We start from the raw sequence: 60948 nt of genomic DNA on the forward strand, positions 1-60948 counted from the left end.
TACACTCTAGAGCCCGTGAGCCACAACTACTGAGCCCACGAACCTAGAGCCCGTGCTCCACAATGAGAAGCCCGCACACCGCAACGAAGGGTGGCCCCCGCTCGCTGCAACTGGAGAGGGTCTGCACGCAGCAATGAAGACCCAATGCAGCCAAAAATAAAAATAAATAAAATAAATAAATTTATTTTAAAAAATGTTTTTTTTTTTTTTTTTTTTTTGGTGGTACGTGGGCCTCTCACTGTTGTGGCCTCTCCCGTTGCGGAGCACAGGCTCCGGATGCGCAGGCTCAGCGGCCATGGCTCACGGGCCCAGCCGCTCCGCGGCATGTGGGATCCTCCCGGACCGGGGCACGAACCCACGTCCCCGGCACCGGCAGGCGGACTCTCAACCACTGCGCCACCAGGGAAGCCCCTAAAAAATGTTTTTATTCCAAAAAATTCTCGCCTACACAGAAGTAGAGTTAACACAGAAGTTAGTATTAACTCCCATATACCCATCACTGATTTAAATAATTATCAAGTTTTACCATATTTGTTTCATCTGTCCCTTTTATTTTCTTCATTGCTAAAGTATTTTAAGGGAAATCTCAGACATCATTTCACTCTCACATACTTCAGTCTATTTTTAAAGAAAGGACATGCTTTCACACGACCACTGTGCTCTCACTGCATTGCAGCACATGGTGTTGGAGCTTTCTCCCAAAACATCTTGGTCCTTCCCACTTCAGTGTACGTGCCCGGCTGAGGGCTTTCTCTCACCCCTGGAGCCCACTCTGCCTGCACAGAGCAGGCCAGAAGGTCCAGGGCCCTCCTTCCCTCCACTGTGGGAGCAGCATTCAACCAAGGTCTGATAGGAATCAGTGTATAATTTGCCTCAGCTCCCTTGGCCTGGGAGGTGGAGATTAGCTCTGAGGTATATTCTAAGTTATTTCCCAAAGCACATCAGTGAGATTAATTTCCACTTGCCCACAGGGGTTAATTTGCTTAACAGCACAGCTTTTACTAGCTTCCATGCCTTCCCCATCTCACTTCCTTCTCCTCTTCCAGTGTTTCCTGAGTTCCCCTCTTGTATATGCTACTTGCCTTTGAATCTTTTCTCAGCATTGGGAAGAACCCAAACTGAGAATCTTATAATAATTCTCTGGTGTCATCTAATACCCAGATCTTATTGAGATTTTCCTAATTGTATCAAAGTTATCTTTTTACAGTTGGTTTGTTGAAATCATATATATATATATATATATATATATATATATTTTTTTTTTTTTTTTTTTTGGTACGCGGGCCTCTCACTGTTGTGGCCTCACCCGTTGCGGAGCACAGGCTCCGGACACGCAGGCTCAGTGGCCATGGCTCACAGGCCCAGCCGCTCTGCGGCATGTGGGATCTTCCCGGACCGGGGCACGAACCCATGTCCCCTGCATCGGCAGGCGGACTCTCAACCACTGCGCCACCAGGGAAGCCCCATATTTTTAAATGTAAATTGCATTTGGTTGTTCTTAAGCCTCTTTTAATCTAGAGCAGTCTCTTCTCCCTCACCTCTCTTTTCTCATGCCATTGACTTGATTGCAGAGACCAGCTCAGTTGTTCTGTAGAATTTCCCACATTCTGGATTTGTTGCTTCCTAGTTGTGTTCCATTATCTCCTCTATTTCCTACAATGGAAATTAGCTTTAGAAACTTTCAGACTCAACTTTTTGGGGAGCAAGAATACCTCATTAGTAGTACTGTCACTTTCATATGGATCATATTAGAAGGCACGTGATTGCCTGGTTGTCCTGCTTTAAATAATACTAAGATTGATAAGCAGGTTCAGCTGGGTTCAACAGGAAGCCATGTTCTGGGACTTGCCTGGTGGTCCAGTGGTTAAGACTCCATGCTCCCAATGCAGGGGATGAAGGTTCAATCGGGGAACTAAGATCCCACATGCTGCGGGGCTGGCCAAAAAACAAACAAAAAAGCCATGTTCCACGTGTGCATGACTGAGAATTTTCTATGACTTCAGAGAGCAGCTACTGAGGTCATTTTGAACATTTTGTAGGGGAAAATAATTTTAAACAGGCTTTAACTGTTGATGTCATGAAGACATGAAATTTCATGTCCTAGAACAAATCCCGAACTATTTTCTAAGGAAAACTCTGTCCCACCTAGAGAGTATTATGCTCAGTGAAATAAGTCAGAGAAAGAGAAATACCATGATTTCACTTACACGTGTAATCTAGAAAGAAAAACAAATGAACAAACAAAACAAAATAGAAAGACTCATAGATACAGAGAACATACCAGTCGTTGCTGGGGGTGGGGTGGGATGGAAAGAAATAGGTGAAAGGATTTAAGAGGTACAATCTTCCAGCTTTAAAACAAATAAGTCATAGGGATATAATGTACAGCATAGGGAATGTAGTCAATAATATTATAATAACTCTGTATGGTGAGAGATAGTAACTAGACTTATTGTGGTGATCATTTCATAATGTATAAAAATATTGAATCTCTATGTTGTACACCTGAAACTAATATAATATTGTATTTCTTTTTAATAATTAAAAAAAGAACTCTGGTACCACTTGCAGCTTGGATCATAACTCAAGGCACTGTTAGAATGGGAACTAGACTCTCCTACTCCACAACAGAAGGCCTCATGAATCCAGTTATTCAACAAATACTGAATACTGCCATGTGCCAGGCAACAGAACATGTACCGAGGATACAAGGGTAAGCTAATCACAGTCTTTGCCCTCAAAGCTTACAGTCTTGTAGGGATCTTACCAGTGATACAATGGCAAGCCATAGTAGTGGTACCAAATGTGGAGGGAGGAGGTCATCAGGGAAGACTTCTTAGAGGAAGTGATCCTCTAAATTGAAACACACATGGTTAATTTCTTAGAGAATAAGTGCCAGGAAAAGCAAAGCTTTCCTTATACTTGAAACTAACGTGTTTCTTCTTAAGGACAACATGAATCAAGTAATTGTTAACTCTTTTTGCTTTGGCCCCTAGTAATTTCAATTTTGCAACTTTAATTATGTAAGATCTGATAGTTTGCATATCTTCATTCTGAAATTCTTCCTGGTCTTGATTTTTTTATTCTTTTCCTGATGTTTAAACGTTTATTTTTATTTTTCAAAGTATATGTATTTTTTTTCAAAGTATATGTATTTTTGAAGCTACCTCAAATCCCAATCTCTTTTGACTATATTTAAAAACAGGAACAAAAAATTCCCATATTGAGCTTGACCAGGAATAAATCTAACCTTGGATATTGTTACCAAAAATGGTCTTAAGGAAGGCATAATTTTCATTCCTGCTATCAGTCATTACTCCCTGAGGGACAGTGGTGTAAGGGAAAGTGAAGTGAAGTCAGTTAGAGATATCCTTAAATCCTGGATCTGCCAATTCCTACCAATATCACCTGGGACAAGTTACTTAATGTGAGCTTAACCAGTTTCCTACTACCTTAAGCGTTGATAACATCTACTTTACAGGGAATTATGAAGACTACGTAAATAACATATATAAAATGCCCAAATAAATAAATGTCCAGCACATAGTTACCTCTTACAATCATCATCACATGTTAGGCATATGGAGTCCTTTCTTGGTTGCTATTGAAGGATCTGTCATCTGTCAATTTGCTGAAAGCTTTGTTAAGTCTATTTGTTGGCAACCAGATCTAAATTAATTATATAAGTTAATTTTTCATTGTGCCAAGTAGTACTTCCCAAACAGAACCCATACTGTGTTTTCCCTTCAAAAAGTATTCCAATATTTTGGGCTTTAGTAAATTTTATATTTACTGTCATAATGTTCATAACTTTGAGATTGGGTTCACACCCGTCTTGGCTGAAGAAGGCCCTTACACCGTTCATCGTAAAGCTGTTTTTCTTGCTCTATTGTTCTCCTAATTGCTTTTCTCCAGGCTTTAATTCTACAGCTTTTCCCCAGTGTCCTAAATTGGAGATCACCCACAATGTTCTAGGTGTTGATACTCAATGGTTTTACTTAATCATAAAAGCAATGCACATTTATTTAAAAAAAAGCAAAATGCAAGTACAAAAGTGTGTGTCTTCCTTTGCACTCCCACTTCCTAGAAATGTTAACAATTTTAGGCCTTCTTGACCTTTCATCCTGTGCATATACGAATTTTAGGTCTATTTTTACACATAGGAGGTCATGGTATACGTTCTATTCTGCATCTTCCTTTTTCTCTCTCAAAAATAAATTATAGATAACTTCCACACTGATTTTCCACTTTTAAAAGATCACATAGTACAAAACATGGAAACAAGCTAAGCGTCCATTGATGAATGAATGGATAAAGAAAAATATGAGACACACACACACATACACACACACACACATACAAGAATATTATTCAGCCACAAAAGAGAAGGAAATCCTGCCTTTTGCAACAACATGGATGGATTTTGAGGGAGTTATGCTAGTGAAATAAGTCAGACAGAGAAAGACAGGTACTGTATGTTCTCACTTATATGTGGAATCTAAAAAAGCTGAACTCAAAGAAATAGAGTGTAGAACGATGGTTGCCAGAGGCTAGAGGTGGGAGAAATGGGGAGATGTTGGTCAATGGGTATAAACTTCTAGCTACAAGATGAGTATGTTCTGGAGATCTAATGTATAGCATGGTGATTATAATTAACAATACTGTATCATATACTTGGAAGTTGTTAAGAAAGTAGATTTTAGAAGTTATCACCACACACACACACAAAAGGTAATTTTGTGAGAGGATGAAGGTGTTAACTAACCTTATTATGATAATCATTTTGTAATATATACATGATCAAATCACGTTGTACACCTTAAACTTACCTATGTTATATGTCAATCATATCTCAATAAACCTGGGAAAAAATAAATAAAAGATCACATAGTATTTTGTGGCACAGAGTATCACTGTTTGTTTATCCACTCTCCTAATAGTTAATTATTAGGTTGGCCAAAAAGTTCGTTCGGTTAATGAATACATTGTTCAATAAAATTCTGGGTGACAGTGAAAAATATTTTTACTTAAAACCGAACGAACTTTTTGGCCAATCCAACAGAAAACAGAACATCTGTTAAAAATGATTAGTTAGTGCAGTCACCAAATTTTTGTTATACAGATGTTTACTGCAGTAACTATATCTACATCTATCTATTATCTATCCTTGTGCACTTGGTTATTTCTTTGGAATGGAATCCCAGAGGAATTACTATGTTTTATTTGGTTTTAATAGGTATGCCCCACGGTTTTATATAAAGGTGTGACAGTGTCTTCTTAACCCCTGACCCCTGGGATACCTGAACGTTTGTAACAATCTTAGTTTTAAGTCCTGTGGAAAGAATTTTCAGGGACTCTAGGATCTTTTCCTGAATTACTACCAGTATCAATTATTACCAATTATTTCGTATGGTTAGTTTGAAATTTTTTAAAAATCCTTACATTAATTAAGATATCTTTGCCTGCAACCAACAGAAGAATTGACTTACGGTTTGTATTACTTCCTGAGGCTGCTATAACAAATTAGCACAAACTGGGTGGCCTACAACAACGGAAATTAATTTTCTCACAGTTCTGGTGGTCAAATGTTCAAAAGCAAGTTGTCAGCAGGGCCGTTCTCCCTCTGGAGGCTGTAGAGAATCCCTCCTTGCCTCATCCAACTTCTGGTGGCTCCAGATGTTCCTTGGCTGGCCATTGCATAATTCTAATCTCTGCTTCTGTCTTCACATTGTCTTCTTTGTGTCCATTTTCTCCTCTCCTCTGTGTATCTCTTACAGGACACTTGTCATCAGACTTAGGGCCCACCCAGATAACCAGGATGATCTCATCTTAAGATCCTTAACTAATTACATCTGCAAAGATGTTTTTTCCAAAGAAGGTCACATGCACAGTTTCTAAGGGTTCGGACATAGATATATCTTTTTATTAGGGCCACCAATCAACCACATAGTGGCTTAAACAATGAAGCTATTTTAATTATCTTATATAAAAAGAAGTCTGTATGCAACAGGCAGTTTAGAAATGATGTGGCTCAATGATCTCATCAAAGACCTAGACTCTCCATCATTCTCCCTCCACAATTCTCAGCACGTTATTTTTGTTTTCAAGCTTGCTGCCTTATCATTACAGAACAGCTGCCCCAGCTCCGGGCTTCACATCCCTTACAGAACAGTAAACATAGCAGGAAGGGAGAAGAGAGAAAGAAAAAAAAAGTGACTGTTTCTCCTTTTAAGGAAGAAGACCTCTCCCTGAAACTTCCACAGCTTCCCTCTATGCCCCATCATGCCCAACCCAGTTGTATTATTGGCAGAGGGGAATATGGGATGCCATGACTGCTTTCCATCTATCAAGTTACATGCCCTGGGGTGCACTGCCACATGGAAACTTGAGTTTTGATAACAAAAAAGAAGAGGGGATGGCTGTTGGATAGCAACTAACCAATATTTGCTACAATTCCTAAATGTGTTTCCTGAAGATCACTAATAAAAAAACTCACCAGCCCTTTTATCTACCAATTTACACTGCTTCCTTCAATCAATATTTATAACATCTACTGTATGTTGGGTACTGTGATAGAAGTGGGAGCCTCAAGATCATCAAGACACAGTCCACATCCTCAAGGAGCTCTTGGATGAGTTGAATAAAAATACACTTATAATTCCAGGACAGCGTGACAAATGCTATGTTAGAGATACATGTATGGGGCAGTGGGGGAATAGAATAGATTGCAGCATCTTGAAAGGCAACCCTTGAGTTTTTGAGAAGCAATGAAACAGAGAAAATGTGGAGGTGGGTAATGGTGTTTTAGATAAAGAGCATGTAGAAAAATACTGATGATTGGAGACTACCACCATACCTAAGTGGAACTACCAACAGTTTAATGAAGCTAGAATGGAGAGTTGTGTGGAGGACAGGTCAAGCTAGTGAGGTGGGTGGGAGCTAGATAGTGAAGGGCCCATATATACTGAAATAGGGAAGTGACACTTGATCTCAAAGTCTATTAGAAGCAATTGAAGGATTTCGATCAAAGGAATGATCAAATTAGATTGTTAGGATTACTCCTGACAGTGGCTGGATGTTTTTGATTGGGAGAATGGGAAGATGGTGGTGCCATTCCTAAACAGAGCAAGTAAAAGTGGGGGAATGAGAATTAGGAAAATGATACTGAGTTCAGGTGTGTATTCTGAAGTTTGAAATACCTCACCCAAATGGATCCTTCTTTCCTTTTTTTATTCCTTCTAACTTACATGCAATCTGTCATGTGTTGTGACTTCCAAGGCCTCCCTTTGGGGGTTTTATTTCCATTTAAAAAAATATATATATATATGTCCTTGGATTAGAAAGGAATACATAAAAATGTTATCAGTGACTGTCTTTGTGGTGAGATTATATATCTTTTTCAAAATACTTTTCAGTATTTCCCAAAGTGAGTATTTTCCATACATTTAAAAACCAAAAAACCCTCAATTCTAACTGCCTGAGATGTTTTTCATTCAAGAACCAATATTTTCCCCCCTAGAAATGGCATCTTCTTGAGTAATTTTAAGTAAACTCCAAGTTTCTCATTGTCAATTAAAATTCCACCATTCAATTTTTTGGTCCTACTTCCAATTTCTTATCAACACAAATCAAAATTTTGTGATCACTTGCTTACCAGTCTTTCCCTATGGATTATGAGGCCCTCACAGGAAAAAAATCTGGCCTTATTCATCTTGGTAGACCTAGTACCTAGTGGATGGATATTTAATAAATATTTACTGAATTGGGGTGTATAATACGCATCTTTGTGTTCCTAGTTCTCGGCACAGTTCCTATGCCTAATAAACGTTAGCGGAGCTGTATTTCAACTTTTAACCAGTATTCTACCAAAATCGTACAGTCACTATGTGGCAAAAAAATCTTTTTTTTTTTTTTTTTTTTTTTTTTTGTGGTACGCGGGCCTCTCACTGTTGTGGCCTCGCCCGTTGCGGAGCACAGGCTCCGGACGCGCAGGCCCAGTGGCCATGGCCGATGGGCCTAGCTGCTCCGCGGAATGTGGGATCTTCCCGGACCGGGGCACGAACCCGTGTCCTCTGCATCGGCAGGCGGACTCTCAACCACTGCGCCACCAGGGAAGCGCCATCCCCCCCCAAAAAAAATTTTCTTTCACAAAATACAGTATTCTTTTTGTCACACAATATACTATGCATGTGTGTATCAGTACATTTATACACAAACACATTTATAAGTACACATAATTTTTTTCCCTGATAAGCCTTAAAGATCCTTCCACCTCTGTATCTTTGAAAGACTGCCAAGTCACACAGCTTTTCTAATATACTAGTAAGAAAACTAAAGCTGAAAGTTGCCTAAGATCACTTAGTTCTCCAAAAGCATAACTAGTTCTAGATACTGGTTCAAAAGAGTTTTTACTGTATCAAATATTTAAAGCATAAGACAGAAACGCCTCCACCCTAAAATTCCAGTCTGGACAGAACTATGGCAAGAGATTTAATCACTATATTCCTTTTATACGCTATGTTTATAATGCCATGTTCCAGATACTGTGATGTGTTCAGCATCACACCCTCACCTTTATCGCAGGGGCTGGGAAACCTAGAAGTTTCTTCAGACCCTCTTGGCAGCAGGGTTTTTGTTTAGAGTTCTGTCAACTGTGGCCATATGCAAGAGATGGGAAAGCTAAAGGAAGACAGAAACAATCTTCTAGCTCAGGCAGTGGTGGCACCGGCAGATTGTTGTACCCTTTCTCATAACAGTAGGCTCCTGTGGCATCTGGGTAGCAGCTAGACGTGGGTTCCCTGTAGTGGCTGCATTAGCATCATGGAAGCAGAGGAGCACAATTCCGTGAAGTCGTGGGTAGTATGGGTTCTTGGATGAGTTGCATTCTACAAACAACTGTAGGCTCTGGGGGAAGAAGCAGCTTCCTACAGTTACTCATCACCTCCTTTTGCTCCTCCAGCCTTTGCAACAATTTTGCTATCTAATTTCCTGTATTAAATCCCTCCTTACTCGCAATACCTCAAGTAGCTTCCATTTTTCTGATTAATTATGTGGTATAACGTTTTATCTGGTATTCCTAGAACCAGAGAATGTGCTATTCTAGGAAAATTATTTTTCCAGATAAGTTAAAAGTTTCAGGACTAAAGTACCAATTTTCCTGAAAATTTTGATTAAATGATTCATATGTGGTCCTTTCTTCCAAATGGAATACTTGAAATGCAGTATTTTCTCCTTTTCTATTATTATCACCATTGAATATTTACTATCTCCCTTGTTTTAGGCCCTACATTAAAGCTCCAAGAATAGATGGTATGCAATACCAGGCTAATTAGTTCTGACTAAAAGCAGATACTTAAGTTCAATTGCAAAAACCTTTACTATGACAGTTACTAGAGACAGATGATGATGATGATATGATTCCTTACCCAAGACATTCTCAAAGAAAAATATGTAAGAAAATTAATTATAAGGAATGATAGATACAAAAATAGAAATACACACCACAGGCACAGACTGTACAAAGGAAGAGGTTACTGATTATGTATTGGCGGCATCAGGGGAGGCCCTAGATGTGGGCCGAAACGTAAGCTGGATCTTGCAGTATGAATAGGTTTGTCAGGAAAAGGGAAAAAACGCATTCCAGAGCAGACAAGCAGCATGTGCAAAGACAAATGTGGTAGCTAGTCTCCAGAGACAGCTCCCAACAATTCATCCCTTTCCTGTATGCTATATCCTCTCCCTTTGAATCTGGGCTGGCCCTGAAATTGCTCTGACCAACAGAATGTGGTGGAAGTGATGTTCTGGGTCTTCTGAGCCCAGGGCTTAAGAGGACCAGCAGTTTCCACTTCCTTCCCTTGGGTATACTCTTGAGATACTCCTTAGAATCCCACTATGCTCTAAGAAGTCCAAACCACATGGAGTAGAGTCAAGGAGCTGCAATTGACCACTCAGGCTGAGATCCCAACTGACAGTCAGTGCCAGCCACCAGCCATGTGTGTGAGACATCTGGACATTTCTTTCTAGTTCAGCCCCCAGATGACTATAGCCTCAGACGACATCATGTGAAGCAGAATTACTCAGCTGAGCCCAGACAATTCACAGAACTGTGACAAATGACTGTCGTCTTAAGCTGCTGAGTTTTAAGTGATTTCTCGTGCAGTAATAGGGCTCCTGCAGGAGCGAAAGTCAGCAGATGTCGGGATGTTCTTCATCATTGAGTAATATTGCCCCTTTTTTGCTTTTCCAATAATTGTATTACCTAATTCTTGTATTAAATCACTATTTGCTTGAAATGCCTTGAGTGGCTTCTGTTTTTCTGGTTAATCATGTGGTATGACATTTTGTTATCTTACATTCCTAGAACCAAAGAAGTGTGCTATGCCCTGGGGCGGGGGTGGGGTTGGGGGGTGGAGTTTCCTGGTAATTTCCACCGTTATAGTATTGAAATACGATTTTCCTGAAATTTTTTCCTAAATGATTTATACATGAACATTGCTTCTTAAACAAAGCACATGAAATATAATTTTTCTCCTTTTCCATTATCGTCACCATCAAATATTTACTGAGTACCTGTTGTGTATTGTATAATAGCTCTAAGAGCAGATGGTATGAAACAGGTGAAATGAGGACTGACCAAACAGATATTTATAATTTCAACTGGAAAATTCTATCCTATGTCATTGCTAGGGATACTGAAATAACGATGATATGGTCTGTCCTCCAGGAGCTGCCACTGTAATGGATTTGTAAACAAATAAATTATAATATGGTATTATGGATTCAAAAATAGAAATGTGTACCACAGGCAAAGACAGTCAGAGAAAGGGTGACTATGAATGGAGGCTTCAGGGAAAACTGTTAGAAGCTAACATTTAAGCTGGATCATGCTGTATGGTTAGACATTTGCCAGGTAAAGAAGAGAAAATGTCATTCCAGAGGGGGACGAAGCACATCAAATGCAGGAAAGTGGAAAAGAGATGGCATTATTCAGCTCAGATTTCAGTATAATTGAGAAAGTATAGAAAAAGTTGAATCAAACTGTGAAAGATACTTTATGTAGGAGTTTGGACTTTATACTATGATCACCAAGAAGCAGAGGAGTCTCATGTTCACATCTGTGTTTTAGAAAAATAACACAGGTAGCAATGTGAGGAATGGATCAGAACAAGGAGGGACTGGCAGCAAGGCCAGTTAGGAGGCTACAGCAAGATTCAGGTGAGAATATAGATAGGGTGTGAAATGAGGATTTATAGTTGTTCAACCTCCAAGCCACCATGACTTGACTACTGTAAAAATAAATACTACTTTGAAGGTGGAGGTAGCACTTTTCCCAAGCACTTCCTCATACATTAACAGCTGCTGACTTATCAGTACCATTAAGAACACAATCCTTAGTTTCAAAATTCTAACTAATAGGCCATAGCTACCAGATCTTGTTTCCTATTTGTACAGTAGGAAGCTTGTTACTGGGATAAGAATAGGAGACTTGCAATTAAAATTTTTAATTTGGACTTGGTTTTTGAGAGCTTACTGCAAAAAAGTTCAAAATTCTACAACATTTGGATAAGATGAAATTGTAAAAACATGATGCCAGGTCACATTTTTCTATAGGCTTCCAAGTATTTTGATCAAAAGAAACGTCCTATATAAAGCCTATACCATAAATGAACTTTATAAAATAGCTTGTGTAACAATACTTCATATTCTGCATAACACTGAGTGAATCATTTGGACAACAGTGAACAGAAAAATGATGCAAAAATATTACCAGACATTAACTCGGCTTCCTTAGAGTGAGCTCTACAATTATCTTGCAATAGCACACAATTTTGCTATCTTCAGTCAGACTTACAATTTTTTTTTTTTTTTAACATCTTTATTGGGGTATAATTGCTTTACAATGGTGTGTTAGTTTCTGCTTTATAACAAAGTGAATCAGTCATACATAAACATATGTTCCCATATGTCTTCCCTGTTGCGTCTCCCTCAGACTTACAATTTTTAAAATGACCTTCAAATAAAGGTATAAAGATTCATCCCAGTATTCCCAGAACACTTTTGTGGGGAAAGCAGAATGATCTAGTGGAAGAAACATAATCCTCAGAACTACTTAGACTGGGGTTCAAATTCTGATGCTTTCACTTGCCAGATGTTAGTTTCTTTTAACCTTAGTTTCCTTATTTATAAAATGTTTATAATAAAAACAGATCAAATTACATAGGGGCTACAATTATATGTATGATTCAACTGCACATATAAACCTAACGCTATTAGGCTTATAAAACATACCCTATCCTATGTAATACATTAAACAGATGCTTCTCAAAAAAATACCATTGTTGTCTCCTTTTATCTCAACTATACCTATATACTACTACACCCTACTACACACTCTAGAAGTTTATTAATGACATAAATATGAAGTTAATGGTATTTTTTATAGGTTCAATAAGAGCAAGAAACTTATTAGAAGATACTTGCATAACCAGACCATTTTGAGTTTGCCATATTTTCCCCTAGTAGTCAGAGGAGCCAAGCCTTAGCTGCCTGAACAGCAAGCATAGTTTCTTCTTCCATCATGAGACATATCCTTTCTGATTCTCTCCCTCCACCCTCAATCCCCAATAAAAACCTCTCAATCACACTAAAACTTTCTCTGACAATTCTTTTTCTAGCTCCACTACTAATTCCCTGTTGGTGACAAACAAGTGCTATTCATATAAAAGTATAACAAAAGCAAGAAACATACTAGATAAGATGAAATTGAAAATAAATAACCACGGACTATATTATTTTCCACGCTCACATTATGCATAAGACATTAAGTTTCATAAATGAAATAAAATATTGCAGCTTGTACATCTACTATATTTAACGGTATAGCTATGTTACCAGTTTGCCACTCTGGACTATCGTTACCTACCCTTACAGAGGTGATGAGAAAATGAAATAACATACGTAAAGATCTAGTAGAAAAGTGTTGGTTCCCTTTGTTCATGTCACATTTTCCATGTTGTAAATTTTTTTTTTAAGATGTTTTTCATGTGGACCATTTTTAGTCTTTATTGAATTTGTTACAATATTGCTTCTGTTTTATGTTTTGTTTTTTTGGCTACAAGGCATGTGGGATCTTAGCTCCCTGACCAGGGATCGAACCTGCATCCCCCTGCATTGGAAGGCGAAGTCTTAACCACTGGACCGCCAGGGAAGTCCCTACCATGTTATAACTTGTCTTTATATATATGTGCATTCACATTATACTGCTTTCCTTTCAGTTCTCAATACAGTACACTCAAAAATCATGCTTGTTAGGGACCAAACAGGTATTCGTAACCATGTTCACAGCAGCATTATTCATAGTAGCCAAAAGGTGGAAGCAACCCATTCATAGACAGATCAATAGATAAACAAAATATGGCATATACATGCAATGGAATATTATTCACCCTTAATAAGGAATGAAGTTTTGATACATGCTACAACATGGATGAACTTTGAAAGCATTATGCTAAGTGAAATAAGCCAGACTCAAAAAGACAAACACTGTATGACTCCACTTATATGAGGTACCTAGAGAAAACAGAATACTTACCAGGGGCTGAGTGGAGAGAAGAATGGGTAGTTATTGTTTATTGGGTGCAGTGTTTCAGTTTGGGATAATGAAAAAGTTCTGAAAATAGCGGTGATGGTTGTACAGTAACAATGCACTTAATGCCATTGAACTGAACACTTAAAAATGGTTAAAATGGTAAATCTTATATGTACAGTTAACAATAAAAACATTTTAAAAAATCATGATTGTTAAAAGATATATATAGTAATGAAACAGTATACCTGATCTACCTTAAACTGGGTGTGGCTAGGATTTCTGAGTGAAAAACATCAAGGAGGTAAATTTCTAAGAACTGGACTTAGGGTCCTAGGGGATGCAGGAATCAGCAGATGTGAAGTTAAGAGCCACCTTTAAGATTTGACCTTCTGGAAATACATTTTAATCCTGGGCCTGTTCTCTCCAAATCACCTTGTTTCTTTTTGTCTTTTTCAACCGACATCATTCATGTTTTGCTTCCAACAGAGGTTCAGTTTCAGTCTTTCCCCTAGTACCCTATCCTAAAAATAAAAACCTGGATGTTCTGAGAAAGTGGTTCTCAACAGGGGGTGATTTCACAACCCAAGATGACATTTGGCAATGTCTGGAGACATTTTTAAGTGGTTACAATGGGGTGGAGAGCAGTGGTTGCTACTGGCATCCAGTACGTATAAGCCAAGGATGCTGCTAAACTTCCCACAAGACACAGGACAGCCTCTCACAACAAGGAATTAACTGGCTAAAAATGCCGATAATGCTGGGTTGAGAATCTTGTTCCAAGATCCTGTTCTAAGGTTTTACTAAGTTCCTTGATTTCTGGTAGAAATTGATCATAAATTAAAAGTTACCTCCTGATTCCCTACTTTCTCTTTTCATTTACATCTTTTACAGGAAAAAGCAAAAATAAGCACTTATGCTAAGGGTAGGTCTTTTATTTTGTGGAAACAAGATAAGAATCAGTGGTGATGCTTTTGTGACAAGTGGGGGTAGGTGAGAGGAGGCTATTTACATTTACGCTGCCATTCTCTTCACCCTGGCCAATCCTACCCATGAAACTCTGTGCCATGGGGCAAGGTGAAAAATAGAGGGGGACAAGGTGTTAAGGACAGAGAAGAAGGAAAAAAAAAATCCACATGAAGCCAGGGGAAGTCAGGCGCCTATCCTATCTGAATTGGATAATTCTTCCCAGTGGCCGTTTGGATAAGAGGAAATATCTATGTCATCAAATAAAGTTGTAACAAAAAATTTTTTTAATTCAATTAAAAATTAAATCATGGATTTTCTACAACATGCTATTTTTACGTTGTTTTATCTATTTATTTTTTGGCCACACCACACGGCATGTAGGATCTTAGTTCCCTGACCAGGGATTGAACCCCTGCCCCCTGCACTGGAAGCGTGGAGTCTTAACCACTGGACCACCAGGGAAGCCCGACAACATACTATTTTTAAACTCAACATACTGCTTATGATTACCTAAAACTTGCATTTCTTCTGAAGAGCAATAATCTAATGAATGCATAATACTACTGTGTCAATAACAAGAACAGAGGACGAGGGGAAGACGGCGGAAGAGTAAGACGCGAAGATCACCTTCCTCCACACAGATACACCAGAAATACATCTACACGTGGAACAACTCCTATGGAACACCTACTGAACGCTGGCAGAAGACCTCAGACCTCCCAAAAGGCAAGAAACTCCCCACGTACCTGGGTAGGGCAAAAGAAAACAGAATAAACAGAGACAAAAGAATAGGGACGGGACCTGCACCAGTGAGAGGGAGCTGTGAAGGAGGAAAGGTTTCCACACAGTAGGAAGCCCCTTCACTGGCAAAGACGGGGGTGGGGAAGGGGGAAAGCTTCGGAGCCGCGGAGAGCGCAGCCACAGGGGTGCGGAGGGCAAAGCAGCGAGATTCCCGCACAGAGGATCAGGGCCGACCGGCACTCACCAGCCCGAGAGGCTTGTCTGCTCACCCGCCGGGGCGGGCGGGGCTGCGAGCTGAGGCTCGGGCTTCGGTCGGAACGCAGGGAGAGGACTGGGGTTGGCGGCGTGAATACAGCCTGCAGGAGGTTAGTGCGCCACGGCTGGCCGGGAGGGAGTCCGGGGAAAAGTCTGGACCTACCGAAGAGGCAAGAGACTTTTTCTTCCCTCTTTGTTTCCTGTTGCGCGAAGAGAGGGGATTAAGAGCGCTGCTTAAAGAAGCTCCAGAGACGGGCGCGAGCCGCGGCTAAAAGCACGGACCCCAGAGACGGGCATGAGACGCTAAGGCTGCTGCTGCTGCCACCAAGAAGCCTGTGTGCGAGCACAGGTCACTATCCACACCCCTCTACCGGGGAGCCTGTGCAGCCCGCCACTGCCAGGGTCCCAGGATCCAGGGACAACTTCCCCGGGAGAACGCACGGCGTGCCTCAGGCTGGTGCAACGTCACGCCGGCCTCTGCTGCTGCAGGCTCGCCCCGCACTCCGTGCTCCTCCCTCCTCCCGGCCTGAGTGAGCCAGAGTCCCCGAAGCAGCTGCTCCTTTAACCCCGTCCTGTCTGAGCGAGAACAGACGCCCTCCAGCGACCTACACGCAGAGGCGGGGCCAAATCCAAAGCTGAGCCTCGGGAACTGTGAGAACAAAGAAGAGAAAGGGAAATCTCTCCCAGCAGCCTCAGAAGCAGCGGATTAAAGCTCCACAATCAACTTGATGTACCCTGCCTCTGTGGAATACATGAATAGACAACGAGTCATCCCAAATTAAGGAGGTGAACTTTGAGAACAAGATTTATTATTTTTTCCCCTTTTCCTCTTTCTGTGAGTGTGTATGTGTATGCTACTGTGTGAGATTTTGTCTGTATAGCTTTGCTTCCACCATTTGTCCTAGGGTTCTATCTGTCTATTTTTTGTTTTGTGTTTTAATTTTTTTTCTTAATAATTATTATTTAATAACTTTATTATATTTTATCTTACTTTATTTTATTTTACTTTATTTTTTTCTTTCTTCCTTCCTCTCCTCCTTCCTCCCTCCCTCCCTTCTTTCCTTCCTTCCTTTCTTTCTTTCTACTTCTACTAATTCTTTCTACTTTTCCTCCCTTTTATTCTGAGCCGTGTGGATGAAAGGCTCTTGGTGCTGCAGCCAGGAGTCAGTGCTGTGCCTCTGAGGTGGGAGAGCCAACTTCAGGACACTGGTCCACAAGAGACCTCCCAGCTCCACATAATATCAAACGGCGAAAATCTCCCAGAGATCTCCATCTCAACACCAGCACCCAGCTTCACTCAACGACCAGCAAGCTACAGTGCTGGACACCCTATGCCAAACAACTATCAAGACAGGAACATAACCCCACCCATTAGCAGAGGGGCTGCCTAAAATCATAATAAGTCCACAGACACCCCAAAACACACCACCAGACGTGGACCTGCCCACCAGAAAGACAAGATCCAGCCTCATCCACCAGAACACAGGCACTAGTCCCCTCCACCAGGAAGGCTACACAACCCAATGAACTAACCGTAGCCACTGGGGACAGACACCAAAAACAACAGGAACTATGAACCTGCAGCCTGCAAAAAGGAGACCCCAAACACAGTAAGACAAGCAAAATGAGAAGACAGAAAAACACACAGCAGATGAAGGAGCAAGATAAAAACCCACCAGACCTAACAAATGAAGAAGAAATAGGCAGTCTACCTGAAAAAGAATTCAGAATAATGATAGTAAAGATGATCCAAAATCTTGGAAATAGAATAGACAAAATGCAAGAAACATTTAACAAGGACCTAGAAGAACTAAAGAGGAAACAAGCAACGATGAACACCACAATAAATGACATTAAAAATACTCTAGATGGGATCAATACCAGAATAACTGAGGCAGAAGAACGGATAAGTGACCTGGAAGATAAAATAATGGAAATAACTACTGCAGAGCAGAATAAAGAAAAAAGAATGAAAAGAACTGAGGACAGTCTCAGAGACCTCTGGGACAACATTAAACACACCAAAATTCGAATTATAGGGGTTCCAGAAGAAGAAGAGAAAAAGAAAGGGACTGAGAAAATATTTGAAGAGATTATAGTTGAAAACTTCCCTAATATGGGAAAGGAAATAGTTAATCAAGTCCAGGAAACACAGAGAGTCCCATACAGGATAAATCCAAGGAGAAATACGCCAAGACACATATTAATCAAACTGTCAAAAATTAAATACAAAGAAAACATATTAAAAGCAGCAAAGGGAAAAACAACAAATAACACACAAGGGAATCCCCATAAGGTTAACAGCTGATCTTTCAGCAGAAACTCTGCAAGCCAGAAGGGACTGGCAGGACATATTTAAAGAGATGAAGGAGAAAAACCTGCAAGCAAGATTACTCTACCCAGCAAGGATTTCATTCAGATTTGATGGAGAAATTAAAACCTTTACAGACAAGCAAAAGCTGAGAGAGTTCAGCACCACCAAACCAGCTTTACAACAAATGCTAAAGGAACTTCTCTAGGCAAGAAACACAAGAGAAGGAAAACACCTACAATAACAAACCCAAAACAATTAAGAAAATGGGAGTAGGAACATACATATTGATAATTACCTTAAATGTAAATGGACTAAATACTCCCACCAAAACACACAGACCGGCTGAATGGATACAAAAACAAGACCTATATATATGCTGTCTACAAGAGACCCACTTCAGACCTAGGGACACGTACAGACTGAAAGTGAGGGAATGGAAAAAGATATTCCATGCAAATGGAAATCAAAAGAAAGCTGGAGTTGCAATTCTCATATCAAACAAAATAGAATTTAAAATAAAGACTATTAGAAGAGACAAAGGACACTACATAATGATCAAGGGATCGATCCAAGAAGAAGATATAACAATTGTAAATATTTATGCACCCAACATAGGAGCACCTCAGTACATAAGGCAAATACTAACAGCCATAAAAGGGGAAATTGACAGTAACACATTCATAGTAGAGGACTTTAACACCCCACTTTCACCAATGGAAAGATCATCCAAAATGAAAATAAATAAGGAAACACAAGCTTTAAATGATACATTAAACAAGATGGACTTAATTGATATTTATAGGACATTCCATCCAAAAACAACAGAATACATATTTTTCTCAAGTGCTCATGGAACATTCTCCAGCATAGATCATATCTTGGGTCACAAATCAAGCCTTGGTAAATTTAATAAAATTGAAATTGTATCAAGTATCTTTTCCGACCACAACGCTATGAGACTAGATATCAATTACAGGAAAAGATCTGTAAAAAATACAAACACGTGGAGGCTAAACAATACACTACTTAATAACGAAGTGATCACTGAAGAAATCAAAGAGGAAATCAAAAAATACCTAGAAACAAATGACAATGGAGACACGACAACCCACAACCTATGGGATGCGGCAAAAGCAGTTCTAAGAGGGAAGTTTATAGCAATACAATCCTACCTTAAGAAACAGGAAACATCTCGAATAAACAACCTAATCTTGCACCTAAAGCAATTAGAGAAAGAAGAACAAAAAAACCCCAAAGTTAGCAGAAAGAAAGTAATCATAAAAATCAGATCAGAAATAAATGAAAAAGAAATGAAGGAAATGACAGCAAAGATCAATAAAACTAAAAGCTGGTTCTTTGAGAAGATAAACAAAATTGATAAACCATTAGCCAGACTCATCAAGAAAAAAAGGGAGAAGACTCAAATCAATAGAATTAGAAATGAAAAGGGAGAAGTAACAACTGACACTGCAGAAATACAAAAGATCATGAGAGATTACTACAAGCAACTCTATGCCAATAAAATGGACAACCTGCAAGAAATGGACAAATTCTTAGAAATGCACAACCTACCAAGATTGAATCAGGAAGAAACAGAAAATATGAACAGACCAATCACAAGCACTGAAACTGAAACTGTGATTAAAAATATTCCAACAAACAAAAGCCCAGGACCAGATGGCTTCAAAGGCGAATTCTATCAAACATTTAGAGAAGAGCTAACACTTATCCTTCTGAAACTCTTCCAAAATATAGCAGAGGGAGAAACACTCCCAAACTCATTCTACGAGGCCACCATCACCTTGTTACCAAAACCAGACAAGGATGTCACAAAGAAAGGAAACTACAGGCCAATATCACTGATGAACACAGATGCAAAAATCCTCAACAAAATACTAGCAAACAGAATCCAATAGCACATTAAAAGGATCATACACCATGATCGAGAGGGGTTTATTCCAGGAATGCAAGGATTCTTCAATATATGCAAATCAATCAACGTTATACACCATATTAAACTGAAGGAGAAAAACCATATGATCATCTCAATAGATGCAGAGAAAGCTTTCGACAAAATTCAACACCAATTTATGATAAAAACCCTGCAGAAAGTAGGCACAGAGGGAACTTTCCTCAACATAATAAAGGCCATATATGACAAACCCACAGCCAATATCATCCTCAATGGTGAAAAACTGAAAGCATTTCCACTAAGATCAGGAACAAGACAAGGTTGCCCACTCTCACCACTCTTATTCAACATAGTTTTGGAAGTTTTAGCCACAGCAATCAGAGAAGAAAAGGAAATAAAAGGAATCCAAATCGGAAAAGAAGAAGTAAAGCTGTCACTGTTTGCAGATGATATGATACTATACATAGAGAATCCTAAAGATGCTACCAGAAAACTACTAGAGCTAATCAATGAATTTGGTAAAGTTGCAGGACACAAAATTAATGCACAGAAATCTCTGGCATTCCTATACACTAATGATGAAAAATCTGAAAGTGAAATCAAGAAAACACTCCCATTTACCATTGCAACAAAAAGAATAAAATATCTAGGAATAAACCTACCTAAGGAGACAAAAGACCTGTATGCAGAAAATTATAAGACACTGATGAAAGAAATTAAAGATGATACATATAGATGGAGAGATATACCATGTTCTTGGATTGGAAGAATCAACATTGCGAAAATGACTCTACTACCCAAAGCAATCTACAGATTCAATGCAATCCCTATCAAACTACCACTGGCATTTTTCACAGAACTAGAACAAAAAATTTCACAATTTGTATGGAAACACAAGACCCTGAATAGCCAAAGCAATCTTGAGAATGAAAAACGAAGCTGGAGGAATCAGGCTCCCTGACTTCAGACTATACTACAAAGGTACAGTAATGAAGACAGTATGGTACTGGCACAAAAACAGAAAGATAGATCAATGGAACAGGATAGAAAGCCAAGAGATAAACCCACGCACATATGGTCACCTTATCTTTGATAAAGGAGGCAGGAATGTACAGTGGAGAAGGGACAGCCTCTTCAATAAGTAGTGCTGGGAAAACTGGACAGGTACATGTAAAAGTATGAGATTAGATAACTCCCTAACACCATACACAAAAATAAGCTCAAAATGGATTACAGACCTAAATGTAAGGCCAGAAACTATCAAACTCTTAGAGGAAAACATAGGCAGAACACTCTATGACATAAATCACAGCAAGATCCTTTTTGACCCACCTCCTAGAGAAATGGAAATAAAAACAAAAATAAACAAATGGGACCTAATGAAACTTCAAAGCTTTTGCACAGCAAAGAAAACCATAAACAAGACCAAAAGACAACCCTCAGAATGAGAGAAAATATTTTCAAATGAAGCAACTGACAAAGGATTAATCTCCAAAATTTATAAGCAGTTCATGCAGCTCAATAACAAAAAAACAAACAACCCAATCCAAAAATGGGCAGAAGACCTAAATAGACATTTCTCCAAAGAAGATATGCAGACTGCCAACAAACACATGAAAGAATGCTCAACATCATTAATTATTAGAGAAATGCAAATCAAAACTACAATAAGATATCATCTCACACCAGTCAGAATGGCCATCATCAAAAAATCTAGAAACAATAAATGATGGAGAGGGTGTGGAGAAAAGAGAACCCTCTTGAACTGTTGGTGGGAATGTAAATTGATACAGCCACTGTGGAGAACAGTATGGAGGTTCCTTAAAAAACTACGAATAGAACTACCATATGACCCAGTAATCCCACTACTGGGCATATACCCTGAGAAAACCATAATTCAAAAAGAGTCATGTACCAAAGTGTTCATTGCAGCTCTATTTGCAATAGCCTGGAGATGGAAACAACCTAAGTGTCCATCATTGGATGAATGGATAAAGATGTGGCACATATATACAATGGAATATTACTCAGCCATAAAAAGAAACGAAATTGAGCTATTTGTAACGAGGTGGATAGACCTAGAGTCTGTCATACGAATGAAGTAAGTCAGAAAGAGAAAGACAAATACCGTATGCTAACACATATATATGGAATTTAAGGAAAAGAAATGTCATGAAGAACCTAGGGCTAAGACAGGAATAAAGACACAGACCTACTAGAGAATGGACTTGAGGATATGGGGAGGGGGAAGGGTAAGCTGTGACAAAGCGAGAGAGAGGCATGGACATATATACACTACCAAACGTAAGGTAGATAGCTAGTGGGAAGCAGCCGCATAGCACAGGGAGATCAGCTCGGTGCTTTGTGACCGCCTGGAGGGGTGGGATAGGGAGGGTGGGAGGGAGGGAGACCCAAGAGGACGAGATATGGGAACATATGTATATGTATAACTGATTCACTTTGTTATAAAGCAGAAACTAACACACCATTGTAAAGCAATTATACTCCAATAAAGATGTAAAAAAAATAATAATAATAACAAGAACAAATACTTTTGCTTTATTTTCCTCTTGCTTTCATACTAAATAACAGACCTGCTGTAGTAAGTATAACTCATTTGGTATAATTTAAGAATTTCAAGAAATTCATTAACATTCTCAGGCCACTAGACCATTATAGTAATTCATTATTATAGTACACATTAAAATGGTGTCTTCTTACAAACACTTTGGAAAACTGACAGTACATAGTAAACACCAATACATGCACACCCCATGACCCAACAACTCCACTCCCAAGTATATATTCAACAGAAATGCATATATACACTCACCAAGACATGTATAAGAATGTTCTCCACAGCATTATTCATAATAGCCCAGAATCAGAAACCACTCAAATGCCCATCAATGGTAGAATGGATAAATTTTGTATATAATAAAACTAGATAATGAAATACTATTCAGCAATGAGAATGAATGAACTACAAATACATGCAACAATATGAATGAATCTCACTCTAGTAGGTTGAGTAACAGCCTCCTAAGATATCCAGGATTGAAGCCCTGGAACATGTAAATGTTACCGTATATGACAAAAGAGACCTTGTGGATATGATTAAATTAAGGATCCTGAGATGGGGGATTATCCTGGATTATCCAGGTGGGCCCTAAATGTAGATGTAGAGGAATATTTGACTATAAACAAGAGAAGATGATGTGATGATAAAAGCAGAACCTTTGAACATGGAGGAAGAGCCCACAAGCCAAGGATTATAGGCAGACACTGGAAACTGAAAAAAGACAAGGAAACAGATTTTCCACTCACAATTAATTTCCAGATTCAGGAACCAACCTCAGCTTTGGCCTAATGAAACTGATTTTGGACTTCTGATCTTCAGGACTGCAAGAGAATACGTTTGTGTTGTTTTAAATCACTAAGTTTGTGATACTTTATTACAGTGGCATCAGGAAACCAATCACTCACAAATATAATGATGAGCAAAAAAAGAGTGTATTATGTATGCATTTACATAAAATAAAAGACAGGCAGAACTGATTTTAGAAGTCAGAATAGTAGTTACTTCTGGGGAGGAAGAAGAAGATAGTGCTGAGACAGGGGCAAAAGGAGGGATTCTGGGATGTTCTTAACACTCTGTTTCTTGATCTGAGGGCTGGCAAAATGAGTATGTTTAATTTGTGAAAACCCTTATTTATGTACTTATATGTATGGTATATGTAAGTTTAAAAACTGATGCCTTTTCAACACTTACCTGATAATCTGCTGAAAAAGACATATATTCAAGGAGGTGGGGAAAATACTTACTAAACAATAACTTTATTTCTCAACAACCGTAAAGATTTTGTTTCTCTCTCCAAAGGATTTTAAAAATCTCAACAGACAGAATGTAATAGTTAACTGCTAAAAAATAAGCTAAGAGTAAAATACTGCTTAATTAGCTCTGTTATGCCTGCACCCTAGGACTGTAAATTACAAAAATACAAGTAAAACCACATTTTCTGAAATAACAGCAAACAGAGGAGAAAGTCAAGTACTATATACCAAATGATCAAAATGTCTTTTGGGCCTAGGATTCTTGAAACTAGTAAAAATGGTAATAATAGAAATCTCATGCCATTAATCTATATAGATTATTAAATATAAAAACAATTTATAAAACACATCAGATTTTATTGCTTGAAGAATATAGCATATGAAAATCACAAGAATGTCAAAATGAAAAGTCACTAGGATTCTAACATATAATACATTATCAGATGCAGTAAAATATTAATTAACCTGAACTCTGCATCAAAAAAAAAAGTATGGAAAAATATCTAAGTTGTTTACATAAGAAACAGATATACTTAAAATAGAAAGTATAAGGATGTCACAGTACAAGTTAGAAAAGCCAACACTTATTAACTTATTATTTCTTAGACTAGACTACCTTTGGTACTTAAACTTTTAAAAAAACAATCCCTTCTATTTTGTCCAAATGCACTTCATGGATTCAATACCAACTTCAACTCAAAACATTAAGCAAGATTCACTTAGTTGTGGCATGGAAGAAGTGTATTTAATAAATGTATGACAATATTTCACTTTTTCTAAAACTGCAAAATATGATCATGAAGAAATCTAATACTTGTAAACTTCACTTATTTAGCTCTTCAATTAAAATTGGAATCCTGGCATCTGCCATCTATCTTTAGACCTGGTGAATATACAAATTTAAATGATTTGGCAACTGACATAGGAATTTAGATTACTTCATACTATCTTAAGTGGCTTTCCATTCTGTTTTCAAAATACAAACAATAGGCCAGTTCTTCAACACACTGGATTCCTATAAAAATCACTACCATAGTTTATTTACTGGAACCAAATTAAAGCTCTTCCCTTGTAATGAGCAGGTTGAAACTATGTTTCATATAGGGCTGATCAATTATGATACACTTTCTTAAACAAAATAAAACAATCATTTTTTTAAAGCTCAATTATGATGGAGACAATGATGCCATTTCAAAAGGAAGCATTGGACACTCTAGGCCATCTAGTCAAGAAATTGTAAAAGTAATGCTAAAAACAAACAATAAGTAAACTATGACTACAAGTTAAATTACAAAAAAATCCGTCTTATAGCAAGCATGCTCATTAACTTTCATTTCTTTCCCCCAGCAAAGGTTTGAATATTCATGAACCTTAGTTAAACCAACGGAACCTAAGCAATTGTTTCACAAGTTCCAATAAACATGGATGGACTAAGCAAGTAATACTATTAACAATCATTGGAGTGAAATACTAAGAATCATGACAGTCCTCAAAACGGGGCAGTCTTTGAAATGTAATAGTGTAGCTCAAGATGAATTATGCTATAATAAAACTTTAGTTTTTACCTCTACATAAAACAAAAACAAAATCAAAACATAACCTACCAAATTTTACAACTACTACTGAACATACTCACCCTAGTTTTTGAATGTCTTGTTTGAGATTTTTTTAAAACAAGTATATTCATCTGAGCATATATATTTAGTGCCTGTATATATACTCATTTTAAAAGACAAAAAATCCAAATACTACAGAACTGAACTCTTTGTTTTTTCACCAGCCTGATCTAATATCTACTGCATCACATAGCACCTCCCCCCCAATAATTTAAAATTCCCAATTTTTAGTTTAGTTAAAAGGGCAGAGGAAATGCAAATGAAGATTTAGAGCTTCTGTATAAATTTCACTGTATTTTTATAAACTTGAAGTTTTCTGTAACACTGTTTATTGATCAAATAAAGGACTCACTGCTATCTAAAATTTCATAAACACCATTAAAAATTCAAAATTGATATTATACTGAGCCTTAAATTTTCAATAGTTAGAAGAGACAGTTTTTACATGAATAGCACACAATAGATGAAACTAAACGGCAGACATCCCTAGAATACCAATGGCAAGTCCACCAAGATGCATACAAAATTACAGATAAGCATTTCTTTCACTGTTTTCTTGTGCAGGGAAAAACATTTATAGAGGAAATAGAAACTCAGCTGGTGAATTTCAGATATCATCATCATCATCTTCATCCTGAGAAGATCCTGCCTGGTTGGACGCACTTGCTGAAGCAGCTGCAAGCTGTGCTTGCTGGGCAGCTTGCTGCATTTGAAGCCATTCCTGTTGGGCTAATTCTGCTTGTTGCTGTCTAGCCTAAACACAAAAAACATAAAAAAAAAATAGTAATTTTTAAAAAAACCTACAACATGCACACTTTCATAAACTCAGTCATTATCAAATTTGGATATTTTCCAACCATGATATAGTTGTTGTACATGAGGACAACATGAACTCTATAAGAAAATATAATTAGAGATTGCTTCTTCTCAATTTTCTTAAGGAGAGTTTCCATAAAAATTTTCGATAAAAGTTTCCTTTTATGCTACATAATGGTTCAACTGAAGAACCTAAAAAAATTTAAAGAAAAATCACAACATTCACTCTTTGGTTCCTTTTTCCTGTGTTTCTCTCTCTTCTGTTTCACTTGATTCTTCTGTCCTCTCAACTCATAATTTTGACGTAAACATTTGCAATCTAAAAATTATTTCTGTGGCTTAAAAGTTCACTAGTACAATACCTCTGTTAGGGAAAAGTACTGTACGTGAATGCACCAGCTACCTTGAATTTCTTTTAAGTTTCTATCACAGTTCCCTACTCTATAGATACATCTCTTTCTTCCTCTGTCCCTCTCCCCTCTCTCTGTAAATACACACGTATGTACACACAAAGAACATACTCTTCCCACATACACACTAGTGAAAATTATTTATCCAGTACTGAATTTAAGTGGGATAATTAAAATCCATTCATTTGAAATATGCTCTATAAAAACCACCACAGGATTTGAGAAACCAAGATGCATACATATGCATTACATGCCCTATTGCACGAGCTAAGGCTCCTTCCCAATTTAATTTCATCCATTAGCAGAAAAACCACACCAAGAAGGGAAAAATGAATCTGTTTTTGAAAAGATCATATAACTTCCCATTAGAGTTTACCAAAACAATGTTGTTTCTCCATTTCTGTCTTTTCTCATTAGTATTCTTTAAGCCTGGCTCATACCCTCCTTTATGAATGGCCAATTGCTAGTCATCATTTAAAACACACATCAGTTTTCAGTTTTTCTTGGTCCTTCTAGGTCACATTTTCTGCTCTATTTCATATTCTGTAATTCTCTATGCATTTCCATACCTATCCATTTTGTTCTCTAATTATGTAAGTATGCGTCTTTTTTCTCCACTAGAGTGGAGAATAGAAAATGTTTCCATATTCATTGTTGCATTCCCAACATACAGGCCCCCAGTAGTTTCTGACTGGATGAATGTTTTGTGGGAAAACAATGAGGCTCAGCACAACCTTAAGATTTTCCCATGTAAATCCCTAACTTTTCTTAATAATCTGTCATGAATGTATTATCCAAACATTCCTAGGGGAAAATTACTACACTTAAAAAAAAAATCATTTAGGGACTTCCCTGGTGGTGCAGTGTTTAAGAATCCACCTGCCAATGCAGGGGACATGGGTTCGAGCCCTGGTCCTGGAAGATCCCACATGCCTCGGAGCAACTAAGCCTGTGTGCCACAACTACTGAGCCTGCGCTCTAGAGCCTGCAAGCCACAACTACTGAGCCTGCGTGCCACAACTACTGAAGCCCGGGCGCCTAGAGCCCATGCTCTGCAACAAGAGAAGCCACCACAATAAGAAGCCTGTGTACTGCAGTGAAGAGGAACCCCTGCTCGCCGCAACTAGAGAAAGCTGCGCTCAGCAATGAAGACCCAATGCAGCCAAAAATAAATAAATAAAAATAAATAAATAAAATAAAATAAATTTGTTTAATCTGTAATTTAAAAAATCATTTAATTGTTACCAATTAAGTCCAAATTTCTCAGCCTAGAGTTCAAGACCCTCCAAATTACTGTCTGCCCCAATGTATTTCTCTAATATTCTTTCAAAACATTTGTGCTCCAAAAAAAAACAAACCAAAAAAACCCCTAGATAAACATAAAGTGTTTCCTAAATACACATCATACCCTCCCACTTTTGCTACCTTTACTCATGCTGATAGTCATTCTATTTGAAATCTGATTTTCACCTACTGAAATTCCACTCTTCCTTCAAGTCAAACTGAAATACTAGTTTCTCCATTAAGTTTGTTCCTGATTCCTTCCAGTATCATTCAGGGTCTAATCAGGAGATAGAAGTTACACTAGTCAGGGAAACAGAAAGAATGTCATATAAAAGATTATTAACCAAGTATAAAGGTGGTAACTAGGTAACTGAAAAGGCAAGAAATGAACACTAAGATATGTGGGTGGCAACTACAGAAAGCAGCCACCAACCCTAAAACTCGGGGAAACAAGGGAAGAGGCTGGGATTTTTAAAACTTGGACGCTTAGAGGAGCAACCCATGGAAATGAAACTCAGACTTCTGAAGAAAGGGCATAAATTGGCTGGTACTACTACCATCTCTGAGCTTAGAGGAGGGCCTCAAGGTTTGAGACCCAAATCCTTGAGGAAGGGGATGCATGTTCAGGCTGCTTCTGTATTAGAGAAACTGCAAACCAGATTCAGTTCCCACTACAGGAAAAAAATGATGCAGCCAGGGTGATGCATTGCTGGGTTGCTCAAAGGAACCTGAAGCCAACTGAAAGTAAAAGAAAGGAACATGTGCCTTCTTTCACCCAGCCCTGTAATCTCCCTCTAGAGCCCCCTACTGGCAGCACAGTCTAAAGGAAGTCAGCTAGAAAACAGAAACGTGGTTTGCAGAGTGCTGTGCCCAGTCTCAAAGCAGAACATAGAAAGGATGGTTTCATGCTGAGATAATTGCTTAGTAACTGGCACACTCCTATATCATTAAAATCTAATGTGTATCTCTGTACTTGGGGATCTCTTTACATCTTCCTCATGAGACTAGTCAACATCATAATACAGCTGTTAATATACCTATATTATACCTTCCCTACAAGACAAAAACATTATTTGTGTTTTTTTAGGAAATTAAAGACCAGGTATTCTAGTAACTACTTCTACCTATTTTTATAAAGAAATATAGAAAATATTTCCATAAAACACAGGCATGTTTACTTTTATGGCAGGAATACCCAGAGTTCAAAATAGACTGAGAATGCTTCACAGAAAATACTTGAAAATGGTAGGGCAAACCAAATATATTGATTTAATCAACTTAATAATACCTACTTTGTGGCCTAATCAACTATAAATAGATACAATTTTGTGGCACATAAAAGATAATTCAAATAATTTCAAGTCTCTACACAGGTCTTATTGCAAAGTTGCTTTATCTTGTAGTTTGCTCAATGATCTACAAAGACATGTACTGGTTACACTAAAAATTTAACTGACTTTTAGGTATCATCACCCCATATCAGCACCCATACTTTTCTCTCTGAACATAAAAGCATTCCAGTGTCTTTAAAATCAATGTTGATTGGTAAATATTATTTGTATTCATTTCCACAAATTAAAAATTTCAGTGTATTTATTCTGCTTTCTTTTTTTCCCTTTTGCTTCTCACCCAATCCATCCCAAGTATTTTCCTTCTAAAATGGAAGAGTGAAAGAGAAGTAAGTAGGCATATACTTCCTAATTCACTTCTTCTGGAGATTTTCATTGTGTTTTAAGTTTCCCACTTCCACACACTAAAATAACTCATTTATAATTTACAGCTAACTTTAATCTCAACATATTAGAGATTACCTCCTTTTCAAATATTTGCTGCTAGGGCTTCCCTGGTGGCGCAGTAGTTGAGAGTCCGCCTGCCGATGCAGGGGACACGGGTTCGTGCCCCAGTCCGGGAAGATCCCACATGAGCCATGGCCTCTGAGCCTGCGCGTTCGGAGCCTGTGCTCCGCAATGGGAGAGGCCACAACAGTGAGAGGCCCACATACCGCAAAAAAACCACAAACAAACCAACAAACAAATATTTGCTGCTAACAGTGAAAGATAGCTTCAAATGAGGCTGCTATTGTTTTGGCATATAAAATAAAGTCTAAATGATTAAGTGAAATGAAAGTTATGTAAAAGATGTTATAATAATTTATCAGTTCCTTTTATATTTAAGACTAAAGTACTTTATGCTCTAGGAAAAAAAGTACTAAGCGGCTGCTATAATTTTACTTCTCTTCTGATTTTTCTCACAATAGCAAAGAAATACCAGGGTATTTTCACCCATAGGTCAGGGCAAGAAAGAAGGGAGATAAGGGGAAAAAAACAAAACAAAATAGATGACAAGGGTAGAGAGCTGAAGACAGATATGGCAGTCAGTCAGTTATTTTTTATTCATCTTTTTGCCCTAGAAACGATAAAGCATGTTCATTTCACTTAAAAGTTCCAAAATAAATTTAAGCAAACAAAATGGTGGCTAGAGCATTAGCACAGTATAATAGAAAGAGCACAGGTTTTGGAGTCAAAAGGTACTTACCCTTTCATTTGTTTAAGTCAATCCTTCCCAGTACTAAGCTTCATAATGATAGGAACCATGTCTCTTTTTTATACTGTTAGAAGCCTAGCACCTAGCACTATATCTGGTAAATAGTGAAGACTTTAATAAATGTCTGTAGAACAAATGATCTGATCTCATGCAAGCTTCTCTATCTCTGAGTCTGTTTCTTAAGGCATAAATGGGTATAGTAAAATTTGTATTACTCATTAAGAACTCTGCAAAGTATATAACGTATTTAGCAGAGCATCATTTTCCTTTTATCAAATATTTCCTTTGGCACCCTGTAGGTGATCTGCAATAGTAGAGACTCAATAAATAATAGTCATTAGCTTTTTTTTTTAAAGACATCTTGCTATTTCATGCCTCTTTTTTTTTTTAATAAATAAATTTATTTATTTATGGCTGTGTTGGGTCTTCGTTGCTGTAAGCGGGCTTTCTCTAGTCTAGCTGCGCGCGGGCTTTCTCTAGTTGCAGAGAGTGGGGGCTACTCTTCATTGCAGGGCGTGGGCTTCTCACTGCGGTGGCTTCTCTTGTTGCAGGGCACAGTCTCTATGCGCACGGGCTTCAGTAGCTGTGGCACATGGGCTCAGTAGTTGTGGCTCGCAGACTTCTAGAACGCAGGCTCAGTAGTTGTGGTGCACGGGCTTAGTTGCTCCGCAGCATGTGGGATCCTTCTGGACCAGGGCTCGAACCCATGTTCCCTGCTTTGGCAGGCAGATTCTTAACTACTGAACAACCAGGGAAGTCTGCCATTAGCCTTTAAAAAAAATTATCACTCCTCATTTGGTACCTCATATTCATAAGGATTATAACACTGTTTGCATGTGCTCATGCCTGCCTCAAAGGCTTTTCCACTTTAGCACCTATTTCATAGGTTGTTGTGAGGATTAAATGAAATAATACTGGTAAATTACTTGGCAACATGATTAACACATGTTTAGAACTCAAATGTTGGTAAGCTTTTATCTTCCTTATTAGTTTAAATGGTATCTGCTGTCTAGTCCTTGATAACACTTAAAATTCAAATGCTTTTAAATATAAACCAAACTGGTTGTTATGACTGCAAAGAGATCAGTTATGGTACTAATCTGGAAGAGATGACCTAAAATGGTATTTCCCAGTTCTAATGGTAATTACAGTAACTGGTAGCAATTCTTATTCTATTCAAACCAAACCTGTCTTTCAATTTCAAATGAGAAGCCAGAACTTTGTAGGGAAAAAACAATATCACCTTCTCCCCTCTTTTTTTTTAATAATGGTGAATAGGTTCTTTAACCTCCTTGAACCTCAGAATTGTAATTTGGAACATCAAGGTTGAAGTAAATGATTTTCAAAAGTCTCTTCCACCCCTAGAGTTCTGTGCTTCCTTGACTTACCAACCCAACTCAGTCATCCATTCAACAAATAGTTACTGAATACTCCCCCTGTGCTAGTTACCATGTTAGGTGGGTGCTAGAGATACAACTAATAATGGGTCCTGCCCTCAGGGAGCTTACAGACTAATGGTAGGGACAGACATTTATAAATGACCATACAGCTCTATTCCCATGATGAAATAAGTATCTCTATGGAACTGAAACACTCCATATTTTACATCCTGTTTGCCATAGAACAACCTCTGGCCCAACGATTTAGGTCTAACTTTCAAGATCTTCCCACTGGAAAGTCAGTCAAATGCTTTATTTCAAAAAAGTATTTACACATAGACAGTTTGCTTGAGCAATCTGAGCATTTTAGTAGTACCCAAAAATGGAATGGATTATTTTTTAAGCTGTTATCATAAATTTTCAAGTTCATAATTGCTTGCCCCTGCCTTTGCAGGGTAGGTGGGGAGGAGGTACAGAGAAGAGAAAGTAAAAATACCGTTAAGGTACCTCAGCCCCAGCCAATAAGTTTTGCCTTGAACAGTGATTTGCATTCTTAATAATCAGGTTATTAAGCTCTCAGTCTTATGTGGAGTAAATATTCAGTCACATTCAAGAATCACTGTACTCTGTAACTGTCTTCTCCCCAGCTTCAAGGAACCTGGTAGAGAAGAAGGAAACGCCAATTTTTCTCTCTCAATTTCTTCCTCTTGTTCTTGCCCTACATACCTGTAGGTATTCTAGGTGTTGCATCCCATGCCTGAGTGGAAAGGACTGATGGAAAGCTTTTTTGTGTTGGTCTTTGCCATCAGCATGGGGTATGTGTGCATACTGGTTGTAGTGTCTATTCACTCCATGTGGAAGCTGTGCTGTGTGGGCTTCTGCATCCCTTATCTTCATCCCTAGGTATTTTTATTCGGTAATAAATGCTGCCAGCCTTTGTTGCCTCTACTATAACACCAAGGAACAGTGCACCATGGGGAGAACACGAGGGGTGAGATATACTATAGCAGTCATCTTTGGAAAATATGATCTTCCACAGAGGATAGCTCCGAAATGTGTTACAGAGCTTGCTTCTATTTTGCCACCAAGGGGACCTGGAAGGGAATGAAGAAGGTACCCAGGATTCTAAGGATGGGCCAAGGCAGGCCCAGAAGATGGTACAGAGATAACATTGGTGAAATTCTAAGAGGCTAGCCACAAATTCCATTCAGTCCCAGCTCCCTGTGGTCCCCTCCTTTCTTTTTTTTTTTTTTTTTTTTTTTTTTGCGGTACGTGGGCCTCTCACTGTTGTGGCCTCTCCCGTTGCGGAGCACAGGCTCCAGACGCGCAGGCTCAGCGGCCATGGCTCACGGGCCCAGCCGCTCCGCGGCATGTGGGATCTTCCCGGACCGGGGCACGAACCCGTGTCCCCCGCATCAGCAGGCGGACTCTCAACCACTGCGCCAGTAGGGAAGCCCCCCTCCTCTCTTAAAAACTAAAGGGATATTAGTACTTGTTGCTAATCCTTCACAGACTGGACATTAGAACTGTGACAAGCAAGAAAGGAGAAAAGTTTTCTCCCTTTCTCTGCTCCACTGGCCCTTCAAAGTTTTTAAGATTAGAATGTTTTAAAGGTGTATTAAAGACCTAATTTAACTACAAAGTAGATGTTAATCAGATTTTTCTTATATGCCATTCGTCTAAAAATTTGATACAATATTTTCTCACCAGTCTATCATTTTAAATCTTAAGAATGTTTAGGTATACTTTTCATGCTTTTAAATGGCCATTCTGCCTGAAAAAACATCAAAATAAAATCTCAGTAGTTATTTGGAGTTGTTCTCAGAAAATAGGCTGCTGCAAATATTTGCTTTTATATAAAGTAAAAAACTAGCCAGACCTAACATCAGGCTCTATGATCAAACAATCAGCCACAGAAAGAAAATTTTTGGGGTACGTATGTTGACTAAGGAAATGATTTTAGAAACCAGTATGATTTTGGTTAGTAAAAAGGGTCAGATTCAGATGAAAATAATTTAAAACGTGTTACTTACTTTTGCAAATAATTCCTGTTGCTGTCTCAATAACTCTTCTTCAGGAATACCAAGATTTTCCAAACGAGAACTGGCCTTTCTTCTTTTTAATGCTACTGTCTTGCATTCTTGTAAGACTTCTTTTACTTCACTGATATAAGAGCCAAAGCCTAAACTTTCTAGTGCTGGGGAAATGAAAATATGAAAACATGAAAAAGTGGTAAAAACACAACTTTTTCTCTCACCTATGGAACATTAAGTTTGGTGAGGGTTTTGGGCTGGGTGTTGGAGGGGAAGGTTGTTGCTTTCTAATAATTTTACCTATTTTATAGCTGCACAACAATCATCGGCATGGCTAAGACAAAATATTTTATCAAACTTTCTTAATATTAGATGGCAAATTAGTTAAAACTTAAGGAACATTTCAAGGCACTGGCCTTCACTTTTCCTTTTCTTTCTAATTTTTTAAAAACCAAAGCATTTCCTGGAGGAAAAAAAAAAGTCCAATGTAAGAACATGTGGTTTTAGTAAGAAAACATTTTTCCTATACCACTCATAGTAAATCAACCATTAAGTCATCACTTTCTCAAAGAATACAAAAAGAGCAAATATTTGGAATATATTTGTTAATAACACATATTTTGTACCATTTGGCTTAGAAAAAGTAGGCTGGTAACACATGCTCTAACTTTCAGCAGGATAAGATGAAAGAACAGATAAGTTCTTTTGTCTAATATACCAACAGGAAACTAGTATTTTTAGCAAAGACACTCAAACTTCTAAGTTTAAGAAATACTGGTGGAAAGAGCTTATGAAATTCAGCATTTATATTCAACCAAAGTTTCCCTTGAAAATAAAACTTAACAGGAAACACTATAAAAATATTTAAAGTGACATGGCAGAAAAACTGGGATAAAGGAAGACTATAAGGATGGAAGAAACATTAACAAAAAATTATCTCCCTTTATTTTTTCACATTTAGAAAGAAAAATTTGTAAGAAAATAAGGCCTTCTGTAATCCAGAAAGACAAAGCATAAAATTTCCTTTTGGCTCACGGTATTTAAGATTATATAGTTTTCTAAATGTTAAGGCCCCAAAATCATATTTTGCTTTCTGAGCCACTGATGAAATATAGGTGGTGAAAAACACAGTAAATGAACTTAAGTTAGTTCATCAGTTCTTACAGTCTTTCAACAACTATGATGAGCCAGACTCCCTCAGTAAAGATGCCCTAAGTTCCAACTTTAGGAATTTGCTCTTCAAGGAGAATACCAAATATACCTTTAAAATCTACATTCCCATATAAGCTGTGTTTTTTAAGGCATTTTGAATGACTTACAACTTTAATTATTTCATATATTAAGCTGTTTTCATAAACCGTCTTTAGAAATAATGTGATGCCAAAAAGCAGACTGCTATTACTTGAATTTTAATTAACTTACAGACCTTGTTCCCCCCCAAATTTCAATAAGACATTATTCTTATTCTGAGTTCTGTTTACCAAATTAACCACCACCTAATCCCTGGCCTCAAGGAGTTTGGAGTATAGTAGGAAATTAAGTGAAAATTAGGCAGCCTGAATTTTTTACTTGAATTGACAGACATTATTTTTTAAGTGTCAATGCTAAAAGCCAAAGTTTTATCTTTTCTCTCTCTTTTTTTTAAATAAATTTATTTATTTTTGGCTGCATTGGGTCTTCGTTGCTGCACGCAGGCTGTCTCTAGTTACGGCGAGCAGGGGCTACTCTTTTTTTTTTTGGCTGCGTTGGGTCTCTGTTGCTGCGCGTGGGCTTTTCTCTAGTTGCGGCGAGTGGGAGTTACTCTTCATTGGGGTGCACGGGCTTCTCATTGGGTGGCTTCTCTTGTTGCAGAGCACAGGCTCTAGGCACGCAAGCTTCAGTAGTTGTGGCACTCAGGCTCAGTAGTTGTGGCACACTGGCTTAGTTGCTCCACGGCACGTGGGACCTTCCTAGATCAGGTCTCGAACCCGTGTCCCCTGCATTGGCAGACGGATTCTTAACCACTGCGCCACCAGGGAAGCCCCAAGCAGGGGCTACTCTTCATTGCGGTGTGCGGGCTTCTCATTGCGGTGGCTGCTCTTGTTGCAGAGCACAGGCTCTGGGCGCGCAGGCTTCAGTAGTTGTGGCTTACGGGCTCTAGAGCGCAGGCTCAGTAACTGTGGTACACGGGCTTAGTTGCTCCGCAGCATGTGGGATTTTTCAGGACCAGGGCTCGAACCTGTGTCCCCTGCATTGGCAGGCGGATTCTTAACCACTGTGCCACCAGGGAAGTCCCTCTTTTCTCTTTTTTAAAGGCACGATCATAGTAGTGCATTTTCAATAATACTGGCTGGAGACAGTACCAAAAGAAATCAGTAAATGATTTAAGGTGTCCCACCACATACTAAAGAAAAGTCTTATTTTCTTATTCTAAAGAAAAGTTTTGGGCTTCCCTGGTGGCGCAGTGGTTAAGAATCCGCCTGCCAATGCAGGAGACATGGGTTCGAGCCCTGGCCCGGGAAGATCCCACATGCCGCGGAGCAATGAAGCCCGTGTACCACAACTACTGAGCCTGCACGCCACAACTACTGAGCCTGCATGTCTAGAGCCCGTGCTCCGCAACGAGAAGCCACCGCAATGAGAAGCCCATGCACTGCAACGAAGAGTAGCCCCCACTCGCTGCAACTAAAAGAAAGCCCGAGCACAGCAACGAAGACCAAACGCAGCCAAAAAGAGAAAAACAAATACCGTATGCAGGCAAAAATTTTAATAAATAAATTTGAAAAAGAAAAGTCTTATTTCCTTAGCCCTACAACAAGGTTCTCCAAGATCTAGCCCCACTTACCTTCCCAGCTTTATTTCTGCCATTAAATCCCTGCATACTTTGTTAAACCTGACCGCTCAATGTTTCCCAACAGGCACCAGTTTCCCACATTCGTGCTGACAGTAATTCATTCAAGGCCTGGATCAAACTATATCTTCAAATTAAGCTTGCCTGATCCTCCCAGACAGAAGTAATCTCCCCCTTTTGAAATAAGATAGACTTAGAATTTGGAACTTGGTTGTCACTGTATTTGTATAACCTTGGATATGTTACTTAATATCTCTAAGCTTCAATTTCCCATCTGTAAAATGAAAACAGCATCTATTTCATAATATCTTCCTACAGCCAGAAGCACTATAGTGGTTAAGCTTGCAGCCCCACAGGGACTGACTCCCAGCTCTGCCTCATATTAGCTGTGTGAGTCAGGGTAAGTTCCTTCACCTCTGTTCCTCTAAAACAAGAATAACAGTACCTACATCTCATCAGATCAGGTTGCTGTGAAGAATAAATGAATATAAACAAAGAGCTAAGAACACAGGCTGGCCTACAGAAGGAGCAAAATTAAGTATTCACTATTATATTTTTAATACTTTAAGGATTGTGGAAATCAACAAGTGATTAACCTATGGCATTTAACAACACAGTGTCTAACATGTAAGAGTCCCTTAACTTGGACATATTATTCATCTTTTATTCATCTTTTTGTTGTTGTTGTTCAGAAAACATTTAGGGGAAATTTAGGGTGGGCACATTTCTTAGTTTATAATTCTACCACTTTAGAAAGAGCAATAATTTTACTGAAAATATTTAATTTAAAAAACATCACTCAAGAACTACTATGACTTTTCAGATGGGGAAGGCAAGCCCCTGGGAGGGCGAGAGCCCAGTAGGGCAGCTACTGGGGGAGAGGCTGGGTGCCACTAACGTTTGTGGCTTCACTCAGCAGGCCAACTGCACCCTCCCTGAGGCCACTCAGAAGTCACTGGATGGGGAAGGGGCGTTCAAGAGGTAAACATGATTCCAGCAGGGGACAGCCCCAAGGTCCCAAGGGAGGGCTGGTCAGGCAACGGCTGCCTGGACAGGCATCATCTTCACGCGATGAGATGAAAAGGCTGAACGTGAAGACCTTCTTCCAGCCCCTATGTGAGCGAGAGTAGATTCAGAAAACTGCCGCTACGTGGCAGCAGTCACGGCTTTACTGTTCACCAGCTTCCCAGTTGAAGGGTTGTCAGGGCACACAGGTGCACACGGCCACAAAACACGGCATCTTAAATAATTTCCAGAACATGATATAGCACAGCCCCAGCCTCTCCAGCAGGAGACTTCGCTACAGTTTAGGGTAATATTCTGATGATGTGGGGCTTCTTGCAGCTCCCCAGTCACCTTCCATGAGTCGGGGGGAATCATCTAAATGGACCCCACTTCCCGGAGCAGAGGCCTAGCCGTCGCACTGCACTTCCGCCTGGAGCTCCTTGGTGACGTAGTTGGCCAGCATCGCCAGCAGCTGCTGCTGCAGGGCCTCACTGCCCATGACCAGGATGGTCAGCTGCACGGCGTCTGTCCATTCCAGGCGCCTGACGATGGCAGTGGCTTCGTTAAGGAGCTTCTGATGCTCAGGAGGTGGCAGCTCCATTATGATCTGAGGAACTGGCTTAAACTGTCCACTTGTCATCCAAGCGCCTAACAAACCCCCGACGGCCCCCCCAACGGCTAGTCCTGGTGGCCTGCCCACCAAACCACCAACGAAGGCCACGGTCCCTGTGACCAGGCCGCCCCTCCCGGAGTGCTTGACGGCCGCCCGCATTTTCCTCTCCTCGGAGACGGAGCACAGGAGCCTCATGATGTCCTCCACCGCGACGGGCATCGCAGCAGACCTGCAGAGGCGGCGCCGCGAGGTCACAGGCTGGCAGGCGCCGGGACTTTTTTTATTCATCTATATCTTTTCTCTTACACTTAAGAGTATGCTAGTAAGTATACAGGACCTAAATAAATGTATAGCTATGCATTATCACACCATTGAATTCAAGCTGAACAAGTATATTAAATTTACTAAATTAACAAGTCAATACACTTGAGAGAACTCTTCAAAATGTCATGAATCACTAGACTAGACATTAAAAACTTCAATCCAATCTACCTTAAACCATGGAGAGCTTGGGTTAAAAATTAAAAAACAGAAACAAAAAACTCACTTTTAAACACATCTAAGGTTGAAAACACTGTTTTCAAAAAAAAAAAAAAACTGCAAGTAAGTCCAAGGTTAATATTTAATATTATTGAAAGAGCTATACTCTCAATGCTGAGTACACTGTACTCTCAATAAAATGGTTCAACAGGAGCAGCCATAAATTTAATTTCAAAACTGCATTGACTTTAATCCTAATTTTAAACACATTTTGGCTAGCAGATATGAGTAACTGGACACAGCATTTTCTAAATGGGGATATTTTACATCATCTGTTATCATGTAGTAATAATATCCCTATTTTACATAAAGGAGAATCTTGAAGGATAAGGAAAATGGCTCCTAAGCAGGGCCATCCGTTAACAGTTGTGCAGGTGGTTCAGTGCACAACAGCAGCATATCTGAGGAGAGCCATTCATACTGTAAACATCATAGATTTGTATGCTTATTATAGCACTTTTTCTGGCAGATGGTAGTAAAGCTTTTTAAGGAAGGAGTGTCTCAACAGCCATTTATGATAAAAACTCTCCAGAAAGTGGGCATAGAAGGAACCTACCTCAACATTCTGAAGGCCATATATGACAAAACCACAGCAAACATCATTCTCAATGGTGAAAAACTGAAAGCATTTCCACTAAGATCAGGAACAAGACAAGGGTGTCCACTCTCATCACTATTATTCAACATAGTTTTGGAAGTCCTAGCCATAGCAATCAGAGAAAAGGAATCCAAATTGGAAAAGAAGAAGTAAAACTGTCACTGTTTGCAGATGACATGATACTATACATAGAAAATCCTAAAGATGCCACCAGAAAACTACTAGAGCAAATCAATGAATTCAGTAAAGTTGCAGGATACAAAATTAATACACGGAAGGACTGCCTTTTTCTAATTTGTACAAAGGGATTTTATGGACTATTGATGGCCCTCGCTCTAAGGATCTCAGAGTAAAAGTCAAAAAAAAATAATATATATATTTTAAAATTTGTGGATAAAACACATATCACTTGTTTCTCAGAGGTCTGTCTGCTACCCTCTGCCATCTACCTTAAAACTGTACCCAGAAAAGTGCATGGCATATTAAGGAAAAAAAAAAACATTTAGCATGTTTTTTTCAATTCGAAAGACAGATAATTAAGACAACTACTTTAAAAAAAAAGGTAAAAATGTCCACCCAACAATTTTAATACAGTTGTATCTTATATTTTACCAAAAATGATGTACTCCTCAAAAGTTTTGTTATAGGGCTTCCCTGGTGGCGCAGTGGTTGAGAGTCCGCCTGCTGATGCAGGGGACACGGGTTCATGCCCTGGTCTGGGAAGATCCCACATGCCGCGGAGCGGCTGGTCCCGTGAGCTATGGCCGCTGAGCCTGCACATCCAGAGACTGTGCTCCGCAACGGGAGAGGCCACAGCAGTGAGAGGCTCGCGTACCGCAAAAAAAAAAAAAAAAAAGTTTTGTTATAACATGAATTTGTGTGAATTACTTTATACTTCAAATGCATAATGCATGCTTTTCATTTGAAAAAACTAAAATATAAAAAATAGCATTCTCTAATTTCTCTATTTTCTTTTGTTTGTATGTTAGGTGATGGAGGTATGGAGGTGATGTAGTTAGCTTAAAATATATTAAGAGGATGTAGGCCAAAGTGACTTCTTGGCTTACTGGCCTGACAAAGACCCTTAAGAATCATGCCCTCTATGGTATCACCACTCGTGGGAATCTGGGACAACGAGAGACGGATGGCAGAGCAAGAATCAAATATCATTCATCTTTATATCCTTAGCAGTATCTAGCACAGTGCCAAGTACACAGTGGTATTCAAAAGTAACTGCTGGGTGGCAGAAGGAAAACAAAAACAAAATACATATCAGTTTTAAAGAAAACAGTAAAATCCTAACTTGAAAAGCACCTGATTATGTGATAAATTGTGCAATGTAAATTACATGTCCCTTCAGAAAAAAATTTCAGTATGGATGATTATTTAGGCAATACAATATCATTCTTCTTATTATTACAACTTCTCTGCAATCACTCAGATCCTCTGATTTCAAAACTACTCCACATCCACTTTCCAAAACAGACTGTGGTTTAGGCTTTAGAGCAAGATTCTCAAAGTGTGGTCCATGGACTTGTGCCAGAAATGCCTGTAATGGTCTGCAATGAGTTAAGTACGGAAATTCAAAGTAAGCATTTTAAGAACCTTCACGGCAAAACTGTAACTATGTGAAGTGATGGCTGTGTTAACTAATTTTATTGTGGTAATTATTTCATAATATATACACACATCAAATCATTACATTGTAAACCTTAAACTTACACAATGCTACATGTCAATTATATTTCAAAAAGCTGGGGGGAAAAAGAAGAAACTTCATAGCAATTTGACAAAGTAATTTTATTTCTATTGAATGCAGTATCAAAAAATTTCATTTTGTTTTTCTAGTGATCCATTTTTTTTGTATTTTACCGAAGTACCAGTGTGAGAGGGGTTATAATTTTTTTAAAAAGTCCTTCAACACAGAGCTTGGAGCAACACAACTGCTGAAGAAGTGAATCCTCGGAGACTTTTTCAAACTTTCACTACTTTCAGTTACTATTCTCAAAAACATGAGGAAAAAAAAATGTAGCAAGAGATTTAAAATGCAGAAATAAAATAATATCACTTAAAATATTCTTATTTACACTTTGGCTTTACAAATGGCATCATGATGTAAGGTTAAACATAACAGACTTTCAGCTTTATATTTCAATCAGTATCACTACAAAGTTTTTAAATTATTATTTATTGTAGCATATTTCATGTAAGTTTCTCAATCCTGACAGATTCTCAGTAATTGCTAATTATACCTGAAACCATTAAGTATTATTTATACATAAATGGGGAAACCTTAGTTAACAGATTTGCCTAAGGCCAGACTTTCCGGTACAGAACCTGCAGCTCCTAACTCTCAATGTCAATTCTTTCCATAATGCAACAGAACATGTTAGTACTCATTTAAAGATATGTGTTCACAGAAACCCAGCAACGAAATAAAAGGAACACCTTATAAGCTTAGAACTCCCTCTGTTGTGTGTATGTGATCTTCAAAGTCCATGTTCTTAAACTAAAAATAAGCAAAATAGATAATTTTTTAAAATTTTAACTAGGTTATATAATTTCAGATTTACTGGCAATAAAATTATTTTAACTTCTGCATGCATTTTACAGAACTGCCTCAAATGCTTAATTTGCCCTGACAAGGTAAAGCAAAGTGGCAAGTGAACAAGTGAAATGTTCTGAAGCAAAGTTTAGTTCATTAAACTTATTACCAAAAAAATCCAAACTTCAACATGTGAAAATCAAACCACTTTAAAATGTACATTATTCCACTTGGCTATATCTTACATTCTTAAATAATCAACATTGACAGAACAGCATATAAAATGTCATACCCAACTTTCTAGAGTTAGTCTATAAACACACACCTTAAACACCTAAAAAAATACACACCTTAAGGATTTCTTTTAAAAAGTTTTAATCACTCAAGACAAAAGTTTCTTTAAATGATTAAGCAATATGATATCAATATGAGATTATAAATGTATAAAATCTATTCCTCTAACTGGGGAGAATTTGGGGCTAAAATGTAGGTCCTTATCCACTTAACAAAGGCAATGTTAAAAGAAAAAAAAAGGTAAATTTATAAGGCTGTAGCAGGTTAATGCGTGATTTTTTTAATTAATAAATCATCCTCAGTACACAGGGAAAATGCTTTCACTGGAACTTTTTGACTCATATGTTAAACTGAATTTAGCATATTCCAAAGTTGAGCTGTTTAGCATACTGTTCACTACAGCTGCACTTTTCTTCCATCATGTCAATCAGAAATCTAAATATATCCTAGAAAAGAATAAACTCTACCCAAGAAGACAGATTGTAATGTGTTTTTAGATTTTTGGAATGATCCCCACTTCTGTGGTGTAAACAAATGTTTAGGCAGATCCTTTTGAAATCTTTTGCAATTTTCATTAGAAAGACAATGTTGATAAAAGATCCTTTTTCTCTTTTATGAGTTGTAAAAGGTAATTACAGCTATTTGTGTTGGATAATCTTGTGAAAGGCTTGTGACAACTGCACATACAATGTAAAAATAAAAACACAAGAGGAAACATAGACAACTTGGCTTTCATTTTACTTCAGAGTACACCAAACAAGTAGAAGAAAACACTAGCTTTAAAATCAAATATACTTCTTCCTAGGGATTTTTTTTCTCCTTATGTACTGAAATGGAAATGGCAGAGTATGTTTTAAATCTACCTCCTACACATCATTAAGGATCAAAAATGAATCATTTAATCCTTTGGTCAATATTGACCATAAAATACTGCATATGGTGAATATGAGCAGATGTGTCCTCTACTTCAGAATAACAGGGAAGTCACCTTTTAAAAAGTTTAATTTTAAAAATAAAATGGTAGACAACCGCCTGCCTACCAAAATTAAATTAATCATGATTTTTTTCTGACTTCACAAGCAATCAAGAAATTGTTAGAATTTTAATTGGGTTATTATAAAAAGCAAGTTATCACCTCAAATAGAATGCAACCTTTTCATAAGAGTTCATGTACAAGTCACAGAAAGTGCTTCCCAAAACATTATGACTAGTAAATGTCTCCCCATCCCTGAAACAAACCATCAGAATATGGTCCCCCAAATCCCTATTAACTGAACTAAATCCTTTCCAAGATGAGAGAAGAAACTGTTAAACTTTCAGAACTGCTCTTCAATAAAAGCTGAAGCGTTTACATCTAAATGGGGATGACAGCAGGAAACAAGGGGGAAATATTCCATGAAAAACATCTCTCACAATCTTTCAACCCAAGCTTTAAAAATCTATCTCCATGGAACAAAGCAAGCTACAGAAAAAAGGAAGAAAGTAAGGAAGGAGGGGAAGGAAAATTAAAGAACACTGCCCCTTTTCTTACAGAATAGAACTGGAGTGCTTTGGCAACTTGTTGATTAACGTTAGGACCATGAAACCATTTTTAAAGCAGAAAATATACTCTAGCCAACACTAATAAACTTTACAACGTTGAACATGCACGTTAAGAATATTTTTACTCGTGTTCTGAAAATTCATCTTTTCCTCTACACTGGTGAAAAGGTCGGGTGGGGAAGGGGTAGTACCCTTTCCACTCATGCTTGAACTTCCGGTCTGAATTCTAATTCTCCAAGGCAGAACTTCTGGGTTCCTCTCTCAGTTGTCATGATCTAGGTTCCACTTTAGGCAGGCACTTTCTCAGTTGTCACGTATAGCTTCCACTTCAGGTAGGCAAAATTCTTGTTGCTTGGGCTTACCTGGCTGTAAATTGAGATCGCTGCTACTACCTTATTTGGGGGGATGTTAGCTGACCTAATCGTTTGAAACCCTTACCTGCATTCGCTGTTTGAAAAGGACCACGAGAATATTACACAGGGATTTTAAGGCACCGGCTGCTTCTATGCCCGCGCAGCTTTTTCAGTTATCAGTACTAACCAGGGGACAGGACTGAAGGCTTTGACATGAACGGGTCACGCGATTAGCACTGTCCCCGGCCCCTCTTTGAAACAAAATCCCACACACACCACTTACCTTGTATGACGTGCTCTGGCGAGATGGTCTTCTTTTCCGATTTATTGCAAATCTCATTGGCTTCAGAAGATATAAGGTGAATGAATTCAGTGCAGCAGTTCACCACCAGCTCCCGGGCATCGTTGGCCACCCGGACATTGGGGAGAGTCTCTTTAATCATCTTATTGATAGCAGCTCTGGGTATAGTGAGATCATCATCGTTTCCAGATGAGGAAGCCATCGTACCTTCCTATCTCTCGCGCCCGACTTTGAAAACTCCCCCAGTTCTGGTCCACTGCTCCACGAAGATTTTTCAAAAGGCTGCCCTCGGAGAGCAATCCGGGGGGCGCTCTGAGAAGAGGGTGCAGAAAATTAAGGGGCGAGGGGTTGGCTCGAGAGGGCGTGGAACACCCGCGTGTGTGAAAGATTCAGGGCGAGGCTGGGAGCAAATTTGGGGGGGGGGGGCTGAGGATTCTGGGGACAGCACTGCCCAGGTCGGAGAGGGGAAGGCTAGGTGGTCCGGAAATCTGAGCACTGGAGAACCCCCTTCGTGTCTCCTCTGCGGGGCGTGCGCTGTCGCCTAACCGGTTCCCCAACGGCGCCGGAGCAGAGGCAAGGTCCAGGGGCACTGGTCTGGCCGCGGTACAGGACGGACACCCAGCGGGCTGGGCTCTACAGAGCCGGAGCCCCCGCTGCCAATGCCGCCGCCACCAGCAGCCGCTGCTGCCGCCTCAGCCAAACCATCCTTGAGACACCCGCGCCGCCGCCTCACAACATGTCGGCCGCGGCCGCTGCTGTAACCGGGGCGGCCTCCGGGGAACAAATACGGTCAGAACCAGGCACAAGGGGAGCGGCAGTGGCGCCGCTGTGGCCGTTTAGCCTGAACGCTGATCGCAGAAGCCAAAGCCGCGGAAACGGTGGTCCTTCCCTCCAGAAGCCAGAGAAGGTTTGCTGGAAGCCTCTCCCGATACCCTTTGCGCTACCGGAAGCCTCGCCCCCACATGTTCCCCCCTCCCTTCCAGACCGACTTCCGGGTGTGGCTGCGGCCCTTCCCCCACCCGCGCTGGCGGGAACCGCCCGTTTTCTCCGCCAGCGGCTTCCGCCTGCGGCTGTCCCGGCACGCGTCCTGGCATCCCGCCCTTTACCAGGAACAGTGGCCGGGCGAGCGCGCGCCTCGCGGTACCGGGGAGCCCCAAGCACGCGCCGGGGTTTCGGCGCCAGACTCGGGTTGGGGTGGTTGGGTGGCCCGGCGAGGGTGGATCGCCGCCACTACCTTCTCTCAGCCAGCTGAGGCCTCGGAATCCTTTCCTAGCCAAGTTTGGAGACAAAGGAGCGCTGAATTTCGTTAAAAGAACTCTTTGCTAACCTTCAGGAGCCCGAATTGAGGTTGAAAGGAAGAGGAACGAAGCCGAGGCTCGGGAGTGGGATGCGGGCAAAGCAGAACCCCGTGTGCCTGGGTTTGCATCGTCCGGAGGAAAAAGCTTTTGATGATATCTAATAGACGTTATTCGGCTCAAAGCTCTCTATGGTCCTCCACCCATTTTCTGGTTTTATGGGAAATGAAACATTCAGAGAAGTGACTTGCCCTCCCAGCCACTACTAATAGCTAAGCTGGAAACTAGAAATAAGATCCAACGTAGTGGAAAGGCGTAGTGTACAATGAGCCAAATTACAAGGTTCCAGCTTAGACATTTTTCATGTTGTATTGCACGTTGGCTTCTGTTGAGGCGGAAAAAATGTGTTAAAGTATCTTAACTCTGATTTTTGCTTCTCTCCAGGGAAGCAAACGTGTGTCAAGTTCTTAACAAAAATTGCATTATTTTTAAAAACTAAGTTTGCCATACTGTCATTTTGAAGAAGAGGCTGTGTTATATAAATAGCGTGTTGCAATTTCTAAAAAGTAACCAAGATACCATTTAAATCAGTTTAGGCACTTTAGTTAATGGGATACTTTGTTCTCCATACATTGGCAGCAGCTGGCTTGTTTGAAATGTTTTGAAGTTTTTTATTTCGGTGTAAGACCCTAGATGTGGCACCTTGAGGAGACCTTACTTACACTTTTTTTTTTTCATTTAACGTTTTCTCCAGTACACTTGCAGGTTCTTTAATTTCTTAAGTGTAGACACTTGTTTTTCAGTGTTCCTAAGTTTAGTCAAAACAAAATTTCTTTGATAAAACAATATTTTAAAAAATTTTCTTCAAAAAAATTTTTTTTCTTCAAAATAGGAATGTGAAGGAATGTGTTGGCGCAGATGTTGGCTCTCTATTGTGTTTTTGTAAGTCAGTTTACTGTTAATTTAAAGAGTTATAGTGTCTAAATTTATCTCAGCCTTACCAAGTTTGTCAGACTGAAAAAGCTAGCTAGCAAAAAATGTCCCCCAAATTATCACATTATTATCACTGACCCAGATATTATCGTTCCTGAAAAAATGTAACAGTGATAGTTATGCTTGTTCATGTAACATTTATGCTACATAGGCTTATAGAGTTACGATACATAAATCAGTAGAGCATATGTGTTAAGTTGTTATTCCAGTAATGGTTTATCACTACAGGGTTCTGTGGTAACATAAACAAGAAATGTGTAGTAAAGGAACCTAGGTTCCAGTCCCAGTTTTTCATTACTGTAGACAGGCCACTGTCCAAGTCTCCTTTTCTTCAACTAGGAATGGAAATAATATATAACTCAGAAGATTCAAAGTCAAGTGAGACTATGCAAAAGCACTTTTAACATTATGAATTATTATACAGATGTGTTTATGATTGTCATCTTTACCAGGTCTGGGCAGTCTTCAACTAATAATAAGCCATACATAACATGGCTGAGAGAAAATTTAATTAAATATAAATAGTGGGGTGATATTGTAACCGAAAGTGGTGTCTGGCTGCTTGCCGCTCAAAAGCCAATAAAGGGGCAAGGTTGGTGGACAGGAAAGTTTGCTTTGTTTTGGATGCCGGCAAATGGGGGGGGGGGCGGGGAGGTTGGAGGGCGGACGCCTGTCCAAAGACCGACTCCCCCCGCTCCTACAACCAGTGAGCAAGGGCTTTTATAGGTTGAGGGAGAGGGCTACATGCAGAAACAGTACAGTCAGCTCTGACAGTTATCTTGAAATTGGCCATGCGGTGGTCTGACCAGCATCATCTTGGTTTTTTTAGGTACAGTGAATCTTCAGTTCCATGGTCGGTTCGTTCCCATTTCCTTGAGGCCAGTTCTTGGAATTGTGGCAGGGTATGTCATGGCTACAGTCTGGGCATCATGTAGTTAACTTCTTCCACCTGGTGTGGGTTTCAGTATCTAGAAGACAGCTCACAGGATACGGCTCAGAATATTATCTATAGCCCTTGAGAAGGAACTAAAGGCCCTTGACTATGCTCAATGACTAAACTATTATTTGGTCTCCTTTGACTGTTTTGCTTTGTCTCTGCATTTTCTCATTTCTCTGTCTAAAGTTATTATTTGGCTAAAGTTTTTCCACAGACTAAAGGCAGGCTGAGGACATGGGGCATAGACCATAGGGTCCTGCTCCGTTTCAATATATCATGAAATATGCTCATCTGGATCCCAAATTTAAATAGTTATTTATAGAACAATATATCCCTTTATAACTGGGCTTTTGAAAACAAGGGTGACATCTCTTTAATAAGCTTTAAAGGTTTTAGAGAGAATGCATATATATGAAACATTTTTTTCATGGTATCCAAAAATTCATGATATGAAAAGAAGAAAAGCTGTTTCTTATGATGAGTTAGGCTAACTCTATAGTAGTTATCTTAAAATGTTAGTTTGTAGATGCCTAGGTTTTCAACTAAAATTACTGACAAGAATATTATACCATATGTAATTTGAAGTTAACATTTGAAAAAGCAAACAATACTCTCCATTATGCTCATTTGTTATTACTAACACACCAATTGCTAGCTGGTGATAATTCAAAAGTTTTAAATAACATTTGTGTACTTCTTTTGTGCTTAGCATGGTGCTAAGTACCTCTACCTGTACTTTGCCCACGTACTTTTACCTGTATTACCTCATTTAATCCTCAGAGCAACCTTATTCGATACTGTTTTAATCTCTCTTTTACATATAAGGAAAGTGAAACTTGGTAAAGCTAAATTACTTCCCTGAAGTCAGTAGATCAGTCAGGATAGGCTAGATTATGTTGCAAGAACAAATAACCCCCAAATCTCAAAAGGTTTATTTCTTGCTCATGTTACTGGTTCATCATGGGTCAGCAAGAAGACTTAACGCATAGTAACCACTCAAAAAATCCATTGGAACTGTTGAGAATAAGTAATGAAGGAGCTTTGAAGTACAGGCTTTTGACTATATTTTGAGGTAGAAAAGAACAAAATATCTGTGTTCAAAGTAACAACGTAAAGTTGTGGAGACAGAAATTGTTCTGGAAACAGTGAGGAGGTTGCCTTAATTGGAGTAAAGCATTTGTGTTGCACAATAGTGAGGGAAAAGTAAGATAGCCAAACATACGAGGCAGCAGAAGTCACGAAGTAATAGAAGCCAAGAGGTAGAGGGGGAGGACAGAAGTCAGTCAGTTGTAACAAGGGCAACAGAAGCAAGGAGAGAAGCCTTAGGGCCTCAAATGCTGATGTCAGAGAGCTCCCCAAAATAACTAGATCGCTAGAGTGTGGGTGTATTCTGCTTTCGAAAAAGACAGTACGCGTCCATGATGCAGTTTCCTGTGCTTGTTTACTTCCTGTATATCTTCATAATACTCTTCTAAAAATCCTATTTTTGTTCTACACAACTTGAAAGAGTCCAGCTCTAGGCTTTGGCTTCACATCTGGGTTTGATCCCCACTCTGCTACTTAATTAACTGTAACCTTGGGCAAAGTATGTAAGCTGTGTCTTGATTTTTCTCATCTGTAAAATAAGAGTAAGAGTACCTGCTTCACAGAGGTGTTAAAGATCTAATGACATAATGTATACAAAGAAGCCCAGAACGTAAATGCTCAATAAATGGTGATAGTTGTTAAAAATAATGATTGATAATCCTAGGAATGGAATAAAGAAAGATGAATCCAAGAACTATTTCACAGAAGGAGTTGGAAGAACCTGGTAGTTTGGCTCCTAGGTGGTCAAGGAAACAGATCAGTCAAATACAATTCTAAGATTTGTAGCCTCAGAAACTGAGACTTGGGATTAGGGTAGTATCAAAAACAGCAAAATTGAAAGGGAGCAATTTAGGGAAGATGTGCTTGCTTTTGCACATGTTTGGGTTTGAGGCAACAGTAGGCATTTAAGCAAGTGATGTCCTGTAGCAGTAGAAAGAGAAAGACAGCATCCAATTCTACATTCATTCAATAACTGTCTACTGTCGTAAGTATAATGTGAGAGAAATAAACATACAACATCCTCCTTGTTTCCGAGGCCCCTACATTCTGTTGGGAGAATCAGAATATAAACCAGATTGAAAAGAAAGTGCTCTAATCAACATACAAGCTAAGAGTGTACAGAGGAAGGAGAGATTAACACGCCAGTTGTGAGATACACAGGGCTTTAGGGAAGATAACATTTTAACTGAGCCTTGAAGACTTGAGTAGAATTTTAATAGAGAAGGAAAGAGTATGCAGCTGAAGAAGAAACACAAAAGTACATCATATGAATTGAGAAAATCAAGTAGCCTGGAGTGGTAGGGTTTGTGAAGAGGTATAGTGGGATATGCTGCAGGAAAAGTAAATTAGGCCCCAAAGAGAATCAATCAGTGCCTATTATAAATTACACACTGTGCTAGAAGTTTTCATATTCACTATTTCATTTAATTTTCAGACAGCCGTACAAAATGAGTGTTTTGACAGGTGGGAAGAGAGTTTTAGAGAGGTATACTAATTTGTTCAGAGTCTTATAGATAATGAGTAATAAAGCTGAATTTGAAACCAGGTTGTTGTTTAACTCTGAAGCTTAGGCTAGTATCAATATGGTAACTATCTCTAAACAAACTAAGAAAAAAGTTATATTAATTTTAGCACTTTAAGAATATAAAGCACTTTCATGTGTATTTGGTCCTTATTAATAGTCATTAATCCCATCTTATAGGTGGGAAAATCAAAATGCAGCAAGGTTATTTAAGGTCACAGAGTGAATAAATGGAAGATTGGGAATACAACCCAAGCTTTCTGACTCCAAAGCCTCAGGTCTTTCCAACATCATTTTAAGGAGTCTAGTGTTTCTTCTGCAGGCAGTGGAAAGAGCAAGTGAACATTTTTTAAGGGGGATGACATAAATGTTTAAAAAGATTAGTCTGGGATAATATGTGGGATGGACTGGAATAGAGATGAGGACACTAGTTATTAGTTATTAGGCTGCTGAAAAAACAAGTTAATGATGTAGACCTGAACAAAGAGAGTTTAGTGATAATAAGATAGAGGGAACAAATCAGAGTCATTTGGAAACAAATTATAGGGTTTTGCTTCTAATTGCATCTGCAAGTGAGGAAGGAAAAGTAAGTACTACAGAGCCAGTGAGCATCTGGTTTGTTCATCCCTGCATCCCTGGGGCTGCACAGTTCCTGGCACATGATAGGCACTCAGTAAATATTTGTTAACTCTGGAAGTGAATGAGGACCTTTAAGGATAGTAGAGTAAAAAAGAAGTCCAAAGACAAAAAGAAGCAAGTATGTCAGGGAAGACTTGATAGAAACCAAAAAAGCATAGTGCAAAGGAAACCATGAGGGGAGAGGTGGAAGGGTGTGAGATGCCACAGAGAGGCATTGTTGGAAGGGGATCAAACAATCACTGAAGTAAAAGGTCAATAGGCAAAAGCAGAAGTCAACATGCAAACAGTTACGGAGAGGAATGAGGGAGAGAACTGGAGGCAAGGAGCACAGAGTACACTTTCCAAAAATTGGGTGGTAAAGGGAAAAGGGCAATAGGATGACAGCTTGGGGGAAAAGCTGGGTCAAGGAAAAATTGCAAAGGCTAGGAGACACGTGTAATTCAAAAGAAAAGAGGTGTAGGTTGAAAATACAAGCAAAATAAGGTCTTCCGGAAATGGAGGTGGATGAGATTGAAAAGGCATAAATAGAGTGATCAGGATTAGATATACAGATCTGGGCATGTTTCACAGAGAGGAGAGGCTGAAGGCAAAATTATAAGTGAGTGATTATAGACAGTGATCGCAAAAGGAGATGACCAAAGGAGAAAGGATATCTTTAGAGAATGACCACTGGCAAGGGCAAAAGAGGGGTCAGAGAAATAGCAAGAAAGTTGTATAAATTCACTGTCACATAAAATGATACATGACAGAGTTTAAGAAAGAAGTAGCCAAAAGTGTCAAGAGTTGCAGAGAGGGGAATAAGAACTGAGAATAGATGGTGTTCATCTAGTGATATTTGTACAAGCAATTCATGAATATAAACCTTGGAATTCCTTCTTTTGTCTACTCTATGGGTCAACTTTGTAACTAACTCGGAATTTTTAAGGTGAATAACAAATTCCTTTGTCTATAGGTGATAAATTTAAGATGTGATGCAAATAAGTTTTTCTTTCAAATGATATGACTTTTGAATACAATTCAATTGTGCTAATTTAAAAAGCATTTGAAGCACATGAAACTAGGAAGCCTACTTATGTAAATTCCATTATTCATTCATGCGTTGCGTTCATTCAGTGAATGTTTATTGGGTGTCTACAATACACTTTGCTAGGTACTTGGGATATAACTGCATTGGCAGTAAATAAGAAAGACACCATCCCGGCCTTCATACCTAAAGCAATAATACCAAATAAAGAAAAAAGCTGTATTTTGCCATCTTCTTTTCTTTTCTTTTTTTTTTTAATGGGAAAATGCTTATGATATTGTTCGGTAGGGAAAAAAAGTTTATGACTCCACTTTTTTAATGTACAGAAAAAAATGAAGACAAATATCAGAGAGTCTTTTCCTTTGATTCTGGGAGGTGAAATTATAGATGACACTTTCCCTTCTCTTTTTACTCTTCTGATATCTTCTTGATAGTAGGGGAAAAAAGTAGTCTAAAATAATACAGAAATAATATAGTATATATGTTTGAAGAGTTACTATGTAGCTATTAAAAGTATTATGTATGAATTGGCACTTTCCCTTGAATATTAAAGCAAAATATAACTATTGTTATTAGAACTATATAAAAATACATATGTAAATGGATAAAAGCTGAAGAGAAACATTCAACAATTAACAGTTGTGTTGGAATAGAGAAATTATTGGTGATTTTACTTTTGATTTTTCCTTTAAAGTTTGAAAAAAATCTAGTTTTTTTAATGTCATATTAGCAAGTAGTGAGAAATTTATTTTCCTGTTGATTTATAAATGTATCCGTTCTTCACATTCACAATGTGACTTGAAAAAGCAGTCCTTGGATTTTAACTCTTTTGTTTAGCAAGCAAAGCTCTTAAGTTGGTGATCCCCAGGTGAAATCTAACCCACAAATAGTGTACCAATTATTTATTCCCACAAAAAAATGCTGCCTAACAAGCTACCGCAAAGGTCAGATTAAAACACTAACCAGTTATTATTTCTTAGGAATCTCTATGTTAGTTGGGCAGCTCTTCTGGAATTGGCTGGGTTTACTCATTTTCTGGGTCAGCTGTGAGTGAGGTAAATGGCTCTACCAATTTTGGCTGGACTCTCATGTGTTTGGGGACCAGATGTCGTCAGATCTAGAAAGGTTCCATTGTCTTTCACATTCTTCCAGCAGGTAAGCCTGAGCATGTTCTCATGAGCAGAAACTGTTCTCATGAGCAGAAACGGTCTACTCATTTATACATTTACTCAGTGAGTCTCCTATGTGCCAGACTGTAACAAGGAACTGGAGAAATAAAGTAAACTAGAAAGTTACCCCGTCTATCAAGGAGCTTGCCGTCTAATGGGCAAATAAACCAGGGACTACAGTGCAGTGTGTTACGTGCTGTGATTGTGGCGTAACCGGCCCTATGGGCATAGTGGAGGATCTTGCAAATCAAAGTGTCATAGAGGAGGTAATGGTTGAAAAAGTTTTCAGAAAGAAGGGGGAGGGAATTTCATGCAGGGGAACAACAAAAGCTCGGTTAAACAGAACATCACGGCATTCTTGGTGAGCTGTGATACTTAGGTGGAAGGTGTAGGGAAAGGAACATATGAAGGAGTAGCATGAGAGAAAGCTATTCACGGAAGTGTAGTATTTAAGGTTCTTCCAGTTGCAAATAGCAACGCTAGCCAGTTAAGCTGACTTTACCAGAAGGATGCCGGTATATCTCACGGAATGTTGGTATTGTTGGATAATCAGGGAAACTCAGTAGTAGGAATCCATAAATTGTCCTCCTCGTGGGCTGTAAACAACTCCCCATCTCTATGCGCCTCAGTTCAAAATTGCAGTTTCCCAGGAGAGCAAGTCTGTTTGGCCAGTTTGGGTCAGATATCTACCCCCGTCACTCAGCCATGACTAGACTACAAGTTACATGTGTGGATATTGCTGCAGTTCTGTCCCTGTGCTGGGGAGGGAGATGGCACTGTGAGCTGTGTGTCTGGCCTAAGAGGTATCCATTGTATTTTATTATTTAGTTGCCTTTCCCCACATGTACAATGACAAAAACATCTCCAGCCTCCTTGATCCAGCCATTCTAGTCCAACAGCCCCTGCTCTTGTCCTCTTCCATGCCCAAAAGTACATCCAACTGCTGGAAAGGACATCTTAGAGTTATTGTTCTCTTAGTCCTGATCTCTGGAGGTAAAGTGCCCATTCTTCTAGGTCTCATCTAGGTGTGGGTCCTCATGGTCTTGCAATCCAAGAACTAAATGGTAAGTTTAATCACTACCAGTACACTGTAAATAATTTGGGGGCCAGGGGTCTCAGTGGTTGCTACAGAAAGAAAGGAAGGAGAATAAAACAGTGACAATTGTTTTATTTATTTTTTAAATTTTTATTTATTTTTATTCATTTGTTTTTGGCTGCTTTGGGCCTTCATTGCTACGCATGGGCTTTCTCTAGTTGCAGCTAGCAGGAGCTACTGTTCGTTGCAGTGTGCAGGCTTCTCATTGCAGTAGCTTCTCTTTGTTGCACAGCACGGGCTCTAGGCATGCAGGCTTCAGCAGTTGTAGCACGCGGGCTCAGTAGTTGTGGCACAGGTGGTCAGTTGCTCCGTGGCATGTGAGATCTTCCCAGACCAGGGCTTGAATCCGTGTCCCCTGCATTGGCAGGCAGATTCTTAACCACTGCACCACCAAGGAAGTCCCAATGACAGTTATTTTAAAAGGGAAAAAATTGGGTAATTTTTCAGTCTTCAGATATTCCAGCAATATATTCCCGCTACTATTGAAGCCATAACTGATACGTATGACAGCCCATTACAAGCTTCCTTGCTTGTAGCTAATATCTCAGCTGACTGAGAACTTTGCCTACTAGGGTAATTTAAGCCTTCATTTGTAGAGGTCTAAGCCTTTGGTGATCTTCAGCGCCAACTGTGTCAAACTAAACAAAGGCAATGTAGCAGATTGGAGAACAACACTGAGGTAGGTAGAATGACTGGAAACCAATGAATGTTTTTTCAATAAATGGTCTCTACTTAACAGATAATGAAACTGAAGCACAGAAAGTTTATTAACTCTTAAGCTACAAAGTTAAGATTTAAACCCATGCTGTCTGGCTCCAGAACAACCGTTCCTCATATTTATGTTATACTGCTTCTGCACTGTTCGTGTGGAGATTGCGTATTGGGGGTGAGCCTTCCATACCTGGGATTAAGTCATGCTGTGGTTCTTCAGCTTTAACTAGCCTTGTGACCAAAACAAGTTATTTAATTTTTCTAAGTTTCAGTCTTTTCATCTATAAAATGGGCATATCCTTTGTGCATTGCACCATACCTGCCATTTGATAAGTAGATTTATTAAATGGTGGCTATTATTAATTTAATAAAAATATATTGAGCATTCTGTGGTAGGCACTGCATGTACAGTGGAACAGAGGATGAACATAATTCCTGTGCTCATGGATCTTCCAATTAAAAGGATCTGAACCAAGCCATAAAATGAGAACAGGAGGGGCTTCCCTGGTGGCGCAGTGGTTGAGAGTCCGCCTGCCGATGCAGGGGACACGGGTTCGTGCCCTGGTCTGGGAGGATCCCACATGCCGTGGAGCGGCTGGGCCCGTGAGCTATGGCTGCTGAGCCTGCGCGTCCGGAGCCTGTGCTCCGCAACGGGAGAGGCCACAACAGTGAGAGGCCCGCATACCGCAAAAAAAGAAAAAAAAAGAGAACAGGAATGTGTGGTCCACACAATTGCCTCCCTTGCCTTGCATTATGAACACCAAGACTGACATATGGGAACATAACGGTGATTGGGAGCTGAAGACGACAGATCAGGAAAGAAAACAAGCCTGGAACAATCAAGAGTAAAGGGAGCAAGACAAGGATCAGGCATGAAATCAGGAAAACTCCCAAGAGAAAGAGTACCTGCCTGGTTTTCTAGTTCATAAATCGGGACTTTACAAGAAAAGTGGAGGGAATGGATCAAGAAGTTCTTGTCATAGCACAGGAAGTTAGAGTAGCTGAAATGGTAAGTGAGAGACCTGTAGAGATGGAGTGGTATATATTCACTACACACTGTAGAAAGCATGATTAAAGAGAAGAAAATGAGAAACATTAAAAAAAAATTATCCTCCTGATTTGGAGAACAGCCATACTTTGTAATATGAGCCAAGAGATAAAGTCAACTTTGCCTCTCAAGGGGGGGAAAAGAATAAGCCTTTTTTCAGGCTAAATTCCCTTGCTACTCGGTTTGTTTTCTTAACTGTAAATGATCACTGGGAAAAGAACAGGCTTTAGAGATTCTGCCCAAGCAATTCACAGACTGTTTTCTTGGTAATAACTATGTAGCTATTTTCTCAGTCAGGCTCACAGGCAGTATTTAATCTTGGTTTTTGATGGAAAGTATCTTTAACATTTATCAAATGTACCAAAATAGCTCTAAAAGTGTCTTAGGAAGTATGTCGGGGAAGAAAAGTGAATTATATATATCCTTGGGGTGACCTCATATAAAATTATGCAGATTTACCCTTATGATCGTGGTTATATAATTTGACCTAAATCATTGTCAGGGTTCAGACCAGCATTTATCACAGTGAGATAGGAAATGGATTCATTGATTATGTATAGTATTTTCAGGAGCACCTAACGGTAAATAGCTTAATTTGTGGATAAATTACAGGCAAAGTGGTTGAGAAAGTCATAGTTCCCAAGTAAACCCCAGTTTACAGTGTTCACCATCTGTGAACATCTTTCATCTTCAGTAAAATTAAAAGTAGGGTTATTGTTTGGACTGGAAATATGTATTTTTGTGATTTGTTTGTTTAGGTGACAAGGACATCTAAAGCACAAAGGTAAGCCTGTCTTTTACACAGATGCTTTTCTATGTGTTTGCAGCTTCAATTTAAAGGATAGCAAAGTTGATTTCAATTTCTGTGCTGTAATTATGTTGATTATATTGGAAAAACATGAACCAATACATTTAACTTTACGAACTGGTTACAGAAAGTTATCCATGTATATAAAATTTGTTGAGCATTTCATAAGTTCATAAATAATATTTACCTTCTGACTAATGATAGTATATACATTTATGCACACATCCCATATAATACATTGATTATTGGCTTGTTGAGAAAAATATGATCATAAAATATATGTCATTACAGCCCAGATACAGAGCAATAAAAAATTTAAAATATCTGACACCACAAGTCTGTATTAGCAATAACATTGTTATAAAATACTTGTAGCATTCTTGATTTATTTTTAAAAACCCAGAGATTCATTCAGTATCTTTCTGGCATTTGAACCGATGTCTCTTCATCTTCCACACAGTTGCTGACTGAGAAGGAAAATGGTTAGATTTGTCAAGCAGCTTTATAGTTTCACATTAAATTTCAAAGTTATTGAGACCCAAGGAGAGAAATAATAACAGTGGCATTCCTAATCAGCAAGAAAAGTATAAATTATACACTAAGTGAAGGAGCCACTGGCCAATTGTTTAGAGGAAAAAAAACACACCATGTGCCAAATTAAATTCCTGGTGGATTAAAGATTTTAATGTAAAAATCAAACCATAAAATTACTAAAAGAAAATATAGAAAAATAGTTATATAGTCTTGGAAATGGGAATTATAGCACATGAAATGTAAAGCAAAGATTGATTTTTAAAATACATAAAAAACTAAAACGTGTTTTGGAGATCACCAAAAAATTAAAGGGCAAATACCAAACTGGAAGGGAAAAAAAACACCAAAAAAGTAAAAGGCAGACACCAAAACTGGAAGGGAGAAAAAGGGACAAAGGGTTAAGAAGTCTTACAAACCAGTAAGAAAAAGATAAATAGCCAAATAGAAAAATGGGCAAAGGACTTCTGCAGGTAAGTCAGAAAAGAAGGAATAGAAAGGGTCAATAAAGATGAATTTTTAAAATTTTTGTCAGTAATAAAAAATACAAATTAAAACAATATTAAAATGCCTTCTTTGCCTATAGAATTGATAAAGATTACTTTAAAAGACTATCCAGTGTTAGAGAAGGTACTACAGCTGTTCTCAATAGCTCTTTGGCAAAGTGTCTGAAAAGCACATACCTTTTAACTAGAAATTCCACATCCATATAATAAGAAAATATATGCTAAGGAAATTATTAATGATGTATGTCACAAGATATTTGTTGCAGTTTCCTTCCTTGCTCCCTCCTTCTGCCCCATCCCCTTCTCTCTCTCTTTCTTTCTATCTCCTTTTTCTTTTTTGTTTCATGTTTGGTATTGGTAAAAATTTGAAAAAATTAAAATGTCCAACAAAAAGGGGCTGGTTAAGTAAAATATGGTAAGTTTATTCAATAAAACATCTGTTATTCAACCAATAAAAATGACAACACAGTAAAATATTAGAAAAATATTCACAATATATTAGGTTTAAAAAAATGGGGTACAGAGCAAAATGTACTGGGAAAGCGTCTCCTGTCTCTCTCTCTCCCCCCACCTCTCCCTGTCTCTCTCTCCCTGTCTCTCTCTCCCTGTCTCTCTCAATCCCTCTCTCTCTCCCTCTCTCTCCCTCTCTCTCTCCCTCTCTCCCTCTCTCTCCCTCTATCCCTCTCTCCCTCTATTCCTCTCTCTCCCTCTCTCCCCATCTCTCTCTCCCTGTCTCTCTCTCCCCTTCTCTCTTCCTCTCTCCCTCTCTCCCTGTCTCTCTCCCTCTCTGTCTCTCTCTCCCTCTCTCTCTGTCTCTCTCTCCCTCTCTCCCTCTCCCTCCCTCTCTCTCCCTCTCTCTGTCTCTGTTTCTCTCTGTCTCTCCCTCTCTGTCTCTCTCTCTGTCTCTCCTTCTCTCTCTCTTCCTCTCTGTCTCTTCCTCTCTCTCTCTCTCTCCCTCTCCCTCTCTCTCTCTCTCTTTCTCCCTCTCTCTCCCTCTCTCTCCCTAGCTGCCACCATCACACCCACATACACAACTACTGGAAAGGTTTTGGAAAAATATAATAACCTGGGGGAAGAGGGATTACTGGATTGTTAAATGTTCTTCCTTTTGCCTGTCATTATTTTTAAATTTTGCTACAATGAACAAGAGTTATTTTTTGGTAGATAAAAATATTTTTAAATGAAATATGTAATGTTACTTAGTGGTTGCCTTTTCAAAACAGGTTAAGAATCATCAGTTAGCCATTTGGTTACAGTGTTTTAAATCTCAACATCTTAATAATCATGATGCAAAATTGAGAAAAACATTTTTGAATCTTAAAATGCTATAGAATTGGTAGATCATTTTTCATTTCATAAGGTATCACTTATAATCACTAGTTTTTATTGTTCCTATGGCAGTGTTTTAGACACAAGAATGGCTGAGGTTAGGAATTTGTGCCCTGAACAACATATTGGAATATAAAATCTGAAGTAAATAATAATTTCCTCCTTTAAATATAATGAAGATGTGGGAAGAAATAGTAGGCAAGAAGGCTCAGTGTTACCATGGGGACAATTAAGTTCTCCATGGTACAAACCAACCCACTCCAGCTTCTGGGTCAGTGACTCACTAGCTCACAGGGAAGTCGCTAAATACTTAAGTGCATACCTACTACCTGCACAGAGTGATTTTCATTACCCAGAGAAGTGCTGTAAAAATACTATTCAAACAAATAAGGAAAACCAATCCAAGTTAGTATTTTAAAAATTCTACTTGGGGAGTATTTACTATGCATGAGAAGACAAATTTTTATCCCAGGTCACTCCAGAACTGTTATGTAACAAATTAAAAATTGATATGGATACTAATTAAAGTCATTAAAGCAAAATTACAAAACACTTCTATTAATACTTCCACTGTTTTTTTTTAAGAAAACAGCATTTCTTAAAACAATCCCCAAGGTAGTCTTGTAATTTGTTAATTTTAAGGATCTGTGTTAAACTTTGGGGCCAATCAAGGGAGCCAACAATCTAGCTGAGGAGCCAAGATAGCCATTCATCAATTCATTTATTTGTTCAATAAAATAGATCGAGAACCTAGTATATGCAGAGCTTTAAGCATTAAAGAATACCTAAAACATGCCTCCTACCCTCAAAAGCTCACATTTAGAAGGAGAGATAGATTTATAAATAAATCACCACTATAGGTCAATCTCAGTGACTGCCGTACCCTGCGCTCCTTCCAGCAGAACTCTGACCATGCCACCTGGTGAATGAGCAGCACTGGGTAGCCATGTTCTGCATCGAGTGACCAAGCCACATCCCCTTTTGACCTGCTTCCCCTGCCATAGCGAGGAAAAAAGCTTTGGCCCAAAAATTTCAGCCAGAGAAGGACAGGGTAGCAGTCAGATTGTCTCTTTAAGACTTCCAACAAGAGATACAGAGGGCTATTTAGTAAATTGGTAGTAGAAATGAAGCTGAAGCTGAAAGGATTCTTAGAGAATCTAATAGCCTATTGTTGACCTGAAGCCTTACCGATAACACCATCAATTAACATATATTTTGTATGTTATATGTACCATATACTGTATTCTTACAATAAAGTAAGCTAGAGAAAAGAAAATGTATTAAGAAATTCATAAAGAAGAGAAAATACATTTACAGTATTGTATTATATTTATCAATATGGTAAGTTTATGTCATGTGTTTACAAAATGAATCGTCTGTCAGTACCTACATCAATATTGTCCTATATGATACAAAACACTGTAGATGTTATATGTATTACTAACACTAGACATCAAAAATGAAAAGGTAATGTGAAAAATAAATCTGTATTTATTTACAGGTATAATAATACACGCATTGATAACAAAGAAGCAACAACATTGCTTTATGGTAGCCTAGTGTAATCGACACGATTGCTTCACAGCAGCCTAGCCTATACACCAATGAAGGAATTTTTATAAAATTTTTATGGCATACAGTATTACAGTCATATTCATAATACAGTATTGGAAACATTGGTACATTTTTTTAAAAAAACACTTACCTGTAATGATAGGCTGATATGCAGTTTCTCCAATTATGAGAGAGACATACTGTATGGGAATATATTCTTTAAAAAAAGCAAAGAGGGGCTTCCCTGGTGATGCGGTGGTTAAGAATCTGCCTGCCAATGCAGGGAACATGGGCTTGATGCCTGCTCTGGGAAGATCCCACATGCCACGAAGCAACTAAGCCCGTGCGCCACAACTGCTGAGCCTGCACGCTAAAGCCCACGAGCCA

General features: G+C 38.8%; 2 protein-coding genes across 3 annotated transcripts; both read right to left on the minus strand.

Moving 5' to 3' along the window:
- Positions 1 to 22369: 22369 nt before the first annotated feature.
- DR1 (down-regulator of transcription 1) lies at positions 22370 to 45738 on the minus strand. 2 transcript variants are annotated; one of them, XM_082833687.1, is made up of 4 exons: positions 45641 to 45738; positions 44296 to 44625; positions 33693 to 33856; positions 22370 to 25980 (listed from the first exon to the last, which is right to left on the minus strand). In XM_082833687.1, the coding sequence occupies exons 2-4, from the start codon at positions 44513 to 44515 to the stop codon at positions 25834 to 25836; spliced, it is 531 nt and encodes a 176-aa protein (XP_082689813.1). In that variant the 5' UTR covers positions 44516 to 44625; positions 45641 to 45738; the 3' UTR covers positions 22370 to 25833. The 2 variants fall into 2 exon arrangements, with proteins under 2 accessions (XP_082689813.1, XP_082689812.1); XM_082833686.1 differs by lacking the exon at positions 45641 to 45738 and having other exon boundaries at positions 44296 to 45222.
- On the minus strand, positions 37934 to 38855 carry LOC309958422 (protein C19orf12 homolog; the record flags this gene model as incomplete). Its single annotated transcript, XM_082834253.1, has 1 exon — positions 37934 to 38855. The coding sequence occupies exon 1, from the start codon at positions 38426 to 38428 to the stop codon at positions 37934 to 37936; it is 495 nt and encodes a 164-aa protein (XP_082690379.1). The 5' UTR covers positions 38429 to 38855.
- Positions 45739 to 60948: the final 15210 nt, after the last annotated feature.

The sequence above is a fragment of the Leucopleurus acutus genome (assembly GCF_964270905.1).
Source record: "Leucopleurus acutus genome assembly, chromosome: 2".
Lineage (NCBI taxonomy): Eukaryota > Metazoa > Chordata > Mammalia > Artiodactyla > Delphinidae > Leucopleurus > Leucopleurus acutus.

Bases quoted from the DNA above. Each gene is read 5' to 3' on its own strand.
- DR1 (XM_082833687.1), bottom strand. From the start codon at position 44,515: ATGGCTTCCTCATCTGGAAACGATGATGATCTCACTATACCCAGAGCT. The intron at 33,857-44,295 runs GTAAGTGGTGTG...TCATTTCCCCAG, and splicing joins GCCAGAGCACGTCATACAAG to CACTAGAAAGTTTAGGCTTT. The intron at 25,981-33,692 runs GTAAGTAACACG...TTTTGTGTTTAG, and splicing joins AACAGGAATTATTTGCAAAA to GCTAGACAGCAACAAGCAGA.